The sequence below is a fragment of the Centruroides vittatus genome, unplaced genomic scaffold (assembly GCF_030686945.1).
Source record: "Centruroides vittatus isolate TY-2023 unplaced genomic scaffold, ASM3068694v2 contig_1221, whole genome shotgun sequence".
Taxonomy (NCBI): domain Eukaryota; kingdom Metazoa; phylum Arthropoda; class Arachnida; order Scorpiones; family Buthidae; genus Centruroides; species Centruroides vittatus.
Window position 1 is genome coordinate 1 of NW_027120784.1, and position 52,245 is coordinate 52,245.

General features: G+C 31.2%; 1 protein-coding gene and 1 long non-coding RNA gene across 5 annotated transcripts; one reads left to right on the forward strand and one right to left on the reverse strand.

The window, feature by feature from the left end:
* The first annotated feature begins 7,947 nt into the window (after positions 1 to 7,947).
* LOC136987518 (uncharacterized) lies at positions 7,948 to 47,841 on the forward strand. 4 transcript variants are annotated; one of them, XR_010882621.1, is made up of 7 exons: positions 18,024 to 18,109; positions 22,758 to 22,830; positions 30,565 to 30,639; positions 30,713 to 30,817; positions 34,076 to 34,165; positions 47,539 to 47,652; positions 47,740 to 47,841. XR_010882621.1 is itself a non-coding variant. In XM_067285268.1 (6 exons), coding segments are annotated over exons 1-6 (771 nt in total). In that variant the 5' UTR covers positions 7,948 to 7,994; the 3' UTR covers positions 41,128 to 41,232. The 4 variants fall into 4 exon arrangements, 2 of the variants coding, with proteins under 2 accessions (XP_067141369.1, XP_067141361.1); XR_010882622.1 differs by having other exon boundaries at positions 47,539 to 47,660; positions 47,740 to 47,814; XM_067285268.1 differs by lacking the exons at positions 18,024 to 18,109; positions 47,539 to 47,652; positions 47,740 to 47,841 and adding exons at positions 7,948 to 7,996; positions 40,702 to 41,232.
* On the reverse strand, positions 34,564 to 36,217 carry LOC136987537 (uncharacterized). The gene is made up of 2 exons (XR_010882623.1): positions 36,185 to 36,217; positions 34,564 to 34,918 (listed from the first exon to the last, which is right to left on the reverse strand). It is a non-coding gene; the product is annotated as an uncharacterized lncRNA (long non-coding RNA).
* Positions 47,842 to 52,245: the final 4,404 nt, after the last annotated feature.

A 52,245-nucleotide genomic window follows, 5' to 3' on the forward strand; every position in this document is an offset into this window, starting at 1 on the left:
TCCGGTATAATGATATATGCTACTTGAAGCTGTTTATCGAGAAATTTATAGGAGAGCAATTATTGTTAGCGGGACACATTACATGTGGATTAACAAAATAATATTAAAAAGGAAAAAAAGAAAATTACTAGACTTTACATTAGAGAATTAAATTTAAAATAGAGCCAACTAAGGTTTTATAACAGGAGATTGGTTAGAATGCAACACATCTTCATTATATAATTAATCTCAGGAATTAAATTGCAGCCAGCCATTTCTCTTTCCGCCCAGGGTATTGTTCATTCGGTAACGAATAAAACTTTGTACCTGACGGCGCAGTAATATAGGTAACACTACAACCGACCACACAATAGTTAGTTTTTGAAGTTTTGTGTGGCAGAAAGCTGTGGTTCATTATCACAGGAAGAAACAACCACTGCTTTTCAGTACGTATCCAATCCAAAGACGCACATGTTTTCCCGAAGCAGTTTTCTTTGCCTGCGTACAGGTGGCGCTCAACTCAGTTCCACTAGCTCTATAGAAACAAATGAGCGAGATCGTTCTATATCTATACAATTGAGCTCTTTGTGTTAAAAAGCATTAGCTTTGACATCTGTCCCATCAGGGCCGTATTTACGAGCGAACTTTTTTGCTTAGGGCCTCGAGTTTCAAGGGGCCTCAAAAATTTCTACTAAAGAGAAAATTGAAGTCAAATTTTCTAATAAATTTTTTTTTACAAATCAATTTTTACTATTTTTTTTTAATTCAACAAAATATACTTTAAATACTACACAAAATAAAAAGTAGTTAATATGTTTACGTTAATTCTTTTCTTTTTATGATTGACTTCTAAAAATGTGATGGGTTGGTAAGGGGCCTGACACAGCGTTTAGCATAGGGCCTCGAAATGCTTAAATCCGACCCTGTGTTCCACATAAAGTTACTGGCATTTTAAACATTAAGAAAAAATCTTTTAAAATTGACAGCATAACTTGTTCATATAAAGCTTAACAATCGGGAAACTTTTTGCCAATTCTTAATAATCTTTCCGTCGGTTATATTTATGAGCTCCGCATTCTGATTTCCGAATAATCATCTGTTTCTCATGTTTCATGTGACGAAAACTTATACGGCTTTGAAATTGCAGTTTGGAACGCAGCAGAAATTTCTCTTTTTTTTATTGCTATCCATCTTTACTGTTGACAATACAGAAAAATGATTCAAACGACCCAGATAAAATAGTTTTGTTTTCAAACACCAAAGGGCGCGCATCCGATGAAAAATGCGAATAAGTAGTTTATCCTTTTCGTCTTAATGTAACACAATAGCTTTTATTATCTCTTGTGTTTTTTAAACTTCGTTTTTATCGTCTCTTTTAATCTTTTAACCATTTCTTTGTTCAGAATCAACAAATACTATTAAACATTACACAAAATTAGTGATGTATACTTTTAATTTTTAAAATTAATTCGAATTTAAATAGGAATAGCATTAATTACTATTATTAACTTATTTCAAACTGGACTCTTCTGTTTATTTTAAATGCTTTTTGTTAAAGCTTTTATTTTATTTTATGAAAAAAAAAACATTTAAATTTGTTCAAGAGTTTTGTGTTATGCTTTATGGCTTCAACCAAGCATGTCGAAGGAATAAATTTATCCCAATAAATCAGCGGTTCCCAACCAGTGGTCCGCAAGAGCTAAAATATGGTCCGCGAAAGATTTAAAACTTTTATTCATTTTAAATTATTATTCCCACATTGATACAAACTGAATTTAATTTTTACTAAAAATGTTATGTTTTCTTTTATAATAGTACTGTTAAAGCATGTTGCTCTTGAGTTTAACGATTACTTATGTTAAAAGTTTTTATTAAAGTTTATTTTTAGATTAACACAGTTTATTTTTCTTAAACCTTGTGGTCCCTGCTGACAACCATGAAATCAAAGTGGTCTCTGGTCAAAAAAAAAGCTGGGAACTGCTGCAATAAATGATCTAGTCTGGGTAAATTTAATACAAAATACTCACTTTTACTACTGTATTTACAATTTTTTTCTTATTTTTGTATTGTTGATTGTTATCTCTTTCTCTCTCCCCCTTCTTTTTTTTCTAAGTTTCTTTAAATTAAAGTTATTTTTTAAACCAAATAAAAATATTATATAGTACAGCAATTGAATTTATTTTATAAATTGAAGTATTTTATAATAGAAATTTTTAGAATAGAATTTTATAAAACAGAAAATATGTTAATTTCAAATTCTAAAAATAATTTTATATGTGTATTTTCATATTTATTTATTACTTAATTAAAATATACAAAATGAATACATCTATAGTGATGTTTCATTAAAGCCATGAAAATTCTAGATTATACAGTATATTATAAATATATCCTACTGAATGCTAGTCTGTAACTTTATAATAAAAATGCACTTATATTTAAATAGAAAATACTTATTTTTACTATTTACATATATTCCTTATTTTTTATTGGAAATTTCTACAGACTTCAGGTAGGGATATATACTTCTACAAATGGTCGCCAAAATGTGATAGGATGTGTGTGCTATAGCCTAGTTAAAGTTTTGTTGTGTTTGTATTTATTTTTAAATTATTGTGCACCTTTATAAATTATTTATTATATTAAAGTCCAAAAATTCTGAAGCTAATAATAGATATAATTAATATCATAGATCTGGTGAACAACTTCAAGCCTTACTACAGAAAATTACATTCAAATTAACTTAACACTCGAAAAGTTCTTATTTTTCAGCAACTATTATACATAAAGGATTGAACAAATAACCACAGAAAATATTTGCTCTATTGTATAGCGTTAATTACCTAAATCAATAAAATATATTTTTAAGTAATAAAGTATTTTAGACTATAAATTATAAAAGAAACAACTTTAAAAAAAAAGAGTGATATATTATAAGATTACAATATCCTTTTGTTGATATGGAAGAAAAATATAGTAATGCGATTTCCTTCTATTTGCAGATTCATTCTATCCCGCTTTTCCTATACAAATTTTATGAACCTTTCAGTTTGAGATAAGAAAAGATGAAGGTTTACTTCTGTGAATACCGTTAATGGTTTAAATAGCTTATTTCTAATAAGTAAATATTCCGAATATTCACTTTGTTCACGTTGTACGATATTATAAAATCATTTTTAATAGAAATAAAACTTCATATGTTTCTAATTAAATAAATTCAATTTATAAATAACATACTTAAATAGTAAGTAAACATTGTAAACAGTAGCTCGGGGCACTTTGTATCGCAACTTTTGAAATTCCAATTCCCAGATAGATTTTGGTTTTTAAGTATCTTGTCAGGTAACAAAGCACTTGCAAATGGATACTCGGAACTTATGATTAGTCATTCACCTACTGTATATAGATAGGAAATGAATGATATTAATTAAACAGTTTTGAGTAAATTACATAAATGAGTATAATTACCGAATTTTCGCGGAATGACCGGCATGCCGTAACCCCGGGGTTTGTGGTATGCCGGTTAAACTGCGACTAAAATATAAAATTAATCAGATGTAATAAAACTAGTTGTTAATTAAACGTCAAAGAAAACATTCTTCCAAGTAAAATAAAATAATAACATTATAATTTGACCGACTTAAAATCGGGAAGAGAGTTTTCGTTTACAAGACAATAAAGCAATTAACGACTTATTGTCATTAGTAGTAGTTATTCAGTGTGGGCTATACTGACCACCTACCCTGACCTTAAAAATAATACTTCCTTTCAAATTTCACACAAAGCCGATGCTAATCGGTTTAAGCTGAGATCATTTACAGCGAGTTTCTTGAATGTAATATGTTCATTTTCACGTTTTTGAATCAAATAACAATAAAATAGCACTTTCGGAATTCCACGAGTATTTTTACGTCGTTAGAAAGAAGACAAAATAAAGAAATTAAACATATAATCGTAGTTTTTGATGTAATGCTGACAGTTTTAGTTTTAGAATAAAAACTCGTTCGTTTTTATGTGACGTAACTGGTTCGTTTTATTTAATGCACCTCTATAGAGATGGATGTATAGCCTCACTTAACCCGGCATGCCTAATTTTCTCCGAGATAAACCGCATGCCGGTTTTTACCATACGGAAATATCTGATTTCGTGATCTCCCCCGGATAGAACCGGCATGCCGGTCATTCCGCGAAAATACGGAAATAGAATATTTTAAAACAAATAAATACTGTATATATTTTGAATATTTATTAATAATAATTGTAATTCATCCAGTTTAGTTTGCTTGCTGTGTTTTAAAGTCGGTTATTAATCAAACATTTATACTTTATAGCCTAATGTGAATTTCAACAAACTTATAAAAACCGAATGATCTTCTTTATATAGATTGTAAATTGTAAAATATGTTCTGGGGCATCCCAATTTTAATAACATTAAATTACTGATAACAATTTCCAAGATTAAACATTGTAGCCAGGCATAGTGACGATATCATAATAATATATAACTAGTATCTTATGCAAATTTATTTTTTGGGCAGATTTGGTCTTTATTTTAATTAAACAGAATAAATGTTATAATATGTTGTTTTTGGACTGAAAACACACTGTAAAATTTAAAATAAAATATAGTAATTGAAATTAAAACTTTCAGTCATTTAAATTAATATTTCATAATAAGGAGTAATGTAACAGTCAAATTGCATATTCTAATGAATAATTATTGCTTAATAATCATTTTATTATAAAATAAACAATAAGTAAAGTTGAAGTAGATATTTCTACTTTTTGTCTACTGTTTAATAAACTTTTATAAATATATTTATTTAATTCTCTATAAAAATAATTAAATTTAGTTTATATGCATAAGAAAGTTCCTAAATGAAGGAAATTGTTATCTCTTGCAAATATTTTTGAACGTTTACTTTACATAAAATATAAAGTTTGCGAGAATGGTTTTCTTTTCTGTTCATCTAATCTATATATATAAAAACGAATGTATGTCTGTGTGTTTGTCCTTCATGCATTACCACACCATTTATCCGATTGCCATAAAACTTCGGGAAGTTGTTTAATACACTCCTGCGAAGGTTTGTGGCATATGTGAAGACCACCATTTCCCCCCTTTCAAAAATATATTTATATATGGATTAAGGCTTTCATGTCCAACAGATGGCGCTAACTTCTGACGACTTAAGTTTGCTTTTCTGTGAGGCATTATGCTTTTCTGTGAGAATGGACTAAAGCAGATCATTTTCTATCTATCTATATAAATAAAATATAACGTTCGTTTGTTCCTACCGATTCCTTTGAAATTTTGACACAACGTTGCATTCGAATACGCACGTGTTTTTATATAATATACATGTCGAAATTCCCCCACTGGGGGGAGATGGACGGGATTAAGGCTTACCGTGAAGAACTCGGCTTCTATTTATACTATTTTGCATGCGGTTTTTTGCGTTTTTAATTGCGTTTTAATAGGTTACGTCAACAGAATATACACTAAAAAGGGATTTTTCGATATTCCCCAGCGGGGAAAGGGACAGGATTAAGGCTTACTGTGAAGAACTCTGCTTCTATTTATACCACTGGTTCTCAAACTTATTTCGACCACCGCCCACTTTGAGATTAAAAAAATTCCTAGTGCCCCCATATTTTTTAACTTGCCTTTTTACATTACCATCTGTTGCGTATCTTAAAAACAGTTGCAAATATAATGTTTAAACATGCATTATTATATGGATAGGATAGAGTGTGATCTATATCCTATTTCTGAGATCAAAGAATGTTTCAATGAGAGGAAATAAAACTCATACTTAATCATATTTAGAAGTATTTTTATTAACATTAAAAGAAGGCTTTGAATTTAAAACTTATCTAATGTGAAGGATGAATCTGATGTATTTCGACCAGTTTGTTAATATCAGGATCGAATTCACTTAAAATCAGCCGTAAGTCGCCGCGTTCAGTAACTTGCAGCCGATTTCTGTTTTTAGTTAGCAACGTTGCTACAGCACTAAATCCACGTTCACACAAATACGACGATGGGAATGCTATCAGAAATCGTTGAACAACTGACCATAACTCAGGGTACAGTTGAGAGATTTGCTTCTGCAGCCAAAATTCTTGGTAGCCATTCTTGAACTTTCATTTTTAGCATATTTATGCAATAATGTTACTATAATAAGTTCATTCATGCTATAATATAAGTCAACGTGTTAGAAATATTTAGGTTGTGATCTTCAATAAAAATTAAAAAATATATAGATTGTCAGCATTTTATATATATTATAGTCAGATTTTTATAAATAGAATTTGTCTGCCATCGCCCCTCTAGATTTCCTTAATGCCCCCTAATTTCCTTTGAGCCTTCTACTGCCCCCCTGAAAGCCTCCAGTACCCACAAGGGGGCGTTATCGCCCATTGAGAAACGCTGATTTATACTATTTTGCATGCGGTTTTTTGCGTTTTTAATTGCGTTTTAATAGGTTACGTCAACAGAATATACACTAAAAAGGGATTTTTCGATATTCCCCAGCGGGGAAGGGACAGGATTAAGGCTTACTGTGAAGAACTCGGCTTCTATTTATATATTTTGCATGCGGTTTTTTGCGTTTTTAATTGCGTTTTAATAGGTTACGTCAACAGAATATACACTAAAAAGAAATTTTTCGATATTCCTCAGCGGGGAAATGGACAGGATTAAGGCTTACTGTGAAGAACTCTGCTTCTATTTATACTATTTTGCATGCGGTTTTTTGCGTTTTTAATTGCGTTTTAATAGGTTAGGTCAACAGAATATACACTAAAAAGGGATTTTTCGATATTTCCCAGCGGGGAAAGGGACAGGATTAAGGCTTACTGTGAAGAACTCGGCTTCTATTTATACTATTTTGCATGCGGTTTTGATTGCGTTTTAATAGGTACGTCAAGAGACTTACACTAAGAAGGGATTTTTTGAAATTCCCCCATGGGGGAAGTGTTATACATTTATAATAGATACATTTTGAGCCACAACAACGTGTGGCCGGGTCAGCTAGTTTTAATTTATAAAAATGTTTAATCTGAGCTCCTGTTTGCAGTTTGTATAATGTAAAAGTCCATGTGAATATAGAAAACTAAATATATTCTTATTTAACAAATATCTCCGAATTTCTTCTCTAATTTCGCATTTCAAAACTAAATAAATTTATCCTCATACTTTATTATACAAATCATTGACATAGCAAGAAATCAAACTAATTGAGATCGAAAGAAACACAATCAGCTTCTCTCTACAAACACCGTACACACCTAAAGAGCCACACGCCGCGATGCATTATAGTATCGTGTCTTGACCTGTTATATGTTTATAGACCAGCGGTTCCCAACCTTTTTTTGACCAGGGACTACTTTGATTTCATTGTTGTCAGCAGGGACCACAAGGTTTAAGAAAAATAAACTGTGTTAATCTAAAAATAAACTTTAATCAAAACTTTTAACATACATAATCGTTAAACTCAAGAGTAACATGCTTTAACAGTACTATTATAACAGAAAACAACACTTTTAGTAAAAATTAAATTCAGTTTGTATCAATGTGGGAATAATAATTTAAAATGAATAAGTTTTAAATCTTTCGCGGACCATATTTTAGCTCTTACGGACCACTGGTGGTCCGCGGACTACTGGTTGGGAACCGCTGTTATAGACCTTGGGTACGTTCGTAAAGTCGAACGAGTTAAACGAGAATGACGTCATCGTTATTCTTATTTCGTTAGACTTTTCGAACGATTCGTTACTAACGCGTTTAACTCGTTTGACTTTACGAACGTACCCGTTGTGACAGGGTTCTTTCCAGCAATCCGAAAAAGTAACCAATCGAATGAATGGGTTTTTGAAGCGCCATCTACATTCTATGTTAAAAGCATGTGATTGGAGGAGATTGAGTTCTTTTTTGAGTACCGACGAAAGCACGTGGGTTTTATTTTAGACATACATTTGTAAATTAAACGGGAAATTTATAATAGTACATAATGTAAGTAGTTATATTTTCATTTTTATTAGTATTTTTCAAACTATTATATATTTTTTAATGTAGACACTGCCACGTGTTGTTTTTTTGTCTTAAATATTCATATATAGCGTTCATTGTTTGGTTTCTTTCTTATTTTCGAAGTTTTAAAGATAGATTTATTATTATGTTGTTATAGTAAAAGCTCATTTTTTATTTGTAACGAAATTGTAATAATTAAGGTAATATGTGAACCATCATTTCTTCTTTATAATCATCCATTTAATTAATATTGTTGAATGGTGTTCATGAAGATGGAATGGTGAATTATTTTTAAAAATATGTTAATTGTTAAGAAAAATATAAATATATTGTTTTAATCTTATTATTAACGGATCAAATATGTTAGCATGATTTTAAAATCATAATTTCTGGTTTAAACCAAAATTTTTACTACTAATTTTTCTTCCAAAAAATTCAAAGATCAAATGGTTAACTCCCAGTACGGTACATTTGTGTGTGTATATTATAATGGGACATCGAAGTAATTTCATTATATTTTTTTATGAAATACCTTTAGAAAAATGCAGGGTCAGATGTTTAATGTTGCAGCTTTCAAGAATAGACTTGTTTTCTATGAATAGGTATAAGGTTCATTATCAAGAATTCCGTAGGTGTGTTCTTTGAATTTACTTAATGTCTTGTTGAATCTTTTCTAATACTCGTTTGACTTTACGAACGTACGTACCCCTTGTGATATGGTTCTTTCCAGCAGTCCGAAGAAGTAACCAATCGAATGAATGGGTTTTTGAAACGCCATCTACATTCTATGTTAAAAGCATATGATTGGAGGAGATTGAGTTCTTTTTTGAATACCGACGAAAGCACATGGGTTTTATTTTAGACATACATTTGTAAGATTTTAAATAAAAAAAATTGAATAAAAAGTACTGTTTTTCACGACATTCGACGATTAATAAGTTTATCGTTTGTAACCTCGCGAGTTATTCACTTAATACCTACAGTTAATTTTTTGTTGAGTTTCAGTCACCTTTCACTTTTGTGAGGTAAATTAAACACCGTGAAAATGATGTCTAAAAGAAAGAAAGTCGTTGTTACGATGAAAAAGAAATTAAAAATGTAAAATAAAATATATATAAACTGTTATTTATGTCGTTAACGAGTTTTCCGGTCATCCGAATCGGTCCAGTACATTTAAGACAGAAAAACGGGGTTCCACTCTATTGTCCATCCCATAGCTTGTTTAGCATATATATAAATTTAGGCTTGGTATAATACAAATCAAATGTGCAGCAGAGTTAATAAAATGAAACTTTTTTTAAAAGTAATTTATTCCATAAGCTGAACATGGCCAAAATGAAGCTGAAAATGTTTTATAATAAATACAACCCTTGGCAAAAAGTGTTTAAACATGATATAAAAAAAGTGTTTAGTTTGAGTTCATTTAGAAGAAAATAAAAATGTAATGAATAAAACGTATATTTTTGATTTGAGCATTATACTTTTATTTTGTATTCTACAGAGGGGTTTAACTAATTAGAGGGGTTGTTTTCTACAACCTGTACTCTAATTAGTTTTGTCGTGTTATTGGGTTGCAATTTGGAAAAAAAATTGTAGGCCTATCAGTCTTCTGTCTGTCTATCCTTCCTTAAGTGTAGTCGAGACCAGATAAGATTAACTATATACGAATTTCCGGTTTAGACCGGAAGTCACGTTTTTCAATTTAAAAATTTTCTCCCGAACGGAGTTAGATGGCCGGCATGGTTTCATTGTTAACAGGAAACGTATGATGTACAGGGGCAAGACACTGTTAAATTGAAACCATTATAACAAAAATATTGCAGCCTGGCATTGTGACAACGTCGCAATAAATAATTGCTCGGGTAGAATAAGTTTACAGCGTAATTAAATTACTTGCTTTGATTTTGAATAGCACTATTTAGTTAACAAGTCGTATGCTTTTATATTTATTAACGTCGTTAAGTGTTTGAGTTTTACAATGCATTCGTTTCTCTAAGGTCACGTATCTTAATTTAACAGAACAGGCTACTGAGCGGTAGTGAGTCAACTCTCTCCACGGTGACGTCATGAGTAGTGGCACTTTCCGTGAGAGCGCGTTACACTACCTTATCTATGGCCGCATTTCTTTATGCAGCGCTCGAGAAACGCTTTACAGCGAACACACTGGAACTGGTTTCTAATTGGCCAACACTGCTCGTGATGTCATTTCGCTACACACACTCTGCATGAATAAACGCGGCCTATATTTACCTTATTAGGAATTCATCCAAATTCAAGCAAATATTCAAAAGTAGCAGATTCAAAAGCAACTTTTTACCAGATTACAACTGAGATTTCCCTCATGTTCTTGTGGTTTGGATAGACATACTAAGAATTTGACCTTATTTTTTTATCCCTCTTTTTTTTTGGAAGGAACATTCTAATCTATATGCTATATATTTTTAGTGAATGTTTTAATGATGTACCACAATAAAATTTAAAATATTTTGTTATAGTATATGGTGCACCATCATGTTGACAATATATTTCTTTTTGTATAGCCTAAGCATTTTTAGGATACTGTTTCATTTTTATTGTTTAAAAAAATATTGTATTTACCTATCTTCTATTTATACATACGGAATACGCTAAGGCGAAATCAATTTTCAATTCTTTAAGTACGGTATTTGCGTATGAATTAGAGGTGAAAAATCCAGTTCCGCACCAGCGCCGTGCGGTGATAATTTTCAAAAGGGACCAGATGAGAGAAAACCTATTTTTCATACATTATAACAATTATTATTTAAACACTCGAAAAATTCATTTTATTCGCATATTATTGGTACATTAATTTTACTTTCTCAGTTCTATTATAGAATAAATAACAGAGGAAAGTATGACCATCAGTCAAAAATGACCTTCCTAAGATTTTTAGTTTTGGATTCAGGGAATTTTGAAATGTCGAGAAATGCAAAAAAAAAAAAAAAAAAAAACAAATTTGGGGCTTTTTGTGTTTATTTGGATTATAGTGTAGGTGTGGGAAACACGATTTTGTTTACCGTCTTTGAAGCTTAATAACTTCTATGTTTTTTGTCGAAAATTTCTGAAATTTTGCAAGGAGGTTTGTTTATTAGGGGGATTGGTGCTATTAAATTTTGGTGGTTAAAGGTTGAGGGGGTGGAGAGATAAAGGAGGTCGTGTGCCATATTTTGAGCAGGGTCGGACTTAATGACGATTTTACTCGTTATTAGCATTTACAATTTTTTTTATAAAACCCATCTCTACCCTCAAAATTAAGCTTTATGTTATTTTATAATGATTAAAAATATTTTTAAAAATTCAAATAAAATAGAATACAGCACGAAAATTGTTGACGCCTTCACTCTACTTGACGATTCACCTAAATCAGCTGCATCATTCATGTTACGTTAATGTCGCATGCTAGGATATCTATATTCTCAATTAATCTAGTCGTTTATCAACATAACAACTTTATTGTCAACTATAAAGGTTTCGCCAGCTCGACATGAAAGGTAACAAGCACACCTCGTGGTTCAATGGTACAAAAGCGCCCTCTCAGCGCAGAGATGTGCCCGCCGCCCTCCTATAGCCAAATTATAGCCACGACAGATTCCCTGCCTAATTTGGCCATGGATTGGGTGCGGCGTTCACATATACAAAAAATTGTCTTTGACGAACAGATTTAACTTCGGTCGGCTTAACGGTTTTGTGAAGGCGTCGGCTACGTTTTCTTCGGTCTTTATATGTTTAAGTTGAAATGTTCCTCCTTCTATCTGTTGACTTAGATATGATGCCAGTCTAATTAAATGGTTTGAGTTGTTACTCGTGTAGCCTGACTTTGCTATGGAGATCGCAGATTGGTTGTCACATAGCAATTGGATTATTCCCAATTTCCCAAACAGTTCTTCCAGAAAGAATTTAATCCAAATCCCTTTTTTGGCGCAGCTTCCTAAAGCGTATAGTTCGGCGTCGCAAGTCGAAAGAGGGGTAACGGGTTGCTGCTTCGAAGTCCAACTTAATATGTTCTTTCCTATCGAGTATACGTATCCCGTTATACTCTTTTCTGGGGGGGTTCTCCAGCTGGCGTCAGAGAGGCCCTTGACATCTAGTCTGTCTGGTGTGTAGCGCAGTCCCGTCGCTTGTGTTCCGTTCAGATATCTGAGTACGCCCTTTAATGCAGTCAGGTGAATGTTTCTTGGATCTTTGGTATATTTTGAGAGCAGGGTTACTGCACACGCTATATCGGGTCTCGTGCGCGTTGCCAGGAACATCAATGAGCCTAGCATTTCTTGATATAACTTCTGATCGCACGGTTTTGAGTCGTTATATTTTTCCAGTTTAACGTCTGGATCAAGTGGGGTACTTCTTGGCTTGCAGTCTTGCATTGAGTATTTCTCTAGTATGCACTTTACGTAATTTTGTTGTTTGATTACTACCTCTCCTTTTCCTTTTAATATTTCCATGCCTAGAATATTCTTCGTGTCTGGACTTTCTTTGACCTTGAATTTTCTTCGTAGTTTTTCTAGTAGTTCCTGTAAGATCTTCCTGTCAGTAGATATAGTTATTATATCATCTACATGTATTCCCAGGATAACTTTTCTAGTGCCTAGTTTATAGGTGTACACACACTTGTCAGTTTGGAAGTTCTTTGCGCCGATCTCTATTAGATATTTGTTGAGTGTTTGATACCAGATTCGGCCACTCTGCTTTAATCCATATATGGCTTGATTCAATTTGCATACTTGCCTTTGGATTTTCGTATTTTCTACGTATCCCTTGGGTTGTTCCATATATATTGTTTCGTCTAACCTTCCGTACAGATATGCCGTTTCTATGTCTAGGTGGTTGACGTCATAGTTGTGCATAGCAGCGTATATCAAAAGTCCTCTAAGACTATCCGCTTTCATAACGGGTGAGAACGTCTCGTGGAAGTCAATTCCGTACTTTTGGGAGCATCCCGTGGCTACTAGTCTGGCCTTGTATTTTGTGCATGAGGTCAAGGGGTCGAGCTTGATGTTGTATACCCATTTGCATTTTAACGGTTTTATTCCCTCTGGTAGGGTTACAGTTTCCCATACATTGTGAGCCTTTAATGATTGCATCTCTTTTTGCATGGCTTCAATCCATTTGTCCTTGCTCGGTAGGTTCATTGCTTCCTCGTAACTGTTCGGGATTATGACTTCGCTTTCTGATAACAGGACTCTGTTGTTGGGTTGATATGTTGGATCGTTTGTGTCCTCTGGTATGTCTTCTTCGACATCGGAGTCACTTAGGGGTGGTTCATAGTAAAAATTTAAAGGTGGTCTAGGTCTTTTCCCTTCAATTGGAGAGTGGGTTTCCTCTATAAGTTCATTTTGGTCGTAATCTGCCTCAATTTCGTTATCAGGATTTGTGACTTCTGTATCCTCTATGTCCTGAGCTGTAGAAGTTGAATCGGTGCCCTGTCTCTCTATATCGACTAGGGTATAGTCCTGCGTTGGATTCGCTTGTTTTTGGAGGTCTTTGCCCTTTTGGTTTTCTAGAAATTTTACATCACGTGACTCGATTACGGTCGTAGTGGTAGGGTCGAATATTCGGTAGGCTTTCCTACAGGATGAGTATCCCACAAAGATTCCTAGTTTCGCCTTTGAGTCAAGTTTACTTCTCTTCATCTTGGGAATCCAATAATATGCTTTACAGCCGAATACTTTCAAGTGTCCTACAGTGGGTTTTCTACCAGAGAACAATTCCTCGGGGGTCCTCTTCATGTCGTTCTGGGTGGGTGTCCGGTTGCGTACATAAGTGAAGCAATTCATTGCCTCAGCCCAGAAGTATTTTGGCAGTTCCGCTTCTATTAGTAGCGCTGTGGTACCCTCGATAAGAGTTCTGTTGGCCTTTTCTGCCACGCCGTTTTGAGCAGGGGAGTAGTAATTAGTCAGTTGGTGGTTAATACCCTTATCCTTTAAAAATGTCCTTAGGTTTTCGTTAAGGAATTCTCCCCCGTTATCAGATCTGATTTGTTTGACCTTTCTCGAAGTTGCGTTTTCGACGTTTTTTATGAAGTCTATGATTTCTTCCGTCGTTTCGGATTTGGCTCTTAAGAATTTGGTGAAAAGTTTTCTTGAGTAATCGTCTACAATGGTGAGTACGTACTTTGCTCCTCCCATTGATTCATCTCTAAAGGGTCCGACTAAGTCAAGATGTAGGAGATCGAGAGGATTTTTTGATTGTTTTGTGATCACTGGCTTAAAGGGCTTCCTGGTGAACTTCGCTCGAATGCAGGTATCGCATACAGGTGTGTTGGATTGTGGTACGAGTGGGAATTTGTGTACCATCTCGTTCTTGGCTAAAATGTTCATGTAATTTCCGTTGATATGGCAGAGACGCTTATGCCAGGTCTCCCAGTCATTATGGTGGGATTTCATACTGTATTCGTGGCTGGGGGTCCTGAGTCTAACAGTGTATAGGTCTTTCCACTTCTTGCCCAACATGATGACATTTCCTCTTTCGTCGAGTATTTTACAATTCTCGGCGTCGAAGATTATCTTGATTCCTTCCTTTGCCAGTTTGTTTACAGAAATTAAATTGTTGCTCAGATCTGGGGTGTATAGTACGTCTTCAAGAAGTAACCTATTAGAGTTTTCGTCTCTTATTTCTGCGACTCCTATGCCTTCTGAGTATATGACATTATTATCGGCCATGGTGATTGTTTTTCTGTCTTCACTCATGTTCTCTAACCATTGGCGATTTGGGGTCATGTGACTGGTCGCCCCACTGTCTATGATCCAGCATGTATCTGGCTCACCGTTTGTGTTTAAAGTCATTAATCTCTGTGGGTTGTTATCCTCGTTAGCTGATTTTCCCTTTCTCTGTCGGTTATCGTCCTCTCTAGCTGAGTTTTCCCAAGCTATTTTAGAAGTTTTGAAATTTGATCTTCGGTTATCGAGATCGAAGTAGTTATCTCGTTTGTCTCTATTCCTTGCTTTGTTAATCGGGTTCAACCAACATTCTATTGCCTTGTGATTTGGTTTACGGCAGATGTAGCATAGCATTTCCCTTGTTCGAGATTTTCTTTGTGCATTGTCTTTTGGGGTTTTGTAATTCGGTGGGTGATATGCTCTGTAGGCTGCGAGGTTTTCCCTCTGTTCGGGCCCATTTCTTTCTTCATATCTTTCAAAGGTTTTTCTCACATCGGAGATCTTGGGGTCCTTTAAGTTGTCGAATTGCATGGCTATTAGGTTGTACTTTTGCGGTAAACCTTTCAATAGTGCGGTGATGAATTCGTCGTCTTCTATTTGAGCTCCCATTATCCTAGCACTCTCTAGAAGTTTTTCTCCTCTTAATAGATAATCTCTCCATGTCTCGTCACGATTCATTACTAATCTCGCCACATTGTTTCTGGCCTCTATCGCTTGTTTCCTTAGGTCTCCTTCATATCTTTCTCTTAAGTGGGTCCAAATTTGTTTTGCCGTTCTACACGTTAAGATAAGGGCCACTTGTGTGTCATCCATCGCGCATGTTAAAATGCCTCTGGCCTGTGAGTCCGTTTTTTTCCATTTCGCCTCTTCGGCGGGATCCGTAGGTGGGTCGTCTATTAACAGATTTCCCAGATCTCTACTTTCTAGGATGGCCATTATACGGTACTTCCAGCTTGTGAAATTGTTACCCGTAAACTTCGGTAACTGACCATGTCCTATTTCGGCCATTCTATTCGTTATAAGGGTTCGGTTTCTAAGATAGCAAATTTAGGCTTACCGTGGCTGGTCGTTCAATCCAGTTGCATCAACGCTGGAATTTTCTTCCTGGGCCCATAACCCTTTGTTACGTTAATGTCGCATGCTAGGATATCTATATTCTCAATTAATCTAGTCGTTTATCAACATAACAACTTTATTGTCAACTATAAAGGTTTCGCCAGCTCGACATGAAAGGTAACAAGCACACCTCGTGGTTCAAATGGTACAAAGCGCCCTCTCAGCGCAAGATGTTGCCGCCGCACTCTCTTAGCCAAATTATAGCCACGCACATTCACAGAGTCAAACTGCGCTGTTTCGCTCGAGGGGCCCGCTTCTCCTAACGAGTCCCCTTCCATGTTGAATTCAAAGCTTTCTAATAACGTATACCGACTTTTAAGTAGATTCACACTTTAGATGAAAACTATTATGTGTTTTATGATAATAGAAATATAAAAATCACCAACAAAATTTTGTTTTTAATAAGCCCAAGAAACAATCTCTTATTACAGAACAACAATATGACAGGAACATGTGTTTGCAATCTAGTCCTGTCAATGAGTCAACTAAAGGATGATCAAATTGGTTCGTGGAAGAGTGAAACTAGGAGTAAAGTAGTGGAGGACGGATGGGAAAAATAAATGGAAAAATACATATTTTTAAGTGAAAGGTTTCAAATACAAATGCATTATAAATAACATTTAGACGGTACTTCAGGGAATTTAGGGGATTAGCCTAATCCCTCTTGTCCATTCTCGGAACCCCACTGTCTGCTTCAATAACTGAAACTGTTGGAACTAATCTGAGTGAAGTAAGCTTTGACACTTTAAAAGTTTCTTGTGTGCACTCATGAAGTCTACCATTATTTGGTATTGCGCTGTAGAAGTTTTACAAACTTCAGTTTTTATTTTCCATGTTAAGAAAATTATACTATTTATAAAAATAGACGAAACTCCACTTAAGGTTGCCCGCTGTGACTCCATGTGGTGCTAACACCAGGGGATAAAAACGGATTGCCGATTTCCGCTATCAGTGACACACACATGACGTTGCAATTTGTGTATTCGTTTCAAGGTGAACAATTGTCTATGAACCTAACAAGAACGGTAAACGTATACTTGAATATCGCTCTAGGCCATAAGTTCGTTAGAAATAATCGTTGACGTTAAGCACCAAAACTTTTTCACTACGACAGACATTGCATTCAGTATTGCCTCCCGGATCACGAAACGTAAAAAGCAGGACGTCATGGGTTGTATGAACGTTTCCGGTGTACTATTTATGACTTACCAACAATTAATCGGTTGCCAAAATTTCGCTATTTTTATCAAAATAATTATGAGTAATTAATGAACAAAATAATTAAGAGATTTATTTTTAATTCAGATAATTAGCGAAAATCATCATTCCCACGATTATACACGGTAACATTCACTGTTGTCCGAGAGATAGGACAATAAATCGCCAATAGGACTACTATTTCTATAAGTTGAATATTAAAACTTTTACGTTATAACTGGTATATAATACAGTACTATTCATCTTTGAATTACAATTTATGCAATGAATATCGACATTTATCAAACAGTTTAAAAAACAGCATATTAAGGAAAAGCAGGACTTATTTCAAGACATCTAGTCATTTTATTACTGTAGGATTTAAGTAACAGCACTATAGCTACATCACTACATAAGTAACATTGTGATAATTTAATAGAATAGAATATTCTATATACTGTATAGTAAATATTGAAGGAGAATTCTTCAGAGAAATTTTTAATATGAACTATTTACTTGTAAATAAAAACAGGGCAATCTGAGGCATTTGGTTAATCTGGGACATCTGGTCACTTTAGTTTTGTGTTTTGTTATTTTGTTTCATGTATTTGACTGTAAAGTTGTCTGTAGTGGAAGTTTTTGAACTAAATTTTTGTTTTTGCAAAATCCTTTTCCTTGCCCTTTGCAAAGTCTGTATACAAATTTTGGTGTTGATCTGCTTATTGGTTATAGCTACAGAGAACTCTGAATAGGGAAACTAATTATGGCTACCCTCTATCTCCAATTCCTTAAAGTACTAATGCGATATATTGAGAAATTTTGTATTATATTATTAATAAATTTTATGTAAATAAATTTATTTGATTCTTTATTTTTCCTATTTAATTGTAACTTAACAATTTTTTACAGCAAATATTTTACCGAGTACAACTAGTTCATCAGATTATTCATAAATCATTCAGCATTGCAGAAAGCAAATTTTGGAGGGATACATCTTGAGTCATTCCTTGATCCAATATATATTTTGGACTTTTTTCTTGTATTTGGTTGGTTTACAACTCTGTGTGAAAATGGGACTCAGAAGAGATGAAATCTTAGAAAAAATGTATGTAAATAATCATTTATATTTTATTCTAAATTTAAACATTTTTTTAACAATTACAAATACACCTAACTCTGTTTTTACACAAACTTTTCTTAAATGATTTTGATTTAACATGATTTAAAAAAATTAATTTATCAAGTATGATTCTAATGAGGAATGAGCTTTAAAGTTTTAACGTGATCTGAAATCGTTACTGTCATCTTGTAGAGATATAGGCCTACCCAGTGGTGATATTCAAAATATTTAACAAAGGGTTCGCTAGCAGAAAATTTTTCCCTGACAATCACCGACAAACGAAATGGAAGTTTTGGCTAGAAATAAATACAATACCTTTTCTTGCAATATGGGTGAAGACCAGGTAACAATAGTATATTAGTGATGTAGACCTTTTTTTTTTTAGGCAGAGAAAGTTTTCACCCCAAATGGCACTGCTGATAATAGACAGATGTCATTATCTCTCAAAATACAATATCCTTTTTATTTTGCTGTCTGTATCTCGACACGTGTTCCACAGCCATCTTGTATTATCTCGCGCACGTGAGATTGTGGGATCTCTCTTATGACTGGATCTAGTTTCAAGAACTCTCTTGAATCGATTGCAATTAAACCTTGTTTCGGTTGAAATTGAAACGGTCGAGAGAGATCGCACCAAGACATAGTCTTTGACCTTGCTCACAATCTAGATTGAAATGCTCGATGCGAACAGGGTATAAGGCTCTAGTTTAGTAGTATTACAGAGTATAATACGTATATTTTAATATATTTTTAAAAAAAAACAAAACCACTGAGAAATGTTCTGTGTGTTTAACAAGGTTCGGGAAACTGAAAATTTTACCAACGGGTTAGGGCGAACCCGCTGAATATCGCTACTGGGCCTATCCACAATATGAACCCAGTCATTAATAACTGAATTTGTCCATAAAACCACTGTAACATCAACACCACAAGACATTACTGCTAACGTTGTTCGGGAGTTCACAGAAAGAAGTCTACCTGTGGATGAAGAACACGATAACTAAAGCATTTTTAGTAATAGCAGTGATGTTTCAATTATGTGCAAACGTATGCATTTATTGTCAGAAAGTGACAGTGAATAAAATCTTATGTATAACTCACATTACATATTCTGCCCAATTTTTATGTTCATTAATTCATTACATTTTCTTTTTGTTTTTCAAATGAAATCTATGTTCCTATAATTCATTTTATTTATGTGCAGTGTATATGAAATAAAATTTGATAACATGCAAAAAAGTAAGATTCTAACAAGGTTTTTCATATACTTTATTTCATTATATTTGATGATTTCTTAGGTCCATAACCAATCTCCTAATTTTCCATATATACAATGTATTTTTTACATGTAATTTCTGGGAACCAATCTATCATGTAAAAACAGAATTAAGTGTATTTTAATTTACATAATTACCAATAGAGAGAATAAAAGAAAAATATTAATTATTGTATATTTCATACATTGATTAATTTATTTTAAAATGTTAGTGCTGTAAAGAGCATATCTTTCATTCTTTAAGATAATTCCAGTAAGACCCCACTTAACTCAGGGATGCGTTCCTAGATGACTAAGCGAAACAGCATTAAACGAGGCCATTTTAACATAGAGTAAATAGGGAAAGAGGAACATGCAACCAAAAATAAACAAATTTTACGTTAATTTTAAGTTATTTTTATATTAATATGCATAATAATATATGTTAAACAATACAAACACATGCACACAGAAATGTAAGTTTATTTTTTGCAATGAAGGTACTAGCTCTTCTGAAATTCTTGTTTTTTGCCATAAAGTCATGTAGCTTCATTTGTCGCTTTCTTTTTCTTTCCTTAAGCAAATGTCAGTAGCAAGAGGGAGATTGCATCCAAAATGCCTTGTTTTGCTTTTGCACTCCTTTCAAAATCTGGATTATTCACCAAGGGCGTCGCCAGCCAATGGGCCAGGGGGGGGCAAGATGATATAAATTGATAGAGGATATGAATTGTATGTAGGTAAAATAAAAACGATTCATAAATTTTAAGAAGCTTAAGATTATTTTAATTAAAACATAATCTTCTTGGGTTTTTCGCGCGGGAATTAAAATCGGGCAATAAATGACTTAGCATTTAAATAATTTTTTTCACATGTCTAGGGATGGGCAACTGCCCCTCTGCCCCCCTCTGGCGACACCCTTGTCATTCACTACAATTGGATCAACAATTTCAGTTATCATTACCAAACTTTTACTGAAGAAATCTGTACAGAAATTTTTTGGGTTCTTCATTTTCAGAATCACTATTTTCCAGTTCGACATAAAGACTGTACCAACTTTACCTTCATGAAACCATCTAGGGAGTTGCACACTTCTTTCACAGTGTTTCATTGACTATCTTTTGGATAATTTTTGGTTTATAGTCTGTTTAAGGCTTTTGTTAATGGTTTAAATCTGTGAACTACAAACAGTTCCATTTCCACATTCCTGCATTTTACAGTTTCTTTTACTTTCTTTTACTTTCTTCACAGCTTCAGAATCAGAATCATCAAAACTTAAGATGAATTGTGTTATCTTCTTGTAGTTCTCATAGTTGAAAACAGTTTCCTCAGTCACCACCTCCACCTGGTGACTATAAGCTCTGGTTGTAATGGTAGTCCTGTGATTTCATAATATAACTGAATTCTTACTGGTGCCTTCTGCAATAGTTTTGTTGTGTTTGAAATGAACTCATTTACAATAAAGTATTCCAGTCAGACAGCTCCACACTGTATCACTCAGAAGTGAACTTGTCTGAGAAATGACATTGTACTGTGATTGGTTGGGGATTGAGAGGACAGATTTACATAATTATTGAATCTCTGAACGCTGAATTCAGAAAAATTATTATACACACTCTCTGTGTAGGTTTAAACTTTAAAATACTTAAAATGGATATAGTTTGAATGCAAAGTAATAAAATGGATGGATTTTTTGGCCTCCTACTATACCAAAAAAATGAAAATTATGCCTTTCTAGTATCAATTTATCATTCCCTATCATTTTCTGAAATGGATGCTGTACCCAAAATTCCAAACCTTAATTATGACTAAAACTATAATGAATCAAATTATTCTTAGTGGTAACAGTATATTTTTTAAAATTTTATTGATATTACATTTCATGTCACAGTTTGGTAATTTATCACTAAGAAAAGTTTGTGTGAGAATCAACATTCTTTTGAAAATTAGTGGTGTAAGCCACAATCATTGAAAATGGAATATGAAAATTTATATTGGGTATTAAAACAATTTAGAAGTTTGCATTGATTCAAATGAAAGATTTGAAAAATAATCGTTTTTTCACATCTTTCTTTGTTTTATCTTGAGGAAACCGTGTTTTATATTTTCTTTCTTTCTTTGTATTTTAATACCAAATTTAAATTTTCACATTCCATATGACTTGTGTTCCCCTAATATGTTCTTCTAGAGGGTTGTATTTAAGATGGAGTTGCCAATATCACCAGTGATTGGGCACATGTTCTTTTCATGGATGAGTCATGATACAGTTTAAATAGTGATTTCCAACCTACTATTGTCTGGTGGAAAAGAGATTTGCAACAATCCATTAAATATCAAAAATGGTTCAGTTCCCATGGCAGCGGTTTGCTTTCTGGAGAGGCATCATTACATGACTGACTACAAGAATGGAATATTGCAGTGCTAAAGAAATTAAATTGAAAAGTGGAATAGCATTCAGCTACCAATGTGACATCATTACATGACTGCACTGACCTGCATATCTTTCAGAGAGGATCAATGACTGGCTGGAGAAGTTCAAAGATAAGATTCTGTACCCCCTATGTTAGGGCTGTTTAGGAGTACAATCAGCCTAGATTTCTATCTGATGGATGATAATGCCTGACCCCACTGAGCTTAGCTGGTAGAGTAATATCTGAAATTTTAAGATATTGTTTTGAATAGATTGGCTAGCACATATGCTAGAAATGAATCTTATTGAGCATGTTTGGGGTACCTTAGGTTGCCATGTTGCAGAACACTAGCCTTTACCTAGGAACTGAGGTTAGCCTTTCTACAGGCATGACAGTTGATTCCACAAGATTTAATTAACACTCTCATCTTAGGTAACATGAACAGACACTGTGAGTTGGTACATTGAAAAGCTAGTTACATCACTGTATAAAACTATGAGCAATTATTGATTTATAGTGTAGATTGCATTTTATTTTTGGACTTTGTAGTATCAAAAATGTTTATTTCATGTAGTTTCTTAAGTATTCAATGTAATGCAAGTAGTTTTTCACATTTTCATTCATTATAAATTTTTAATTAGATTTTTATATGTTAGTTATAATTCTCAAAGTTTAAAATTTACATTATAAAATGGAATGAAATGTAGATTCTGTTTCTTGATTAAAATGATTTTTTCTCAATAGACAAATATGTCCAAATTATTATCATTAATTTTTATTTAATTAATAAAGGAGAGTCCACTTATAAAATAAAAATGTTTATAAAAATTATTAAATTTATAAGTTTGAACTGTAAATTTAGTATGTTATTAAACATAAAATGTATTACATCAATTTTGATTACATATTATTATAAAATAGACTTATTTATAACACTATTAAAATAACTATTTTTTACATTGGTTTTTAGGATATTTTCTGCCACCAACATGGAACTGCCATCAAGTTTACATCTTGAGGAAATATTTTTTGATCAAGAATGGGTAAGAAAAATGACATAAAATAGTGTCAGTTAATACATAATTGAAATATAAATAAAATTCTTTTAATATTACCAAACTTAAAAAATATGATATATGAGAAAATTTATTTAATATTTATGATTTCATAGCAATATTTTTAATAGTTACCATACATTTAAACATTTATTTAAATTCGCTACATTGATTTAAATAAACAGGTATAGCATAGGAAAAAATTAAAAACAATTTTGAATACAATTTAAGCTATAACCCAAAATAAAATATGTTTTGCTTTAAAAGTAGAAAAAAAAAATTTAAATATAATGTAACTGAAATAGTGACTATGCATTTTGCAGAAAAATAATGCTTTTGAAAAATTATATATATATATATATATATAAATGGACGTGTTTGTGCCTATATCTCACTCTGCAACCAAAACAACACACGAATGGTATTTGTGTGTGGTAGTAGCCCCAAGTCTCCCATCGTGCACTATGGTGGTTGCGTCTCGATAGCTACAAGGGTGTGGGAGATATGGGGGTTGAAAGTGGTTGACTTCAAAAATGTGTGATGCTTCAATGAGAATGTTCCCAGTTATTTCTAGAAAGTTCCAGAACCTAGAGGTGAAATTTGGTACACAGGGTACGTCATAAAAATGCACACTAAGAAGGGATTTTTCAAAATTCCCCTCGCAGGGGGAGAGGGAGAGCACTAACCTAAAGAACAGCTTCTACTGTACTACTTTAGATGCAAATTTTTGTATTTAACTACATTTTAGTAAGATATGCTATGAAAATGAACACTAAGAAGGGATTTTTTGAAATTTCCCCCGCAGGGGAGAGGGAGAGCATTAAGTCTTAACCTGAAAAACGGCTTCTACTGTACTATTTTAGATGCAATTTTCTGTTTATAATTATGTTTTTTAATTAGTAGCCCCAAGTCTCCCATCATGCACTATGGTGGTTGCGTCTCAATAGCTATAAGGGTGTGGGAGATATGGGGGTTGAAAGTAGTTTACTTCGAAAATGTGTGACCCTTCAATGAGAATGTTCCAGTTTTTTCTAGAAAGTTCCAGAATTTTTTGGAATATCGTAGAATTCTCAAACATATTCTCTGTCCTCACTCTTATTCTTCACCCCTACAACCTACCCCTTCTCATTTCTTTTTAAATTAATATTACATTATAGTACATTTTTTTAATAATCAAATAATTAAAAAAAATTAAATGATAAAAACAAACAACAAATATTCTGGAAAGTTTTGGATTACTTTAATAATTTTTAGATCTTTCAAGAATGTTCCATAATATTCTATATTATTTCAGAAAGACTTTTGGACATTTCCGATAACAGATTAACTGACGCAACCACCTAAAGAGGTGAAATTTGGTACACAGTTAGGGTATGCCATGAAAACGCACACTAAGAAAGGATTTTTCAAAATTCCCCCGTGGGGGGAGAGGGAAAGCATTAAGGCTTAACCGGAAGAACAGCTTCTACTGTACTATTTTAGATGCAATTTTTTGTATTTAACTACATTTAGTCTTCATTGAGTACTTAGGAGTATTAAATTGATAACATTTCAGACATTGTTATAAATATTTTTATATATTTCGATTTTTTAACCAAATGTTCGAACCGTTTTAAATTCAAATTTGTTTTTTTATGTTGGTTCGATTATAGAATGATTGTAAACGTTCCAGAAAATTAATCAAATTGAAAACAATTCGTTTGATTCTCAGCAATTCTCATCATTCTCAGCGGTGTTATAGCATTCTCAGGTGTTATATAACAATTTATTATGGTTGTTGAAATATTGAATGTAAATAGGGTTTGCTTGCAAAATCCGCACGAACCAAGTCACAGATAACAGCTGGGAGATATGTGGGTTGAAAGTGTTAAGAATGGAAGTGTTAACAATAAAAGTGTTAAAAATGGGAGTGTTAAGAGAAAGCAACGTACAAGATTTACAGGCGCAGATGTGGTTTTATGCGTTTTTACAGGAAATTGAACATATTTTTAGACCCATTTAAAAATTCTCTAGTCTCTGGAAACAGGGGGCCCTAATTCTTGCATTCTGTGAAAACGGGTAAGGTTGGCTATAACATAATAATCTTAATCTTCGCTATTGTTACTTTTTGCCCGAGCAATGCTGGACTTATCTGCTAGGAAAAGAAAAGTCTTTTAACGCATGTCTTTTATATTAAAAAAAACTACATTACATTAAATGTACGAACAAAAAAAAACCCAGCAAAGCAGGTACTTGCAGCTAGTTTATAAAAATAAATATACAGTATAAACAATGAATAATCCTCAATTTTTCAGATAAAATTCAAAATTTTGCTTTACTGAAGCACACAAAATAATTTTTTAACTTGTAGGCTTCAATAAAGCAAATTCTTCGGTTTAAACAAATGTGTGTATAAAATTTTTCCAGAAGAAGAATTAATGTCTGCAATATTTCTGTATAAAAATATTATTTATTGATGTTAGATGAATAATAATTAAAAACATTTGAAACCAACCCAATCAGATAATATCTTTTACTTGTTTATAATATTGTTTGTAAGTTTATGGATGAATAAAATTTTGATATTTCAGTATTTAATGAATTTAAATAATAGAATAATGGCCAGTTTGTATTTTATGAGAATGGAAATCTCTCTCGTGTTCATATTTCAAAACTATGAAAGAGAACTGCATGTGCTTTTGCTGTACTCTCACAGTTTTAAAGTGCATCTGAGCTACAATATTTTAAGAATTCATCAAATTCTTATTCATTTGTGTTCATAAATATTTTATTCATGAAATGTTTTATAAAGAAGAAAAATACATCATGCTTTTAATAAGTTTTAGAGGAAAGAGAAGAATATTACATGAAGTAAAAATATTTTTTGTATTACTTGCATTCCCCACTTAAACAGGCATGCTGGCATTCCCTGGGATAAACCTGTATGCCAGCTTTTACCATACAGAAATATCTGATTTCATGGTCTTCCCAGATAGACTGGTATGCTGATCATTCCACAAAAATATGGTAGAAATAAAAGCTACTGAAATCCAGGTTAATATACACTAATATTAAAAAATAAGGGCACATATCCTAAAAATCACAGGGCACATATTTAACTATGTTAAAAATACTGCTATGAAATAATAAATATTACAAATTTTCTCATATATCATATTTTTTAAGTTTTGTAGTATTAAGTGAATTTTATTTATATTTCAATTATGTATTAACTGACACTATTTTATGTTATTTTAAAATTTATTATTTATTTAAAAATAAGGATTTTAGATATAGATAGGTTGTTTAACATGAAGACAAGATAATCAGCTACAATTTGACCATTCCATTAATCTCCAGATCAGATTTGAATTGGCAAGGTATGGCCTTTTTCTGTACTCCAACTCCTTTGTAGATCCAGCTTCTCAACCATTATCATAAACTTTTTATTTCAGTTGATATGAAACTCTCTCAATTATCAAAAAATGCTATTGAAATTTTGTAGATTGTTAGGACACACTCCTACAGCACAATAGAAATGATTGTATAAAAGATGTATCTTAGGAGCTATATTGAATATTAAATATTTATAAATAAGAATTTTTATTAAAAATAATGTGAAATAGTAAAAAAAATTAATGAACAATATACTGAAAAATTTTACAGATTAGGAAGAAGAAAAATTTGAAAAACAGTGAGTTCAGTGTTTTCACTTATTGAAATTATTGAAGACTCACCTATACTGGTAACAAATAACAATAATGAACTTTTAACATTAAGTTGGGAGACTAAATAAACTACAACACATGCATCATCAGTGAAAGTCTAATATTGGTCTGTAGACCCCCTTTTTTATAAGTTATAGGTTATAATAAATCACAAACTGGGCTCTGATTCATCTTTATACTTGTTTAAAGATAAAAAAGACAATAGTTTTAAGGTTGAAATTTGTTATTGTATAAAATGTTGATTACTGAATGGTGACTCAAGCCTAGGTCAGAGGGTTTCCAATATATATGTACTAGCAGATAGGCTCGGCATTGCTCGGGCAAAAGTAACGATAGCGAAGATTAAGATTATTATGTTATAGTCAACCTTACCCGTTTTCACAGAATGCAAGAATTGGGTCCCCCTGTTTCTAGACTAATTAGAGAATTGTTAGATGGGTCTAAAAATATGTTCGATTTCCCGCAAAAACGAAAAAAACTGCATCTGCGTCTTGCACGTCGCTTTCTCTTAACACTTCCATTGTTACGTAACACTTCCATTGTTGATGGAAGTGTTAATACTTAATCCTGTTCCTCTCCCCCATGGGGAGGAATTTCAAAAACTCCCTTCTTAGTGTGCGTTCTCGTGAAGTACCCTAACTATGTACCAAATTTCAACTTTCAACTCCTAACCGTTTGTGCTCTTAACACTTCCATTGTTACTTAACACTTCCATCTGCGTCTTGCACGTCGCTTTCTCTTAACACTTCCATTGTTACGTATCACTTCCATTGTTGATGGAAGTGTTAATACTTAATCCTGTTCCTCTCCCCCATGGGGAGGAATTTCAAAAACTCCCTTCTTAGTGTGCGTTCTCGTGAAGTACCCTAACTATGTACCAAATTTCAACTTTCAACTCCTAACCGTTTGGGCTCTGCACTGATTATTATTATTATTATTAACTGGTCTCAATTATATATATAGAAGATATATTAAAATTTTTTACAGTATTTTATAATTTGTAAAATACATTATTAACAATAGAATTAAATAATATATTAATATGATATTTTCAAGCATGTTTGATAAAAATTAAATGTTTTAATGAACTTTTAAAAATATGCAGTTGCATTCTTGACAGGACTAATTGACCTGCCTAGTCCTGAGCTCAAAGGTTAGTTATTTCAATGGAGGAACTGAATTAGCAAAAATGCAGATGAGGAATTGCTGTGCACATTGGCCAAATCAGAAAAACATGCGATCCACATATGTTTCCAAACATTTTTGTGTTGCTAAAATTTTGTGCCACAATTCCCACAACATCATGTGAATGTGAAAGGTCAGCCAGCATGTTGAAAAGACTGAGAAACTACTTGAGTATGCACAATGACTGAACATTGCCTTACAGGAGCAGCCCTAATTCTTTGTCATTGTGATTTTCATATTGACATTGATGAGATTGTAAATATATTTGTGACATTGCAACCAAGCAGGATGCAATTAGGAATGTTGTAGACGAATGTTTTCCAATCATTTTGGATTAGCAACACACTTTGAATTTAATAAAATTCCTGTGGCACACCATAGTTTTTAAAATAAAAATGTTTAAAATTTAAGATAAATTATGATCAATTTAAAAAAATTTCATAATACAGAAATTAAACTTACCAAGACAAAAAGTCACAATTTTACAAATATACTATAAAAATAAAAACACAATTTGAATCAATTAGTAAAGAGCTAGTATCAGTCTTTAGGCTGGTGAGCTGGAAGTTGGTACAGTGACATTGGCATGCAACTTTTGTGAGAGAGAGCCTGGTATGCTGATGCTGCAAAATTTCCAACAACTGGTATTTTTGTAAATACCTCCTCCTCTTTGATTGGCTGGTGGTAAAAAGATAAAAAATAAATGAAATTTTATTCAGTTCTAAAAAAAAATGTGTGCTGCGAGAGTGCCTCGGATGAGAGGCACTCTCACAACACACAATATTTAGACAGGGTGCATGAAAAACAGTTTAAAAATGCCAATTTATCTGAAATGGAGATAATGATATAACCAAATCTCTTATTGCAATAAGCACAATTTTATAAGTGTATTTTTACTAATGCTATAATTAGATAATATTAGAGACTTGATAAGAATATCCGTGATTACAATAAATGGGTTACAATACATTTATTTTACCTAAAGTATTACATTTTATTACATTTTATTTTTTATTTTATTTATTGAATATTGATGAGTTTTAAATTATGAAAATGGTTGATTTGTTTTGTTTCTCTTCCAAATTTATTGTCACTAAATTGTAAAATTATCTGTTAATTAGTCTAAATTTTGTCATCAACATTCATATTACTTAAAGCATATTTTTAATTAAGCAAATTCATTGCAAATACAATAGAAGTTCATTAATCTGGCACCTTCTGAAAAATAGCCATCATTCTGGAATTGTCTGATGGTAATCTTGCAATACTAGTAGAGGTATGTGCTGCTTAACAACAGGAAAATAAACATCCAAACCTGCTAGTTATATATTAAAGCCAAATAATTGCTGAATTACATTGAGCTATATTGCTACTACTACTATTAATTAAATACTAAGCAATTTGGCAGTAGAGGCAGGTGTTAGATACCATTTTGGCAACAGAATACATTTTGAACTTCATAGAGTGTAATGTACTTAAACAAATTTTACATGATACAGTATAACCTCATTATAATGTATCTTGCTGGGAATGGGAATTACTATGTTATAACTGAAATATATTACATAAAAAAATTACCATTTTAAAACAATGGCACTTTAATTTGTATTACCATAATACACCATACCATATACCAGTTATAATAGACACATTTCTTACATTCTGAAAGTGATTTTACAACTTTCTATAGAAGCTAGAATCTTACCTATAATAGAAAAAGTATGCAATTCTTTTGTATTAATACACAAAGGATTTTTTTGTTTTTTCAGACCTTATCAAGTATTCTTCTACTCACACAAAGAAAAAAGAAAAAGATTTCATTTATACTTGGATCACCTTCCACCACTAATGTCCCTTCTCTTGAGGATAGCCTTCCTTTTCTGGTCAGGGACATCTGGTGGTAGGGAAAATTGGTGAGCTCTAATACGTTAAAACTGAGTGAAATCATTTGGCATTGGAGCAAAATATACATTATTAGATGAATGTGTGCATTATAAGCACTATGTTGTAATGTGCTTAATGAAAACCAGTGCATAAGCACTATGTTGTAATGGGGTAAAGTTGCACAGTGTTGGCAGGGAATAGGAGAAATATACATTATTGAATAAAATACATTATAAAGCAATATGTTATAATGAGGTTATACTATATAGTCTACTACACATAAGCTACATCACAATGATAATTATTTATGTATCTTAAGTGTTATTTGTGTAGAAAAGATACAGATGGATATGAATTTTTCAGCTCTATTATAATTTTATGGACCTCTGTCATATATACTGTCCATTAGTAAACAGAATATTGGTAAGTGGTGCATACCTGAATTTCAAAAATCAGAGTTTATTGGACGTGGTGTGCTAAGACCCCAGGTGGAATTATTACAGTGTATACATATGAGTCATTGTGAATGTTGATATTGTACAATGTGTTTGTTAACTTTTTGCAGGTTTTTCAATCATTTTAACAGCACATAATGACTAGTCAAGCACTGTATCATCTTCAGATTAAGTAAAGTGCATGCATAAACAAATTGGAAGTATACATTAATGTTGCAGAGATTGCTGTATTAGTTATTTTGTATAGCAATATCCACAACGTTCATACCACACTTAACTAATCAAACTTTGTGAAAATACAAAAAACATCCAATAATCTGGCATTTTTATAATCTGGTACAGAATGTAAATCCATAGTTCTAGATTAATGAACTTTTACTGTGTTGAATAATGTAAAAAACTATTTAATTTAAGTTGAGAAATAAAATTTATATAAATTTTTTAAATGATATTTCTTGCTTTTAATTTAAAATTTTTAATTTTTTTTCTAGGATGGCAATTTTGACATGAATTTATTTGATGATTTTCATTTACTTACTGCACTGAATGAATACACAGAACAAAATGTAACAAATATTTTATATCCTAATTAATTTTTTTAATTCATAATTATTTACAAATTGCTTTTCTTTTATCTAGCCTGACTTTTTTACTGTTCTAGAAGAACTTGAGAGTTCAGTTAAAAATGATACAATTGAGTTAAATTTAGATGATTATGTTGATTACTTTGATGATTGGAGCTTGGTAAGATTTTTTTTAATACTAGTTGCTACAAAATGTTCTGAAATGTGTGTAACATATGAAGCCCTCAGGATGTGTAGTGTTAATCTTCAGAATCACATCTCTGAGGTAACTGAGTTTGAATGTTTGATAAAGTCCTAAAATTGTATGGATAGTTGTGTGTTAATATTTTTTCTCTCCAAACTTTGCCTTTAGATGTGACTGTCATCTCATTGTTTTGGGATTTTTCATTTTAAGAACATGATTTTGAGGGTTAGCACTATATGTCCCCAAGGGTTTCATATAATAGAGCTTATTTATACAAAAATAAAAATCATTTTAGTAAATTTATTAGAAAAATAAATACATTGTAGTTCTTTCATTTTTCAAACATAAAACTATTAAAATAAATATTTGCATCTTAAATAGTTTATAAATTAGATGACTTCAATCGACTAAATTATATCAATTACTTGATTGAATACAGATTGCATTATATTTATATTATATATTGTAATCTGAACACGTCTATTTGAAAATAAATAAACAAACATATATTACTTTCAATAATTATTTAAATTTTTAAAATACTGTACCAAAGATTTTTTAGAAAATGATACTGTACTTTTTTAACAATGTTCTGATAGATCTATTCTCAAAATATTTTGTGAATGAAGCTAAATTTCTGTCAACAATGTTACATGTAATCAACTTAAGCTTGATATGAGGAATTTGACTTAAAGATTTTGAAGGTAGACAGTTAGGCCTCCTCATATTAGTATTAATTTAATAATAATTTTTCTAAATTATTTAATTAAGTTAAATTTTTAATTTGAATAATTAGCTTAAATTGATTGAAATCTAGGCTCTGCTTATATTATACAGTATGTTAAATGTAATATGTACCTTTAAACTTTCTTTAAAAAGTTATTTAGATGTGTTTGGTTTTATAGCTCTTCCTCTTTTCTTTACCACAATGTTCTGCAATCACCTTGACATATTTTCATGGGGGGGTTGACCTGAATTTATCAAGTTCCATCTCTTACAAGGGGAGGGCACGACCTGGGAAATTCACTTTGGGATGAGACTTGGTATATAGGTAGTACTCCTTTAGGATGTTCAATCCTCAAAACAAGAAAGCGCAGCCAATTTTAAGAAAAAGGCCTTTAAAAATTAGAGCTTAGCTTATGTACTAATAAGTTTTGCTAGGTCAGCAGCTGCTGAGCAGCTCAGTTGACATCGTTCTTGGCTACCGCCAAATCGTTCAGGGTTCAAATCTCAGTCTCAATCTGTATTTTTTTTTTCTTTCTAAAAATTTTTTAAAATAAGTATTTTGAATATATATAAATATTAAAATTTTATTATAATAAATAATTTCATTTAAAAAATGTTTAACACATATTACATGTCATTTTAATTATAATAATACAAAATAATTAATAAGTGTATTAATAATCATCATCATCAACTGTTGGTAAACTGATAGTATCTTCATTTACAGACATTTTACTGTAAAATATTGAAACTATTTGTATTATGGTGTGATATATTACGGAACACTATGATCTCTTCCAAATCCAAAAGTAAACTGACACTCCAAATATCAGGTCAGTCCATACGTCCATGCTCATTTTTATGACCTTGAGAAAAATCTTGTTTTGCTGTTGAAAATGTCAGTCTAATGTGATACTTTTCACACTGAAGTGTTAAATTGGATCTCATTTATATAATGCTGTTGGAATTGGAAACATTTTAGTTGTTTATTTTTGTTAAAATGGAAGTAAAGGATGAATATAAAAGACATGTTTTATACTTTTTATTTTTAAGTGGTGAGAATTAATAAGAGTAGTAACCTTCGAAAAATTTGATACAATAGAATAATAAATGAAAACTGTTGTTCCATAACTAATTATTTATAACTATTATTATTAATTATTTTGTATTATTATAATTAAAATGACATGTAATATGTGTTAAACATTTTTTTAAATGAAATTATTTATTATAATAAAATTTTAATATTTATATATATTCAAAATACTTATTTTAAAAATTTTTAGAAAGAAAAAAAAAATACTGATTGAGACTGAGATTTGAACCCTGGACAACTTGGTGGTAGCCAAGAATGATGTCTACTGAGCTGCTCAGCAGCTGCTGACCTAGCGAAACTTATTAGTACATAAGCTGAGCTCTAATTTTTAAAGGCCTTTTTCTTAAAATTGGCTGCACTTTCTTGTTTTGAGGATTGAACATCCTAAAGGAGTACTACCTATATACCTATATATAGGTACTCATCCCAAAGTGAATTTCCCAGGTTGTGCCCTCCCCTTGTTAGTTTCTGACTTGTTTTGGGACTGTTCAAACTGACAATGGACATGGGGAAAAAAAATACTTCAGTATCCACAAGGCAGTAAAACTTAAAAAAAAATAAGGTCGCCATGGTATCAGCCACTCACTTGGTACAGTCAAAGTTAAAAATACTGAAGTATTTATGCACTTAATGTATTTACTTACAGGTTCACATCCTATAACTTTTCTCAGTTAATCATTTTACTGTAATTGATATTTGTATATCTTACTTTTCTTTTTCTTATTGTTATGAACTATTATTTTATTTCCTTACTGATTGACTGTAATATTTTGTTGTTTTAGATTCCAGTTGTCAATTTTGATAAATTATAATTCACAGCTGGAAACTAAATCAGTGATTCCCAAACTTTTTTGAGCCACTGCCCTCTTGGTTCCATAAACTTGTACCCAGTGCCCCCAACTCATTTTTCTTTCTGTGAGAAAGGCTTGAAAATATTTGTAGAAAAGCTTTTCTATGAATCTCACAATTTGCATCCTTACCATATATTATTCTCCACATCTTGAAACCATTAAAACCAATGTTTATTCTTACCTGTTTTAATAGAGGAAAGGGAATGGTTATCAGTGATCTAACCTACGGCCGTCATTTGGTCAGACCCGTCTCCAGCACCCCTGCTTCCCTCTTGCTTCTTTTCATCCCCTAGATTTACTCAATGCCCCTCTTGGCAATAGCATCCACTTTGGGAACCACTTATTTAAATAGTAATGTCAATTTACGTAAATATGATATCTTGTGTTTAGAAAATTGTCATTTAAATGGATTAGAAAAGATCAGTAAAAAATCTCTTTTGAATGTTGGGTAATATAACATAAGTTTTCATTGTACAATATTATAATGTATATGATATATTGAAAACATTCAAAATTAATGTTTTTTTTAAAAAAATGTTTATCAATTAATATTTTTTTTAGCATCAAATTTATACAGATATTATAAGCAAAATTTCAAAGCATTCTGAACATTCTAACATAGGAAATGATGAAATAGATGAATTAGACCCGGTAAGAATTTTAAAATATTAGACATATAGAATGTTTGCATGATAATATAACTAAGATATTTCTTTACATAATTTTTGATTTAAGAAATGTTTTGAAGATACATTTAACATATCAGAATATGAATTTAAACTATGACGATGAAAGAAAATATAATGTTACTGTTTCTAATTTTAAAATTTTTCTAATTAGAATTCCCAATTAATAATCCAATAAAACTTAAATAAATATCCTACATCCCATGTTCCATTTAGAAACACCACACTTGGCAGTTGTGCTGTTTTCTATCATATGCTGTAAAAAACAATAAATAATTAACTGAATTATTTAGTTTATGTTAGATTAGATGTTGCTTGTCGGAGAGATTAGTGTGAAGGTTCGAACCCGCCGGAACAAAAATCTAGCAATAAAATGTTTTATTGTACTTTTCCCATGGATTCAGAAATGAATCACAAGGAACTAAATCCAAAATGTGATGGTTGGTAAAGAGGAGTAACGTGACCAAGAACATAAAAGGGGGAACAGAGAGGGAAAGGGGGCCGGTTACACAGTGTCCGTTCAATCATAACGAGTCTCGTTACACAGTGTCCATCCAATCATATCAAGTCCCGTTACGCAGTGTCCGTCCCGAAAGAAGCTGATGCCGGAGATGAAGACAAAGCCGAAAATACTCTTCCGAATTTCCGTACGAGGACCCATCCACTCGAACGACGAGGTATGATCTCCCAATCCTTGTGAACTCTCTCTCCGGGTACCCTGAAAATAGGCAAAGCGATGTATATCACTCATAAATGTAGATGTTAATTCTAGTCTGTTAATAAATTGTTGCTGTCTATTCAATCGATGTTAATTATTCGAATATTGCCGTCGCTCCATCATCGGACCCATTCTCTTCCTCCACTCTCATAACGCGTAACATGTAACAAACCCAAACCGCCATCTTTGACAGTGGGCAGGTCTCACTGACTTGTTAGCTGAAAAAAGAGGTACGACTCCGTCTACTTCCCGGTGATCCCAGAAATTGGTTTTTCAGGAGTGGGGTTCGACTTTTTTGAATTATCGATAGAGCGAAAAGGACCATATTCGAATAATAAGGGCAATTCCAGTCGAATTAGGGATTTAAACCTTAGATAGAAGGACTAGAATTATTATCGGAGGTAGTTCCAATCTAATCTAAGCTGTTAGGAATAATGGATGGCGATCCCCAACCTGCAACAGGATCAGCTAACCCGAATCCGAATCCGAATCCCCTCACACTAGGAGGTTTGGGTGGAATAATTCCTTTACTGCCCGTGTTTACTGGAGAAACGGGAGACACTCGAGTCACGGATTTTTTTGACTCATTAGTGGACGTGATGAAAGTAGCAGCATGGTCAAAGGCCCAAATGCTGGCCATGGCCAAATTCAAACTTACCGGGATAGCACGGGAATTCATCAGAAAGGATCGACGAATTAAAGAGGTAGATGACTTTGACGAATTTAAGCGATTAACGATAGCGTTTTGAATGGGAACCATTTTCTTTTAGGCTTAGTAGATTTTATATCTGTGTACAAAGATGGGACGAGGACGTACAAACATATGCCGCCCGGCTTCAAGCACTAGCCATGGAAATCGAGATCACGCCGGAGCTCGGTGCGGATGCTGTGGAAACTGCTATTATTCAGCACATTCAAAGAAAGGAGTTAGACGAACATTTAAAAGCGCAATTTCTCAACGGGATAGATATCAGGATCCGCCAGCGCGTGATGAGCCGCGAGGCGGAAACCTTTGATGATGCGCTCAAAACAGCAACCAGAGAAGAGATGATCGAAAATCTCATCGCCCATCCTCGAGGAATTATGCGAACAGTTAGGATAGTGAACGGGTGACAGACTCCCTCTCACAGGGCAATATAGCTCAATTAACGTCGGCTATGCAGGAACTTAAAGCCAAAGTGGAAGGTCTGACCCGAACCTCAACTGCAAGTAATGCTAGAACCCCTCCAGGGAGGCGAAATAATCAAGGGAATTATAACAACTCACCTTTCTGGCGAGGCGGATACCGCCCAGCTAACTCTAACTGCAGACCCAAACCGCCATCTTTGACAGTGGGCAGATCTCACCAACCTGTTAGCCAAAAAAAGGAGGTACAACTCCGTCTTCCTCCTGGTAATCCCACATTAGTAAAAACTAGTTAGACTTGCATAACTGGTTATATAACAAAGAAACAAAGAATACACAAAGATTACATTGTCTTGACTCACGGAAGGTCAGTACTGTTGGAATCAACGATTGCGATATTTTGTAGATGTTCTGACGTAATAAAAGGTTGGTGGCGTTGTTGACCCCTCGGGGAAAGTGACCTCATTTCACTCTCCCCTTTCCAGCACTGACCTTCCATGAGTTAAGACAGTGAGGTAAGACCATGTGTAATCTTTGTGCATTCTTTGTTCTTTTGTTACATAACCGGTTACGCTAGTCCAACTGCCTTTTTACCAATCTTTCCAATAAGCGCCAAGTCTAACAAGTATTGGAAAGGGGAGTGTGAAACTAGGTCACCGTCACCAACGGTTCCCTGAGGAGTCAACAACACCACCAACCTTTTATTATGTAACAGAAGAACGTTTACAAAACATCGCAACACAATTCATTGTATGTAATGATGTCATATAACATTTGACAATAATTTCGATCGTTGATTCCAACAGATTATATATTTGATTTGTTGCCATGGTGGATAATTGATAACAGTTTCAGTTTTAGAGCACACTTATTTGACATTTTTACTATTAAATAATTTTATAACTTAAAATAGCATTAAATTGATAACTTATTTTAGTTGTATTTAAGGCAATTTATTATTAGTAATGTAATTTTGAAAATTGTTTCTGGACTTTCATATTTTTATGCTTAATGTGGAAAATATAAAGTGATTTAAAATCAGTTATAATGTTTTCTTCTTATGGTTTATTCCAATGACCTTTAAACCAGATTTATTCACAGCAATCTCATCATACAAATGGCTGTTTTTTACTAAGGATGTTCATATTTTACTTTGTAAAAAGTTGGTCTCTTCTTCTTTTCCTTAATTACCTGAAATGCATTTCAGATTTTGCAAAAGTAACACTTTCTTCCACTCTTTGATTGAGAAGATACACCATTATTTTCTCATAAAAACAGAAACACAAAATATTACAAGAATATTTTAAAACTGCCACCTATTTTTTGCAGAAAGATTGTTTAAATCTTTCTGCAAAAAATCCATCAGCATAAACAAACAAAGTAATCTTGCATTGTGCTAAAGGTGCAGATAATATATGTAGACTACATAAATGAGGAAAAGAATGGTTGAGGGAGAAGATCCATGTACAGTACATGGTATCTGAAATTATTAATAGATGGCTTAAGAGTGGAATTTTTAATTTTCAGTATTTATCGCAGACTTCAAACAGTATCCAAAAATATTGAAGGATTCTATTGTAGTGGTTTTATGAAGAAAATTTTTTAGGTAAATATTTAAAGTATTCATGTACTATTTTGTTTTTCTGGTTTTTATAAAAGTCAGTCTTTTCTTCTTTCCTTCCATACTTGAAATGAATTTCAGATTTCTCAAAAGTATTCTAATAAAAAAAATTTTTTTTATTAGAGAAAATAATGGGTTTCTCCTTCAAAGACTGAAGAGGCTTTTACTTTCGAGAAATCTGAAATACATTCAAGTATCCAAGGAAAGAAGAAAAGACTGACTTTTATAGAATTAGTAAGAACTTCCTTGGTAAATATTAATTCTTGATATAAAATAAGCTGTGAATAAGTCTGATTTAGAGGTGATTGGAATAAAATGATTATTTCCTTTTATTGATGCACAGTAAACAAGAACCTGCAAGAATTTTAAAGGTTTGAATGAATTATTCAAATAATCTGATCATTCTACTATCAATGCTTTATGTATTGATACTTTAAAAATTATTATTATTTTTTTTTTTTATAAAATTTGTAAGCTAAACTTTTAAGTTATAAAATAACTATTTAAATTATTCTGTAGCATTTAATATAAGGCAAATATATATAATTAGCTTTTATATTATATAATAAATTTTTTAATAATTGTCAATAATTATAACTATAAAAAATGTAATTACAAGTAAACTTTAATTATAGAAATTTATATAAAATATTAAATTATTTAATAAACTTCCCAAAGCCCTTGATATTCAACCAAACGATCGCCATAATTAATTATGGCAATCGTTTGGTTGAGTGTTAATTAAATATTTTTTAAAATAATAAATTATCTGTTTTTTATTTTACTTTTTTTTTGAAGTAAATATCTTAATTCAATAACAATATAATGTGATATACAGTATTTATCAATAGGCTTTTACTTTCAAAATTTTAATAATTTAGTTTTAATGAAATATTAACTTTATTTTATATTGTAAAGACACTATTAATGATTTTTCATCAATTAATACTATTCGGAACCTATAACCGGTGTGTAACACGTATATACTCTATATATCAGAGGTGGCCAACTTTTGTGTACATAAGATCTACTTTTTACCTTAAAAATGTGTCGTGATCGACTTGTTGTCATAGGCATAGTCAAAGTGAGGAGGAAAAGGTGTGAAATACATACTATGTTTATACACTGTGTTTTCAGTACGAGGTGCACTCCTGCGAACTATGGGTAGATAAGCAAAATATATGTTTAAAACTATTTTTTATTTTTTAAATCACTTATTAAGTTTTCGAGATATAGGCTCATGAAGAAAATAAATTTCCAGACCTAACTTTTGATATTTTTAGCTACGAATTTATTCCGTACAAGCGGTGCCTAAAAAATTCGATTTTTCGATTTTTTGCTAAGCTATCAATTGCTCGCGGGGTGCACCTTGTACTCAAACACCCTGTATATCTACCTACGTAAAAAACAACATAATTATTTAACGGGCCAAAAAACTTACTTCCAGGGGGATTAAAGTAACATGAGTAATTATTAACAATATTTATTAATTCAAATTAGCTACAGATAAAGACAAATTTAGAATTTATTGTATTACCTTAATATTAATGTGAGGACTGAGTTTGCATGTCTCTAAGCAAGGAATTATAATTAAGTGTATAACCTGACAAAGATGATAATAATGAGTCTTCAGTATGGGAATCAGTAAGGACAGAACGTTGTTTAGTCTTCGTTAACTTTAAGTATGAAAATGCTGATTGACACAGATAATGTAGTTCCGAAATAAGAATAAATATATTCGCTACATTTGGTGATACTAGGATATTTTTCTCGGTTGACGTATGACAGTACCAAATATTCAAGCTAAATGGCTTTGTTTTTCTGAGTCAAGTCATAACTGCATGCATACTGCTGCGTTTGCACGTTACGTTCACGCGTTGCGTTCAGTTACAGGTGTAACACATTAAGTCAAGACTTTGCAAACAATTGACCAAAATTGGCTTTGCGATCGACTTGTTGGCCACCCCTGCTATATATAGTGTGGTTGACAAACGTTTTTGAGCTATCCCTTCACTCTTCCTCAGGTCAACTGGTTTCCTGGATGGAGTGTACATTGATTCCATCCCAAACAGATAATTTATTATAATTAAATAAGTAGTGAGAGATCATTTTAAAATTAAAAAGTTTGCTTATCAAACTATATTATTGAATCTTATATTTTTGTTAGGTCGACAATTTAAGAGTTTATTTCTTCAAATATAAATTTTATGTAAATATATCTTCAAGTAAAATTGTACATGGGGTGTGTTGTGTGTGTGTGGTGCATCCAAAGGAGGAGGGAAGAGGCTCTGGCACCCTCCAAAGAAAAAGAGGGGAAACCACTAGAAAATTTTTCAAAAATATTTTCCTAATTAAAATTCACTTTTTAATTTATATTTGTGTCATGTATTTTACCCATAAACTACTTAAGAATTAATGTTCACATAAGGTGGGAGTTTTATTGAATTTGCATTAAAATTTTTATTTATTTATTCAAATTGGCTCTCCAGGATTAAATCTTGAGTGCACCACTGGTAGAACATACTTTTTTAAATTTTCTAATAATTTTGAAAACTGGCAAAATAATTTTCTACATTTTAATAAATTATTTTATCAATTTTCAAAGTTATTAAATTAAAAAATATATAAGAAACTATTATTAATTTTGATATTATTAAATATAAATATTTTTAAAATAAATTTTAAAATGCAAACATTTTTCCTCTAAACAGGACTGGCTATATGACCAAAGTAAGCATTTGCTCAAGATGGCACATTTTCAAGGGTGACATTTAGCAAAATAATTCTATGAAAAATATTTTAAAAATTGTAATAAAAATTAAAAAATGTAACTTTTAGAAATTTTTATTTTGTGTTTAAAACAGCTCAGATAAATACAACTTATTTAATTTTTAAAAATATGGGGGCAGCTAACAACTCTGCTTACTTGGGTCAGCAAAAAGTCTAGAGCCAGTCCTACCTGCAAATTTATTATCATTAAACTTTTTTATATATCTGATACATAATATATATAAATGATAAATTTTTTTTTTCACAGAATAATACCAAATTTAATTTGATAGAATTTGTATGTAATGATAAAAGAAATGTCGTAAAAAATGAACAGATATTGAAATATGACAATTTAGATGCTAGTGATAAAACGAAATGTATTTTACAAGAAAATAATTATCAATTGATTTCTCAATCTATCATAACATCAAATAAATTAAATAGTGTTGAAAATATAAATTGTTTATCTAATTCTTCAAAATCTGCAAGATCAGATATGGAAAATAAGAAGTTGCATGAAAAAGAATCCAACACTCTTCATAAACCCACTTGTTCAAAAAACTTAGTAAATTCAGATGTCACTGCTACTTCTGTTGAGGAAATTGATGTTGTTACAGTAGATGAAAATACGATCAGTTTTTTAGAAAATTTTAAGCTAAGTATGAGGAAGCCTTTAATGAAGAAATTTTGAAGATAAAAATGAAAATTCTGAACCAACAAGGAACAAATTATAAATAAAGGAAAGTCAACATACTGTACATATGATTGTAGATGTAAATCAAAAGCAATAGTAAAGTTAAAGCACTACTTCAAGTTTTTTTTTGTTTTGTTTTTTTTTCTAGATGCTAAAATTCATGCCTTCCTCTCATTTTCCAGCAATTTACTGATTAAAAACGAACACTATATGAAACAAGAGACTAATACAAAACATGGGGTTAGGCTCCAAAAGTTAACAAAAGTATACTATTCTTTTTTATCACTAAGAGAAATATGTTTATTAATGTTAGACTAGATGTTGCTGTCGAAGAGATTAGTAAAAACTAGTTAGACTCGCGTACAGTGCCGGATCCAATAGGTGCGAGGCCTGATTGAATTTTTTTTTTGCAGGGTCTCTCAAACTTTAAATAACAAAATTAATTAACAGTTAATTTACATATTGAAATATGTTGTTTTATTTTTAATAATAATATACCTAGATATTTATTTTTGTAACATGTACTATTTTTAAATATATAAATTTTGATGTGTTGTGGGGCCCGATTAGTGCATATTGCTCCAATCACCTCAAATCTGGCTCTGCTCATGTAACTGGTTATATAACAAAGAAACAAAGAATACACAAAGATTACACTGTCTTGACTCACAGAAGGTCAGCACTGGAAAGGGGAGTGTGAAACATGGTCACTGTCCCCAAGCGGACAACAGCGCCACCAACCTTTTATTATGTAATGGAAGAACGTTTACAAAACATCGCGACACAATTCATTGTACGTAACAATGTCATATAACATTTGACAATAATTTCAATCATTGATTCCAACAATTAAGCAATCAATAACTTATTTTCAATAAACAACTAACAGTACTGTATTACGCATTAATATTAATTTTAATTAAACAAGGGTGTTTTCTTTTTACAAAGTATTGTCATCTGAGCTTTTTTGTTGATCTTGATCAGAACGATCAGCAATGTCTTCATTTTTTTAATTTTTACCAAAAACTTTTTTGTTCATGACAAAATAGAAATAAAAATATGTTATTAATTGAAAATTTGTTCTATAAGGTCACGTTTGAGGATTTTTCTCCCAGACTTTATTCATATACCGAATTGTTTGATTTAGGAACAGATTGAGTACCAAGTTACCACTGTATTCCATTCATCATTTTTACTAATGATTACTACAATTACAACCTACAATTAACCCCTTAGGAACCATTAGTCACAGTGACCTCTTTTCTTACTGACTCCTTTTTAGCACTTGTCTTTTGGTGTATTACTAGCTTATCAGTTTTTGACATGTTTATATATGCTTATCTTTTTCTTGTTTGTAGACTCAGCAACATTGTCTCCAGGATTACTAGATACAGGTATCTTAGAGAAAGGTATCCTTGAAAAAGATCTTATAAAATTTCATTATAATCTGAGAAAATTATACTTGAATGCACTCAATCATTTGTTTAGATTATACTGTCAACTGTCTTTTAGATGTTTTTCACCTCTTCTCATTTTGATTGGTTGAGCTGGCAGAAATGATGTATTATTGGCTGTATATATGTATCTGTTATTTATAATTTTGTTTATATCAAGTGGCTAAATTGTTCTGCAGGATTCTTGCCTGCCTGCAATGACAAAATCTACAAAAACAATTTACTATCATATGTTTAGTATTTTGGTTTACAATTACTATAAAATAGCAAAATAAAAGCATTTAAATATGACCAACTATTATTTAGGCTGTTTATGTTGGAATAACTATGTTGTATAGTGAATTTTATATTAAAAAATGTCTATTTAGATTTCATTTCTAAGTGTTTATTATTCCAAAGTTTCTTGGAAGGAACCTGGCTTTCCCAAGGCTGACTGGTTTTTCTAAACAAATTTAGTTATGCTACTGGAACCTCCTGTTTTGTCCCCATCTTGTTGGATGGGAAGGGCTTGGTGATCTGTGCTGATTGTATCTGAATGGAATTTTCTTATCTTGCTATGGACAGGTCCAACTAACAAGGACACCCATCAAAGCCAAGATGGACAGTGTAACACATGCTACGAGTGATCTTTTTTGAGTGCCAGGCCCAAATATAAAATCAGAATTAAAAGCTGATATTAATATATTGAAATCAAATCACACGATTTTAATGTCATTTACAAGACACTTACTTGGTTGAAGGAAATATTTTATATTAAAGAGTTAGAGTACTAAAATAATTGTAGTATTCTATTATTTATAAACAAAAATTATTTTGAATATTGTACAGTGAAATATAAATGAAATTGTACAATGTCTGTCAAGTAAATTCTTTTGGTATTCCACTTTAGATATACATGCTATGAGTTTGCTATCCATGCCTTGTAAGATGGCATTTGAAGTTATTCCTAAATTTATTTATTTATTTATTATCCAATTCTCTATAGCTTCTCCTTCTTTTAATGATTAACCAGCATTTTTTGGTAGAATGCATAATGTACAGTACTTATTTTGTATACATATGAAATAAATTACAGAAACTACTGTAGCAATTAATTATTCAATATCTGAATTATTTGCATGATGAAATGATACAATCATATTTAAATCAAAAAATCAAATTCATTTTGATAAATTTTAATCTTTACAATATGGAGTAAACAACAATTAATTATAAACTAATAAATATTTTTGGCAGAATTTATTGTGTTTCCAGATTTTAAATGTACATGAGCAATTGTGATAACCGACAGTGAATGAAAAGTTAATTGTTTTGTTTTTTCGCGAACAAAACGAGGATTAACAAACACTTTCTTGTCAATTTACAAACTATTCTTTAATTTGCTATATTATCTGGTTCTTTGTACTTTGGATCCCAACATGTAGGCGGTGAGGATACAAAATTCGGTATACATAAAACAACTCGATTATTATTATAAGTGCCTATATCTATACTTAATCTACTTACAAACTATAAGAAGGAAGAAAGAGAGAATATAAGTACAGAATAAGGAGAAGGTGGAAATACTCGGATTTCTGCTCTGGTTGCTCCATGATACTGGGCGGGGTTACTGTTGTCTCTGATCATCTACTCCTATTGACGAGGTCTATCTTGGCTCTTTCTTTTCACTTTTAGTAGATCTCTCTCGTTCACTTCATTGATAATCCACTGTCGAATCCATCCAATAAAATTGACAGTCCAGTAGGAAGTTCTTGGCCTACTTTAACAGACTAGATGGCTTCTCTGCCTTGACCTTACTTGTCGAGTTTCAATTCCTAACTTCCGTCATTCCGACTCAGAGCCCATTCTCCTCGACCTTTCTCATTCGAGAGCCGAGATCCCTTCTTCTCTCTCTCTTCTTCTTTCCCTCTCCTTTCTGTTTTTATTATCCTGTTAACGTTGTTTTTCTTGTCGGAGGCATCATTCCCCACCAGATAGTAAAGCAATTAAGAAGGAAGTCTTTTTCTTAGTCAACAGGAAAGGGAGAGAAACAAAAGAAATCTTAAGCCTAACTTAAATTTATAGAATTATTAATTACAAAATACAGTAATATGGCCAATGACCACACAATAAATGCAAATGAAAATATTTGTTATTTAATTATAATTAATTGCTGGATTAAATATTGTTGCTTATTTTAATCTAGTCAAGGCCTAATCTTAACATTGTAGAATCTGAGGCAAGTGTACAGAGGCCCACATACCATATTCTAAATATTTAAAAACTATGCATTAAACTAACAAAACTATTTAATAAAATATGTTCTGTCCTGTCTTGATTACTTGCAATGATGAAACTTATCAATGATTAAACCTTAGGCTTATAAAGAATATTTATAAGCCTAAGGTTTAAATAAATAACACCTAAATGCAATTTTTAGGAAACAACAAGTAACAATTTACTGGTCAAATGTTTTCGACCACAATACATTAGATCCACATACAGATCCCTTCAAGCCAGATTACATGTCCACAAATACAATGTAGAAAAGGGGAATTTTAACACTGCTCTTGCCTGTTATGCTGCTAAACTGGGAATTTTCACCTGTTGGGACAATACTACCCTTTTGCATAGGGTCTTTGACCAACATAACATACGATTGTTGGAGGTCTTAGAAATTTATATAGCTGACAGGAATGAAAACTGCATCAACTCAGATTGTATTCTGGTACCATAAACCTGGAAATATTATTTCGACTGCCACAGAATTTAATATTAATAATTTCATTTTGTAACATTACTGTATATCTTGTAAATATTGCTTATTTTATTCGTGATGTAAATTGTGCATCACAGTCTCTATTGAACACCTTTTTGAATGTTTAAAAACTGGAATGCAGCAATGTTTGAATGATAGAACTATTTCTTTATATTTATTCCTAATGAGGGATGATAAATTTTGGCAAAAAATGTTTGACCAGTAAATTGTTATTGTTGTTTGCTGGAAATTGCATTTAGGTGTTATTTATTTGAACATTATACAGTTCCAGTTTATGTGTGACTTTTTTTTTTAACCTAAGATTTGACTAAAAGTCAGTAACATATTGAAGTTAACTGAATTTAATTACCATTACTAAAGTCTGAGTGTTCTATTGATGGGCTTGTGATCACCCCATCAACATAATACTCAGATATATGCAATAATGTGCAATACAATAATAAATGAATTTTTACATATATGAAGCATGCAATACCATAAGGTTGTAAATGCCATTTTTCTCAAAATACGTATTATTGAAGAAATGAATTTTAAATGCAATGTTTTTTCCTACAAAAAAATATTGTGGTGATAGTGGCGCTCTAAGTGGCTATATTTTGAAGATGAATTTATGTGCAAGCCATAATGTTTTAAGCGCCAAAGTGCAAGCCACATGACTTTTGGCATGTAAAATGTTACGGTTTACATTTACATCATTTTGTTATTCCAATTTGTAATGCAGTGAGTTTTTTTATGCAGAACCCGATAACTGAATGCCAGTTTATTAACAGTTAACCTGTATCACCTTATTATTTGATATTTCAAAATAATATTTGGACTTCCATTAATCTTTCAAATTTGAAGTTTTTAAATTCATTTTAACTTTTATTACACTAAATTAATACCTTATTGTTTATATTTTCTTTTATTTATCATAATTATATTACAATTGATAAAGATTACAGCCCAGTTCAAGTATCAGAATTGTGGGCCCAACATTGTTGAAGCCAGGAAGCAGTCACTAATAGATTATTGCCAGTTTTTAATGTTAAAATTGATATTAAATTTGTAAATTGTGTTTAATAATTTAAATGCAAGTTTTTGGTATTCAAAACTATTTTTCAGCTGTAGAAACATTAATTTTATGATTGCAATTGTTTTTGGCATTTACAACTTTATGCACTTGCACAATTTTGGCATTTACAACGTTATGGCTCTAACCCTGTTTTTAAACTTTTTTTCTTTCCTTACTATCGTACTTAGGTGTTTGAAATTAAACCCAATGTTTTATTCCAAAGTGTAAATTGTTAAAATAATTTTTATAGCATTTGATTAAAGCTTGTTCATTAGGAAAAGTGTTTTTTCTCTCTCCTGAAAAGTTTGTTTTTTGGCATTTACAACATTATGGCATTGCACGCTTCATATATCTTTTTAAATTACAAACATTTCTACACCATATTCTAAAATTAGATATTGGAACTGCTTTATCAGGTAGACAAGTACTTTATTATAATTATGTAATAATGATTTTGGCCTTTTTAAACCAATTTCAGTTACAGAAAATTCTTGCTATGGAACATTGAATGTTGCAAAATCAAACAATAGATTAAATTAAAATTAACAAATGAATATACAAATATTAAAACACTATTAAAATTAATTTGAATAAAACTTAATTATAAAATAAACAAAAAATAAAAATTAAAGCTTTAAAGATTTTAAATAAGATAAGCATTCTAATATGTTTATATTCATTCAATCAAAATATATAGAATGATATTACTATTTAGAGGTTTCTTCATAAGAAATAACAATGTAAATGGCTAAGTAAGTTAAGTATGTGAAAAATATTAAATATTTATTAATAATTCAAATTCTGCTATTTATAGTAGTATTATTCAATGTTTATCTATTATAGCAAATTAGAGACAAAAGAATAAACAACAACTTTTTACCAGAAAATTGGAACTGTACATGTAGAAAATCACACCTAAATGCAAAATTTCCAGCAAAGAAACATCCAAATTCAATATTTCAAGGTCTTTAGCCACTACTTTATTGGCCCACTTCAGGAAATGTAAAATGAAAAACCGTTTTATATTGGATTTGGGTGTTTCTTTGCTGGAAATTTTGCATTTAGGTGTGATTCTCTATATAGACAAAAGTTTCATAAAATTGACTAAGAAATAAAAACTTTTACTGTTCAAAATTTTTCAGATGTTGGAATGCTTGTTATGAAGAATGCAATGAATGCAATTGTTATCAATGCAATGAAATCTGCACTTCATGCTGGACTTGATTCCTGTACAGAGAAGCTACACCAATTAAAGGGTTAATCAGTATATTTTTAAATTTTAATTTAATATATTTTTATATAAAATGTATTGTTATTAATCTAATGACACTATTGTTATATAGGCAACATCCACCACTACAAGTCAGACAGAAGGATTACAAACCCTTTCAAGAAGGATACACTTCATGTGATAGAAAATTCTATTAATTCAAAAATGGAATATTAAATATTTGAAATGAAGGTATTGGAAAAACAAAAATACATAAATGTATAGAAGGGTTCATTAAAACTTTTTGCATTGAAATCTAAATCAAATGTAAAAAATTCCATCTTGAGAGATTTCAATTTATTTTACAATGACAAATGTATTATTATTTTTTATGCACATTGAATTTGTTTATATTAATAAAAGTAACATGTTTATATTGAAACTTTATAATATTAATATTAAAGCATTGAAATTTTTTCAGGTATTAGAAATTTTTAACATCATAAGCAAGTTATATTTATTTTTAAATAAAAGTGTGTGTGTGTGTGTGTGTGTGTGTGTTATATATATATATATATATATATGTAAAGCAGAAGGTCTCTCTAAATTGAACATTTTTTGGGCTGCAATTTGAAAAAATTGTACCTACTATCTTCTATCCGTCCATCTGTCTTTCCTTAATCTCAAAAACAAGGTAGATAGATGAAAGACCAGACCAGGTATGGAAACCTTAGGCCCCAATTAACTATATAAGAACTTTCAATGAAAACTGGAAGTCACATTATTTCAATTCAAATATTTTCCCCCCGAAAGGTGTTAGATAGATGACTGGCACAGCTCTGTTGTTAAAAGAAAAGTATGATGTACAGGGGCAAACCATTACTAATTTGAGGCAGATAGAATATATTTTAAATTAAATAAATTGAAACTATGATTAAAAATTTCAGCCCAGTATTGTGGCAATGTCATAATAAATAATTGCTCATTAAGTTACTGTTTTATCTGTTTAGTTCTAAGCAATGTGATAAAAATTCTGTAAAGAATCTATAGGAAAGATGCTTATTTTATAATTTTTGAATTTAACAATCATCAGTTTTAAATTTTAAAGTTATTTGTATTGAAAATCTAAAATTACAAATATTTTTATATGTAATTATTGTCAATTTAAGACCTGTTCTGCATTCATCAGATTTTATAAGAAATGATCATGTTTTAATTACAATCCTTTGAATGTTTTAATTAATCACACATAATTTATTATGAAATAAAATAGTAATAAACAAGTTATTTATTTCTATAACTGTAGAATTAGTTTTTCTTCCTAAGCTTATTTAATTGTAGAACATGGAGGCAATAGAAATTATAAAAAATATTTGTGCATACTCAAGATAACTTATTTAATTTACTTTCTACCATGAAACATAAGAAATAAAGAATCAAAACTAAATTATTATAAATATCTTCATTGAAATCACTTCATTATATTAATATAAATTAGTAAAATTTTAAAATTATAAAAATTTCAACACAGTAATAACAAATTCAATGTTCTAATTTAATTTGATTGTAAACTAATTTGTAAACTGCAAAAATTAAAAGTAATGTCTGGTAATATGAATACAATTTTAAAAATGGTTTTACACAAAAATATCAAAGATAAAATCTGGAATGTTGTACAGTGCAGTAAACTTTATAATATAGAACAATAGTAGTAATTTACATCTTTTTGGTTGCTGGGATTCGCTCTTATTTAGCAAACGTTTTCAATTTAGTCTAATAGACTATTCTCAGGCTACAATCTTTCTTGGAACATGTTCCAAGAAACAGTACAGTATCTTGTTACGTTTTAAAGCATTTTCATAGCTTTATCAATATCGACAATAGATAGCCTATTTTTAGATTTATATATAAATAAAATCTTGATATAAAGTTCTCAGAATATATTTTGTAACTTTATTCAGATTTTCATCTAGATAAAGTTAAAAATATATTTCAAATAAGATAGCTTGTACAGTAAGTTACATATAGACAATATTAGTGATAAAAGTCGTTTGAGAGTGAAAACAGCTAACAGAATGGGAAATATTATAACACGAATACAGTGAAATACTAGAAAATATTCAATACACAGCCTCACTAGACTTTTATTAATAGGTGTTAATTTTTTTCGGATCGAAAAATAGTTTTTTTTAATCGAAATATTTTATTAACTTGAAGAGATTACAATATTAATGTAAAAAATACAGGGTCAATGTTAATAATAGGCCTATTTAGAACAAGAAATATACTTTAAAGTCATAAGTTTATATATTCTAATCCTTTACATTATCAATTATTCATAATGTACTCTACGGTTTCGGTAGGAGTTTATTGCTTTCGTAAACAATATTCACAAGTCCTTTCTATTTCTACTATCTGCTATGATTGGTAAAACGAGAAAAAAGTGGAACAGGCTAATACAAAGTGTCAACTCACTATATGACTGAAATATAAAACTAGTTTATTATATAATTTCACTTATTATTCATTTGTAATTGTTACTATTTTTTACACTTTGAAATCTTTCAAAAATTTCAAAGTAACGTCAACTAATGACTTCAATTGCTAATTAATCGCTTGAAAATCTGTTAAGTGGACACGATTTTCGTAATTTATGTCTTTATCGACGTCGATAGAGGCGTGGCAAACCATCAAGAATGCTTTTGTATGAGCAGATATCTCAACCAATAACCATCGATGATGACGACCAATCATTGTCCTGAGAGCGTGGTAAACCAATAGCAGCCTAGCTACCTGCTTCGTAGTGGTAACTGGTTTCCGGTTGGTTTTAGACTGACATCTCTCGCGCATCAGTAGATCGAATAAGGCGTGTCAAATGACCGTGAGCAAATCTATTGACCGTATTCATAACGCCAGGTGGCAGCACCAGCACCAAAACATCCTGGACTCTTGGCACAGTACTTCCGGTTCTTTTTTTTTTCCTTGCTTACCCAAGTAAACATCTGTTCCGAACTTTTTTTAACACATTCTGAAAATATTTCAGTTACTATGTAATTGAAACAAAATGATGAGAGTTTTTGCACTACATGTTGCCAGAAAACTATCGAAATTCATCAGAAATTTTTGTAAAAATTCTTAACAATATTCTCAATCCACAATTTCTTCTTATTTTAATATATATATAATTTAATACTTTACAGAGAAAGTAGACAATATAAAAATTCCCCCAGACGTTATCTTAATTTGCTATTTTATTTTTCGATTTTCGTAAGTATATTTTTATAAAAAGTGAAAATGGGTCAACAGAAACTGCTTCTAAAATTGAACTGATGCGAAAAGAAACTGGATTTTATATATTATATTAAAAAAATAATAAATAAAAGAAAAAACTCTCCGTGACACCACAATAACTAATTAGAGATCTTTTATTAGAACGATGTACTGTTACGTTATTTTGCACACTATCTTCAACCACTCACGACTTATTAACTAAAGTAATAAATATAATTTATGTATTGATGAAAGTATATAAATCTACTGTATACATTATATACAAAGATGATTGCTTGTAGGTTATAATTTTGTTTATAAAATGTATCTAAGATTTGTATTTTTAGATGTTTTTAAATAAATTTCTAACTATAATTTGGGGTAATTTAATAGAGTTATACCCCAACTGAGTAGCGATACATTAAACAATTATTACAGTATCAAATTATATATAGTTTCATCTGTGTAAAATTACTTATATATGCAGAAATAGAAATATGTTGTAACAAGCTTATACAAAGAGTTTTCCAAGTAATTTTAACTTAAATTTATTACTTTAAAGCTAATATATTTGATTAAAATGTACATGTATACTGTGCAATAGTGTATTGAAGATATAAACATGAAATATATTCAATAGCTTCTTTCAGTGGCATAAATGTTCTTATATTTCACTGACATTAAAGTTTTTAGAGTAAATATTACTTTAAAGCAGTATCATATTTAAATTAAAATTGATGATAAAGAAACTTTCATTTTGTTTTTTATTAAAATTAATTTTTAGGAGCAGTAATTCCATCTTTGGCTAGCCTTTCACTGCCTAATTTTCTAGAACCATTTAAAGTTTAATTAAATTATTTTTTAACATTTTTGTAAGTTTTTCCCCTTTATAAAATTCTATACATAGGACCTCTTTAGACAATAGGCTATATATATGAAATATATTTTAAAATTATTTTGTATGGAGCATTATCTTCATATAAGAACCCTATAGAAAATTTTTAAAAAATCGAAAATATTTAATTTAAATATAAATAAGAGTTTTTTGAGTAATTGTAGACACTTCTGAATAGTATTGAGTAAACAAAACAAGAATAAGAGAGGAATGTTGCACTTTATTCTCTGAAAAAAGCGTCAAAGAAATGGAGAAGAAAGTCGAATTAAATTTAGTTTTATGTATAAACAATAATATATCCTAACAATAATTTTATGAGAGAATATAATTATTTAAAAAAAGCCGAAAAACAATTTTCGTAATTCATTTTCTATGCTTTAAAAATGTCGTGATATTAATTTTTTACACGCGGTTACTTGTCATGTAATAAGTACTCATCAAATAATAAATAAATAAATAAAACGTTGGTAATGC

Bases quoted from the DNA above. Each gene is read 5' to 3' on its own strand.
- LOC136987518 (XM_067285260.1), top strand. From the start codon at position 18,075: ATGGGACTCAGAAGAGATGAAATCTTAGAAAAAAT. The intron at 30,640-30,712 runs GTAACAAATATT...TCTTTTATCTAG, and splicing joins ATGAATACACAGAACAAAAT to CCTGACTTTTTTACTGTTCT. The intron at 34,166-40,701 runs GTAAGAATTTTA...TTTTTTTCACAG, and splicing joins AAATAGATGAATTAGACCCG to AATAATACCAAATTTAATTT.